Source organism: Pinus tabuliformis, chromosome 1_2 (assembly GCF_031772625.1).
Source record: "Pinus tabuliformis cultivar Carrire ecotype Pingquan chromosome 1_2, CPIR1, whole genome shotgun sequence".
NCBI classification, from domain to species: domain Eukaryota; kingdom Viridiplantae; phylum Streptophyta; class Pinopsida; order Pinales; family Pinaceae; genus Pinus; species Pinus tabuliformis.
This window is the reverse complement of record NC_142298.1, coordinates 901,903,958-901,976,046: the sequence shown is the minus strand read 5'-3', so window position 1 is coordinate 901,976,046 and position 72,089 is coordinate 901,903,958. Positions and strand designations below refer to the sequence as shown.

At 38.2% G+C, this 72,089-nt stretch overlaps 1 long non-coding RNA gene across 1 annotated transcript; it reads left to right on the top strand.

The window, feature by feature from the left end:
* The first annotated feature begins 43,862 nt into the window (after positions 1-43,862).
* Positions 43,863-44,957, top strand: LOC149208864 (uncharacterized). Its single transcript, XR_016252163.1, has 2 exons — positions 43,863-44,321; positions 44,492-44,957. It is a non-coding gene; the product is annotated as an uncharacterized LOC149208864 (long non-coding RNA).
* The last annotated feature ends 27,132 nt before the right edge of the window (positions 44,958-72,089 follow it).

Genomic DNA, 72,089 nt, shown 5'->3' with positions numbered 1-72,089 from the left:
GGGAGAAAAGGTTACAAAGTAGGGTGGACAAGACTGAGCAGGTCCACGTCAGTAAAGGCACCTCGACAGCAGCCCCAGCCAAGTCAAAAAGCAAAGCCCCCGCAGTCAAACAAGCTAAAACGGTGCCACCTGTTTCTACAGGAAAACCAAAAACGGCTTCTACAGGAAGCCAGAAATCAGCTGATAAAGGGCCTTCTACAGGAAGCCCTGAGAAAGGAAAACCAAAGGAAAAGAGAGCCGAAATTCTTGCAAGGGAGGCAGCAGCCGTGCTGGCCACCCTCAGTACACCTCCTAAGCCAAAGGAAAAGAGAAAGAGGGAGGCCCCTCTATATTTCAAAGCTAGGAGAAGTGTGAGAATCAAAACGGGCAAGCCCCAACCTCCATCCAGCAGCCCAATTACTATAGAAGATACTCCTACCTCGCCAAGGGAGAGGTCCCCCTCAAAGATATCAGTCACTTATGAGAGGGGGAGCCCGAAGACAACTACTTGGAAGGAGAGGATGGACCGGTTGGCTTCAAAAGCCCGGCTACAGGATGTTGAGGCCGCTCTACAGGAAACCTTGGCCCGGCTTAAGGAGACAGAGAGGATGGAGGGAGAGGCACCCTCATCACCACCTAGGGAAGACGAAGTAGAGCCACCAAGGGAAGAAGAGAAAGAGCATATTCCAGAGCCTAGTCCCCAGCCAAGTTTAAGCTCATATTATAACTTCTTAGAAGCTAGAAAAATTATACCACAGAAATTCACTGTGCCACTTTTCTTTGCGTTGGAGGAAGAAAGGGTACGAACCCACACGTGGATGAAAATAGCTAAATCAAAAGGTGTGGCAGACATAGGCCCCTTGGAGGAACAACTCAAGGAGGCAAGAAAGGAATTAGCTATGGCTAAACACGTGGCAAACTGCCAATGGGTGTTCCTACAAGAAGAGAACGAAAAACTTAGACTGCAGCTACAGGAGCTGAAGAAGGAAAAGGGCACATCCTCAGGGGACACTACAGCAGAACATCAAGGCAGAGAAGGACTGCAAGTTGGTCTTGGGGAGCCAACCTCGCATCTACAGGAAGGGGAACTGCAAGCACAAATCGAGATACAAGCTCTCAAACAGCAGTTGCAGCAAAAAGAGGCACAACTGGCTTGCATGGCCAGTTGGGCCATGGATGCTCTACAATGCAGACAACCGGCCAAATCCTATGGCCTGTACCTACGAGACCAGTGGCTGCAATTTCAGATAAATGCATTGGCACAGAGGGGTATCTCCCAGCTCCAAGACCCCCAATAGTTCACGGCATTATGTAATATCAATTCATCAGAGGATAAGGCCAAACTCTCGGAGTTCTATCTCCATAATTTGGCCCTTCCTAACGTGACCACATGGGATCCCAACACAGTTGTAGGGGATACGCAATTGATGGCATTTTCCTCATGGTTGAACCATGAAGAAAAGAGGGCAGCGGAAGTCAAGGAGGTCATGGACCGAGAATTACATGAGCCACTGCTGATCAGAGCAGAGCCAGGGGATCCCACTGCATTGATATCGACCCATCAACACTTAGCCACCAACCCTCAAACTTTATTGAAATACATGGATCAGCAGGCACAGGCCATAGCACATTTCGAGGATATGGAGCGACTGTTAGGGGACAACTATGTTCATGCTTGCACCCGCCGATGGAACACATTGTCCCACAGCCTTAAAATCAGAGAATACCATACTCCAACTCGAATGAGGGAAGCTCTAGCACGGGTGCGCCTCTACAAAAAGTCCATACAGAACCTGCAAGCCAGCTGGAGTGGCCTCAAGCTAAGCCCACCTCTGCTGTTAGGATTGATGGAAGGCAGCACAGAAAAAGAAGAGAAAAAGCAGTGGGAAGAGGTGGAAAGGAAGGCTGGGTTCCATGCCAGTGAGGAGGAGACCACTTCAGAGGCCTGGGATGTGAGGGTGGCAGTGAAAGTAATGAAGGACAAGGAGCTGGATTAGTTGCTCAAGGATGAGCAATTAGTATCAGAGTACAGTTAATCAAGCAAGGAACAATATACAAGCAAGAGAAAGAAATTCGAAGTTTATTATTCGGGATATAGATATCTAGTTCTCATCACAGTTCAAATTTCATCCAGATGGCCTTCACTGGGTTGAGGCTTGAGTATGCCCTTGATGGCAGCTCAAACTACATAGCTTGGAAGGATCGCATGGAGGCAGTATTGGAAGATAATGGCATTAAGGACTTCATTGATCAAGATGTCCCTAAGCCTACTGATGCTACTCAGGTTGCAGACTGGAAGAAGAACGTGGCTAGAGCTAGGAGAATCATCCTAGAGGGAGTTCGAGATCACATAGTCTCGAGCCTCCATGGGAAGGAGACTCCGTTTGCAATGTGGAAAACATTGAAAGATTTATATCAGAATAGCAGTGATCAGAGGAAGCTGGCACTGAAGGACAAGCTTTGAAAGATCAAGTGTGAAAAGGGCGATACGATCACTACATTCCTGAACAAGCTCACCAACTGCAGAGATGAGCTTGCAAGCGTAGGGGTCACTACCGCTGATGATGATATGGTGAGTCTAGCACTCCTTGGCCTTCCTAAGAGCTGGCATAGCTACCAGGACTCAGTGAATGGAAGGGAAAAACTACCAGATTGGGAACGACTGTGGTCGGATTTGATGCAGGAGGAGATCAGACAGAACACCAGAGATGGAGCTTCTTCATCAAAGAATGATGATGAAGAGAACTTGGCTTTAGCATCTAAAGCTAAGAAAGGGAAAGGGAAGGCATCCCAATCCAAGTCTTCTCAAGGAGGGAAGAAGTTTGACAAGTCGAAGGTGAGATGCTTTCATTGTCATGAGTTGGGTCACTATGCTACTAGTTGCCCAAAGAGGAAGAAGTCCAAGAAAGGTTCCTCCAAGGAATCTAATGGTGATGCTCTGGCTTCACAACTTGAGATGGATTTCTCATTTATTGCATGCATGGTTTCATCTAGCATGGGATGTGTTTCGTACTTGGAGAGTGGAGCTTCTTTCCACATGTCAGGTGACAAGACTATTTTCAGCACTTTGGAGGAGAAAGATCTCCAGATATGGATTGAGATGGGTGATGACAGAAAGTATCGTGTCTCAAGTGAAGGTACAATTGTGTTTCAGAGGGAGCATGGTTCTCCCCTCTCTCTTTCTAATGTTATGTATGTACCAGGGCTGAAAAAGAATCTTGTGTCTATTGCTATGCTTGAGGATAAAGGCTATGATGTAGTCTTTAGTTTGGGAAAGGTTTTCCTAAGGCATATCGGCACTGGACAGACCAAACAGATAGGGATTCGAGTTAAGAATCTCTATAAGTTACAGGTAGAAGACTATGTTGCTTTGAGTTCCAAAGCAGAGGTGATGCATGGCCAAGATATTGGCGAGTTATGGCATAGGAGACTGGGCCACTTGCATCATGGGGCCTTGAAGATCATGCAGCAAATTTCTACCGGATTACCCAAGTGCAAGCTGGAGCAAGTGAGCACATGCAAAGGTTGCACTTTGGGTAAGTATGCAAAATCTTCTTTTCATGATCGGGATGGTAGAGCAGGAGCAGTTCTAGAGCGAGTTCATTCAGATGTATGCGGGCCCTTCTCTACAGCCTCCATCGGAAAGAAAAGGTATTATGTTATTTTTGTTGATGATTTTTCTCGTAGATGTTGGATCTACTTCATGCAAAAGAAGGATCAAACCTTCTTGAAGTTTTGTGAGTTCAAAGCTTTGGCAGAGAAAGAATCAGGGATGAAAGTAAAGGCCTTGCAAAGTGATAATGGTGGAGAGTATATTTCCCAGTAGTTTAAGGACTTCTGTGCTTCAGAAGGAATTAAACGGGAACTCATGGCACCTCATAACCCACAACAAAATGGGGTGGTTGAAAGGAAGAATAGATCTATTGTGGGCGCAGCTCAATCGATGTTGCATGACCAAGGCCTACCACTTCATCTGTGGGCTGAGGCATGCAATACAGCAGTATATCTTTAGAACAAAAGTCCTCATCGTATTTTGGGGATGAAGACACCTATGGAGGCTTTTTCAGGGAAGAGACCAGATGTGAGTCACTTCCGCATCTTTGGATCACCAGTCTTCTATCATGTGACCAAAGATGCTCGAAAGAAGCTAGACCCAATAACTAAGTTGGGAATACTTGTGGGGTACACAGATACACCTCACAACTATCGTGTGTTTCTGCCTGCCAGTCAGAGGACCGTAGTGTGCAGGGATCTGAAGTTCGATGAGCAGCGAGCCATGCGAGTATCACTTGAGAGGGAGCTCAAGTTGCATGGTGATGATGAGGAACTATTAGTTCCTAAGGAGGAGGAGCCTCCTGATGATGCGGATCAACCGCATGCAGAGATTCCAGTAGTGGAGATCATCACTGCTGGAGAATCTTCCAGAAAGGGGTAGAAATGCTCATGGGAAGCTGACAGATTGATGCAAGATGCGAGCGAGAATGTGGGTCAGCCATCCTCTCAACACAGACATAGGAGATCTCCTGATAGATACATTGGCTACATGGCCCTAGTTGGGGAGTGTGTAGCGACTGAGCCTTCTTCTTTTGAGGAGGCAGTGCAACAGCCAGTTTAGGTGGATGCGATGGTAGAGGAGTGTGATTCTCTCATGCAGAACAACGTATGGGATGTTGTTCCTAGACCGAGGAACAAGTCAGTGGTTACTTCCTGATGGCTTTACAAGGTAAAGTAGGCAGCTGATGGTAGTATTGAGAAACACAAGGCAAGGTTTGATGCCTGTGGTTTCTCACAGGTTGAGGGGATTGACTATGATGAGACCTTTGCTCTTGTTGCAAGGTACTCATCAATTAGATCGATTCTAGCACTATCATCACAGATGGGTTGGCAGATCCATTAGATGGATGTGAAAACAACGTTCCACAATGGGGAGATTGAGGAAGAGGTATACATAGAGCAGACAGAGGGATTTTAGACCTTCAATCGTGAGTCACATGTGTGTCAGCTCAAACGAGCATTGTATGGGCTGAAGCAAGCACCCCATGCTTGTTATACTAGGATCGGCAGCTATTTCACCAGGTTGGGCTTCACCAAGAGTGAAGCAGGTGCGAACCTCTACCACATCATTGTAGATGGTAAGCTATTGATTATTGTACTTTATGTCAATGATCTAATTTTGACAGGTGATGATCAGTTGATCAAGTCTTGCAAGAGAGTTCGAGATGAAGGACATGGGCCTCATGCACTACTTTCTAGGCATGGAGGTGCGGTAGAGAGATGGGGAAGTATTTTTGTCTCAGGGCAAGTATGCCAATGAGATACTTAGGCGCTTCCACATGGAGATGTGCAAGCCCATGGAGACCCCTCTAGCAGGTAACTAGAGGGAGGATGCTACTTCAGGTGAGGTAGTAGCTGCTACTGTCTATAGGCAGCTTATGGGTTCACTCATGTATTTGGTGAACACACGACCGAATTTGTGCTTTGTAGTGAACCAGTTGAGTCAAGCTATGGTTCAGCCAACCAAGTTATTTTGGAAGGTGGCAAAGCATGTGCTGAGATATCTCAGAGGCACTACACAGTATGGATTATGGTACAGGCAGATAGAGGGAGTGAAGCTCCAAGGCTTCACAGATGCAGATTGGGCAGGTAGTCCATTAGACAGGAAGAGCACTTCTAGAGGAATCTTTAACCTTGGGTTAGCTACAGATTCTTGGTATAGCCGAAAACAGAGATCAGTTGCACTTAGCACAGTAGAGGCAGAGTACATGGTAGCTAGTCAGGCTGCATGTGAGGCCATCTAGATGCGGAAGATTCTAGTGGGATTGTTTGGTCAGATGATGGATCCTACAGTGATATATTGTGATAATCAAAGTTGCATTAAACTCTCTGAGAATCCAGTGTTTCATGACAGGTCCAAGAATATAGATATCCGTTATCATCATCTAAGGGATTTTGTGGTCAAGAGGATCATGATGTTACAATACATTTCGACCGAGGAACAGGATGCAGATATTTTGACAAAGGCATTGTCAAAAGGCAAGTTTGAGTTCCACAAAGACAGGATCGGGGTTACTGATAATCCCTTTCTTGTTGAGAGGGAGTGTTGAAAAGTGGGCAACAAGAAATGCTAAATTTAGAATGTGCTAAAAATAGAATTTCTAAAAATAGCATGTCTAAAAATAACAGTTTGGCCAGCGAGGTCATTGGCCACCTTGGGTGAGAGGTGAAACTGATAAAAATAGAAAGTTCTAAAAATAGAATTTTTGGGTCCCTTCCTATTTATAGCAGTCCCTGGTCTATCTATAGGAATTAAAATCGAATTTGGTCTTAACAGCAGTTTAAAATATTAACTGATTAATCTCCATGAGTTAATTAGTTGGAAAAATTAAACTTGAAGTCTTTGTGAGAACATGCAAATTAGTTGTCCCACTGATTGAGGAATTAAGTATGAGTTCTATAATGAGAGAATCAGTTGACTTAGTTCTAACTAGTCAAGTCCAGTTAGATTATTTTAACAAGTTGTTAAAATAATAAAATATAGTTTGTTAATGCTTTCATGCATATGACAACTATTATTTTAGATAACTGAGGATTCACTCAAGGATAATTGTTGCATGTCAGTTCTGTCAGAGACCCAGTTGAGATCAGATGAGGGACAGTGTACTATCTGATGCTTGGATCTTCCCATGGAATATTCCTTGCATGCAAGATGAAGTAGTGTCCTCAAGGATTGCATAGTTGGACCTATGGTTGACAGTAGGTATGATTGGGGCCAATTCACATATGTTTTGTAATTGGACCCCAATCAAAATTGCGCAAGGAAATAGGCGATTGGTGGACTTGAGGCCTACATATTGAGGCATAGTGAGTCTATGATCTTCATATTTTGATTGCAGAAAGTACAGGATAGCTCTTGAGCTGATATTTTTTGTAAACAAAAGAGGACTTCCACTTGATTAATAATACAGTGTTGGGGTTTTATTCTGGTGCTTTCCCTAGTGATATATTTGTGTTATGTGTGATTATTTCTCTTGATCAGTTATATGTGTTTATGGTTGATGTTGCTCATGAAATTGATTTTGCTTCCGCTTAATGTTTTGTAGAAGTAGATCATGTGTTTTGTTTTAGTACATTACATTACCAGTTTGATCTACAGGTGAAATTTCTACAAGGGGGACATGTTTGAGGATGCTCCACTCGAGGAGGGATATAATATGAATGTTTTTTCCCTTTTCCCAGTTTGGTTGTCTTGAGGTTACTGTCATTTGGCTGACCGGAGTTTCTATGGATTTTTTTGGGTTTCCACTCTGGCTTCACTGTTCTCTCTTCCCTTTGTCATTTCTTTTATCTTGGGGTGTTCACTTCTAGGGAAGTCGGTAACCAGGGCTTATACGATGCGGGGTTTTCCCCGTTGTCTCAGGGTTTTGGCCTGCAGGTTCTCACCGGGCCTTTTACCAGACACACCAATTTTCATTTCATTTTTTCTGCATTTTCTATTCACTGTTCTAAGTGATGGTGATTTTGTCTGACTTCGTAGACTTGGACACGGCCCCAGAGGACATCCTTTCGGTGTCAAGATTGGAACCGACAGTGAAGAACCTGGCAATAGCGAAGGGGGTTATGCCAGCTAAGTCTCCACTTGGCAAAAGTTTATTTACAAAGCTGGCATGGAATTATGGCAGTGGTATAGGTTTGTTGGAAGAGTCAAAAACCCCCTCCACAAAGGCGGTTTGTGGGTTTCCAGACTCTGGAATTCATGAAGGTCTGAAAGGGGCAGTTTTGGCAGGTCTTTCTAACGGGTCGTCGGCGGGTTTACTGGTAAGTTCCACATCCCCTTCTGTTGTCTCTATTTCTAGGGTTTTAATGGGTGGATTGGAAGATATTGTTAGGAGCAGTGGTTTAAAGAGGCAGGAAGGGCTTCATTCTTGCCTTAATGAGTTTCTAGGGGCTAGGAAGTTGGTCGGGGGACCGGGTCTTTACAAAACACTGAATTGAAAAATCCCTGTTACGAATTGTGCGATCAATCTCTCAGAGTCTTTTCAGTTATAGGTGGATCCTAGGGTTGCCAATTTGAAAACCTTTAATGGATTTTCGGATATAAATATTTTAGCGGGGTTTCCTTTACAGGAATCTTATGGGAATGTTCGATTAGGGTTCCATGATTCCCCATGTAATGCTTTAGACCCAGGTGGCTATCCGGAGTTGGGGTCTATGGGGACAAGGGAATGTGGACAACCCCTCACTAGCGGAAATGTTGGGCATGATTTGGTTCTAGAAGGCCTGAAAAACTCTCTTTTTGCTCCGGATAACCTAGTGGGTGGTGAACAAGGCTTGGAAAACCAAGTGGATGAAGAAAATGTCTTTGTCACTCCATTGGTGAATGTTTTGTCCTCTAGGCAGAAGAGGAAAAAAGGAAAGGTAATAAGGAAAGAGGGAAACCTAAATTAATTTTAAGGGTGGACATCCAAATGGATGAGGAAATGGATGCAGCTGAGCAAATTCTTATGGGTAGGGTAAAAGGTAAACAATTTTCTGTTAATTATATTACGGAATGGATTAATAAGGAACAAGAATCAAGGTCGGATTCTTAGACGGAAGTTATCAGCTTGGCAAGGGGGTGGTTTATGGACACAGTTTCGGGAAATTCCCTATTTTCTTCAAGAGATGACACCCCGTGTTTGATGCATAGAGAGAAAGATTGGGTGAGATTCTGCTGTGGGTGCGCCTCCCTTTACTTGCCCCTCAACTCTGGTCCTTGGATGTTTTTAAGGCTATTGGGAACATCCTAGGCACTTTCTTGTAGTGGATATGTCCTTCCGAGTAACTAATGAAAGGAAAGTGGCTCGTATTCTGGTTTATTTGGACTTGAGGGAAGGGTTGGCAGATATGATGGAGGTTCAAGTGGTGGGATACACCTTGACACAAACCATAGATTATGAACAATTTCCATAGCATTTCCACCGTTGTCATAAGCACGGGCACTTGACAAGGGATTTCCCATTAGGTTTCAGGCACAAGAGGAAGAATCAGGTGGAACCAGTTCGAGAAATACAGGAACTACCAATGAAAGATGACATGGAACAGGGTGTCCAATCAGGGAGACATCGGGTGGAGGTCCTTTTACAAAATGAAAACAATGAAAACCAGTGGGTTGTGGTTGTTGTGGCTGAAGGGAGTGCTCCTGTACACGTGGTGGACGAGATGACAGCAGAGGAGGCATCTCTCCCTGTGGGTACTGCCCTTTTTCTCCCTTCCTCTATTTTAGTTTTGATCTCGCCCTCTGTAGATCCTTGTAATAGCTTTGGTCCCTCCAGGCCTTCTATTGGTTTTCTCTCTTCACATAGAAATATCTCTTTGGCCCTTGACAACATTATTATGTCCATTTTGACTCTAAGCCGTTTTGGTCCATCGATGGGGGGATCTGTTTTTACTTATTCTGCTGTTTTGAACCCTGTTAAACCTTATTACAATCTTAGGCCCTAGGAAAATAGACTTCATCCGGATGATCCAGTGGGAAGCCCTGGTCTCCTACAGGAATCTGCTGGCCCACCAAAATATCAGGGTAGGAAATCAAACCTTTCAAAATCCCATCTTGAAGCCAAACTTGATATTGTCGATGGTAAACAATTATCCCTAAAAGGGTCACTTAGAGTAGTGATGACCCAATTGGTGGTTTCCAAATGATCCTATTATCCTTCAATTGCAAAGGGATTTCCATTCCCCGAAAGAAGTTGGCATTAAAACACTTGTTTATGAATGTGAAGTGTGATGTGATTATGATGCAAGAGACCCTGAGTTCGGGGGGCAGTCTATTATAAATATTCTGGGAAATATGTTGCCTGGGTGGCCATTTATGGCCCTGGATAAAAATGGTCGTTCAGGGGGTTTGGTTTTAGGCATAGAAAAAAGTAGCTTAAAAATCTTAAACTCTTGGGGTTTGGATTCAATGTTGGGAGTGGAGGTATACTCATCTAAACTATGTACAAACTTAACTCTTCTTAACTTATATGGCCCCTGTTAGGATTGTATTTCCTTTTGGAATAATCTGTTTGCAAAATATCTGCTAAACTATCCAAACCTTGTGATTGGAGGGGATCTAAATGTCTCACTAGGGATCTCTGAGTCATGGGGACCTAATGCACAGGTGGATCCTCTGGAATATTTCTTCCTAAACAAAATATAGATGGGGCATCTTCTTAATGTTGATATTATCAAAGAAACCCCCACCTGAAGGAATAGGAGGGTGGGTGAGGCAAGGGTTGCTAAGCGATTAGACCGCTTTCTAATAAAAGATTATTTGGCTGCTTATATTCCTTATTTTCACCAATGGGTTGGCACTAGGGGTGACTCAGACCACTTCCCTATTTATATGGAACTAAAAGGGGCTAGTAGGAAGCTTGGCTCACCTTTTAAATTCAATTCTTTGTGGTTAAAAGATTTTTCTTTCAATAAATTAGTTCGTGAGATTTGGAGTACTCAGAATGGCTCCTTGGCTTTATCCCTTGCACAGTCCTTTATGGATAAACTTAGAAAACTTAAATATGCTTCTATCTCTTGGGTAAAGGAAAAATCTATTAGGGATGGCTACTCTAAAATCTATTGAATCTGAACTAGAGGTTCTTGAAAGCTTGGAGGGAGATGGGTATGAGATGGAGGAAAAAAAGAGAAAGATAAAATCTATGGAGGGTGAAAGGCACAGGATCCTAAAAGAAAATGAAGAAAAATGGAGGTTGAAAAGTAGAGCCATTTGGCTTAAGGTAGGAGATGAAAACTCAAAAATTTTCCAGAACTATGCCAAGGGAAGGAAAAACTCTAATTTGATCTGGGAATTGAAAAATGAATAATGGGAGTTGACTTCTTCTTTTAGTGAGTTATCATCTGTGGGTGTCAGTCATTTTAAAAACTTGTTCAAAGCTCTCCCTGAGCCCACTATTGTTGAAGTCATCCAGGTTGCTCACGTTTTCCCTAGGTTTGTGGATGAAGATGATAATGAGACCCTAGTGGGCCGAGTCAGAAAGGGGGAAGTGGAGGGGGTCCTTCACACTATGCAGAAAGAGAGGAGCCCAGGTCCTGATGGTTGGATGGTGGAATTCTTCCAACACTTTTTTGATATCATTGGGGATGATCTGGCTGGATTGGTGGAGGAATCTAAGAACTGGGGTTTTTTCCATGATCCTATTAACTCGACCTTTCTGGCTTTGATCCCAAATTCTAATGATCCCCAATTTTTCGATGACTTCAAACCCATCTCCTTATGCATTTGCACCTACAAAATTATTGCAAAAATCATTGCTCGTAGGCTAAAACCTATTCTTTCAAAAAACTATTTCCATGGAATAATTTGGCTTCCTTTGAAGGCAGGAAAATTCATGAAGCTATTGGTGTGGCCCAGGAATCCATGTATAGTATCAAAAGAAATAATAAAAAAGGAATGGTTGTCAAGATTGATCTCTCAAAGGCATATGATAAGCTTAGATGGATGTATTTACATCTTCTGATGACTCACCTGGGTTTCAACATTGGTTTCAATAATTGGGTCATGGGATGCATTACCAATGTGAGATTTGTTGTTCTTATTAATGGGGCGGATTCTGATTTTTTTCATAGTCAAAGAGGCTTTCGATGGGGATTCCCTTTATCTCCTCTTTTGTTCCTTTTAGCTGTGGAGGGTTTGAGCTGTTTAATTTACCTTTCCATTAGAAAGGGAAAATATAAAGGCATTGAAATCACCATAAACCTTTTCATCACACATTTACTCTTTGTGGATGACATCTTACTTTTTTGTGATGGCTCCACGGGGGACCTTTTTAAGCTTCAGTGAATTATGGATTTATTCCTAAAAGCTACAAGAATGAGTATAAATGCACCAAAATCTTCTATTACTCACAATGGTCTTTCGGGGGCTGAGATTACTAGATCAACATCCTTTTTTCCCTTTTTTGTCATGCCCCTAATGGAAAGCCTTAAATATATGGGGTTTCTCTTGAAGTCGGACTCCTACAAAAAATCAGACTGGAAATGGTTAGTTACAAAAATTGGAAAAAGAGTCAAGCACTAGAGTTTCAAGTGGGTTTCTTAGGCTGGGCACTTGGTCCTGATTAAATCAGTTTTACAGCTTATTCCAATTTACTCGATTGCTCTTTCATGGGTTCCAAAAGATATCCTTTCACAAATCCAGAAGATCTATGGTCAGTTTCTCTGGGAAGGCTCAAAGGTGGAGGATGTATTTCCTTGGGTGGTCTAGGAAAAAATTTCTTGCCCTAAAGAGAAAGGAGGGTGGGGCATAAAGGACCTTCCCTGTTTTCTCGCTCACTGGCAGCAAAATCGAGATGGATTGTTCTGACGAAGAAAAATTTATGGACTTCGGTGATAAAAAGAAAACACATTGATCCCATTGATTTGATGGCTTGGTTGAGAGCTCTGGAGAAGTCTCATAGAAATTCTTCGGTTATTTGGAAGGCTACGATTAACTCTTTTGATATTATTGTTGATGGTTTATCATGGTTGGTTGGTAATGGTACTACTTTTCGTGTGGGAATTGATCCTTCAGTTGGTTGTAATGAGGCCTTCTTTCTTCCTAGGGGCCTGGTTGACTCACTTGTTGTTAAGGGGACTTTTTCACTCAACCATATCTATCATGAAGAGTCTACTACTTTTTGGAATCGGGGTTGGAAGTCTGCGGAGGATTTAGAGCTTAAGCCTAAGTGGATGGGGGTTTGGAGGGATCACACAAAGGAACTTTAGAGATAAAATGTTTGACTAAAGGATAGAGTTGATGATATTCATTGGGTAAACTCTCCCATTGGTCTATATGCTCTGAAATATGGTTACATTTATCAAATGGGAAGAAGGTTAGGGGATGCTTGGCATTGGTGATCTAGGTCTTTGTGGAAGCTCAGTAGTCCTCCTAAATCTAGACTCTTTTTCTGGTGCATTGTTATGAAACCAGCTCACAAAAAGATAGAAAAGAGAGATCCATGCCTTAGAATTCAGCCTCTTCGAGGGGGAAACCTCCTTTACATTACATAAATGAGCAATTCTTGGATGATACAAATGAAAAGACCTCCTTTCTATATATAGGAGTCTAAGGGGTCATAACATAATCAGAGCCAACATAACAATAATAATGTAAGGGCACAATAATAACAATAGTGGGCTTCTATGGGGCACAATAGTAACAATATGGGCACTACATGGGTACATCAATATAATAAGTGGGTTGTATTAATAACAATAAGGGGTTACACTAGTAGTCTAGGGGCCTAACATGCCCCTCTCCTTCAGAAAGCGTTGTCCTCAACGCTTGAGTAGTTCTTGATGCTTCTATATAAAATTCTTGTCCTCCCATGTGGAATCTTCAATGGTTAAGTTCTTCCACTTGTTGAGATACTATTAAATTGATCGATTTCGTAGCTGTCGAGTTCTTGTTTCTGTGACTGCTCCATGTTCCAATATGATTTTTCCTTCCTCTTCAATTTCTGGCAATATTGTTTGAATTGGGATCTTTTGCAACTTTTGAATAAGTGGCCATACTTCTTCGTCCTTCTTCCATTCATCCCTTGCTTCATTTATCCAATCTGGTTGGATAATAGAAATAGCACGAAACAATGCTTCCACATCCTCATCCTTGAAGAGTCTTCCCATTCGGTAAGGTCGCCATTTTTTAAGTGCATGTAGTATTGCCAACATTTCCTTTTCATAAATAGCTTGCTTGAGATGTAGCAGTAAAAATACCCAATCACCTACATCAAAACATTTTTCACTACGATGTTGATCTACCTGTTGTTTCGTTTGATTTTGCACCGAAGTGGCGTTATCCTTTAAAAGTTGGAGAACTTGTTGTTGATGCTCGATGCGATCTTTCACTACTTGAACCTTTTTCTTCTTGATATGTCCTTCTATCTCTAGAGTTTGAGCAGTGGTAATTTCTTCCAATCCTTTACAAGATATGGTTGGATTCATTTCTTGATGCTTGATGTGATCTTTCACTTCTTGAACATTTTTCTTCTTGATATGTCCTTCTACCTTGATAGTTTGAGGAGTGGTAATTTCGACCAATGAATTACAAGATATGATTGGATTCATTTCTTCTTTCTTGATGTGATCTTTCACTTCTTGCACCTTTTTCTTCTTGATATGTCCTTCTACCTTGAGAGTTTGAGGAGTGGTAATTCCTTCCAATGCTTTACAAGATATGGTCTAATTCATTTCTTATTTCTCTGGGGTGGGTTCCTGGCATATATCTTCTTCTTTTGATGTTTCTTGATCCTTTTCTTCCTCCTCTTCATATTCTATGTAAAATAATTTCTTCTCAACACACTTATGACCTTTAGTGCATTTGCTATCACAATTGTAACAAAGCCCTTTTTCTCTTTTTTCTTCCAATTGTTGTGGTGTAACCCTTGTAGGTTGTGGAAGGCTAGGAGAAACAACACTTCCATCTTTATAGTTGTGAGGGGTATGCTTCCTAGTTTCCATAATTTTTCTTTCCACTATGTCACAAATTCCTTTTACTCTTTCCAATTGTTGTGGTGTTGCTCTAAAGAAGGTGTTGCTCTTTGTATCTTCATAATGTGCTATCATTTCCTCCATGAAAATTGACCACGTAGCAAGTTGTTTACGAGAAAAAAGCCCTTCATACCATAAAAATTGATCCGGTTCTAAATATGAAGATGCAATACATACCTTTTGTAATTGTGGTGCACCATGTAGATCAAAATATTGCTCCATCTGAAGTATCCAATTTACCGGATCCTTGCCATCAAACTTCCTCATCTTGCTTTTTCTTGATGTTAGGAGCTCAATCTTGAAACGACTATAACTCTGTACTTTTGGATCCTTAAGATCTGAAATTGCGACATGTAGTATCCCTCTGTGTCCTCTTTCCAATGCCACTAGTCTGATCCAAATTGGATTCTCCAAGAAAGAGTTATGCACAATCTCCCAAGATGACCTAATTATAGACCTTTCTATAAGAGCGAACTTGTATGAAGTGCCACGTGTCACTTTTTTGACCTTTAGTTCTGAAAAATATCTACAAGAAACTACAGTCCATCCTATTTCTGTACCTTCTTACGAAATTTCAATCCGATGCTCAGAGAGAAAGTTATGACGATTTTCCCTAGGTCACCTGTTTGGAATGTAATTCAGGAGTTTGCAAAAAGACCAACTTCCGCATATCATATCTCCGCAAATATAGGGTGAAAAGCTCTGAAATTCAGCCCCAAGGTTCAGTGTGATGTCTTCTCAAATGGGTTAATTTTTTAGCTTCTGAAACGTCGCAGAAAAAGAGTTATAGCGAAAATTCCATGATGACCTGTTTGGAGCAGCGAAACCCTAGAATCCAAAGCTCTGATACCAAATGTTATGAAACCAGCTCACAAAAGATAGAAAAGATATATCAATGCCTTAGAATTCAACCTCTTCGAGAGGGCAACCTCCTTTGCATCACATAAATGAACAATTCTTGGATGATACAAATGAAAATACCTCCTTTCTATATATAGGAGTATAAGGGGTCATAACATAATCAGAGCTGACATAACAATAATAATGTAAGGGCACAATAATAACAATAGTGGGCTTCTATGGGGCACAATAGTAATAATATGGGCACTGCATGGGTACATCAATATAAGAAGTGGGTTGTACTAATAACAATAAGGGGTTACACTAGTAGTATAGGGGCCTAACATGCCCCTCTCCTTCAAAAAGCGTTGTCCACAACACTTGAGTAGTTCTTGATGCTTCTGTATAAAATTCTTGTCCTCCCATGTGGAATCTTTAGCAAGTAAGTTCTTCCACTTGATGAGATACTCTGAAATTGATTGATTTCGTAGCTGTCGGGTTCTTGTTTCTGTGACTGCTCCAGGTTCTAATATGATTTTTCCTTCCTCTTCAATTTTTGGCAATATTGTTTGAATTGGGATCTTTTGCAACTTTTGAATACGTGGCCATACTTCTTCGTCCTTCTTCCATTCATCCCTTGCTTCGTTTATCCAATCTGGTTGGATAATAGAAATAGCACAAAACAATGCTTCCACATCCTCATCCTTGAAGAGTCTTCCCATTCAGTAAGGTCGCCATTTTTTAAGTGCATGTAGTATTGCCAACATTTCCTTCTCATAAATAGCTTGCTTGAGATGTAGTAGTAAAAATATCCAATCACCTACATCAAAACATTTTTCACTACAATGTTGATCTACCTGTTGTTTCGTTTGATTTTGCACTGAAGTGGCATGATCCTTTAAAAGTTGGAGAACTTGTTGTTGATGCTCGATGTGATCTTTCACTGCTTGAACCTTTTTCTTCTTGATATGTCCTATCTCTAGAGTTTGAGGATTGGTAATTTCTTCCAATCCTTTACAAGATATGGTCGGATTCATTTCTTGATGCTCGATGTGATATTTCACTTCTTGAACATTTTTCTTCTTGATATGTCCTTCTATATTGATAGTTTGAGGAATGGTAATTTCGACCAATGAATTACAAGATATGGTTGGATTCATTTCTTCTTTCTCGATGTGATCTTTCACTTCTTGCACCTTTTTCTTCTTGATATGTCCTTCTATCTTGAGAGTTTGAGGCGTGGTAATTCTTGCCAATGCTTTACAAAATATGGTCTGATTCATTTCTTCTTTCTCTGGGGTGGGTCCTGGCGTATATCTTCTTCTTTTTATGTTTCTTGATCCTTTTCTTCCTCCTCTTCATAATCTATGTAAAATAATTTCTTCTCAGCACACTTATGACCTTTAGTGCATTTGCTATCACAATTGTAACAAAGCCCTTTTTCTCTTTTTTCTTTCAATTGTTGTGGTGTAACCCTTGTAGGTTGTGGAAGGCTAGGAGAAACAACACTTCCATATTTATAGTTGTGAGGGGTATGCTTCCTGGTTTCCATAATTTTGCTTTCCACTATGTCACAAATCCCTTTTACTCTTTCCAATTGTGGTGGTGTTGCTCTAAAGAAGGTGTTTCTCTTTGTATCCTCATAATGTGCTATCATTTCCTCCATGAAAATTGACCACGTAACAAGTTTTTTACGAGAACAAAGCCCTTCATACCATAAAAATTGATCTAGTTCTAAATATGAAGATGAAATACATACCTTTTGTAACAGTGGTACACCATGTAGATAAAAATATTGCTCCATCTGAAGTATCCAATTTACCAGATCCTTGCCATCAAACTTCCTCATCTTGCTTTTTCTTGATTTTAGGAGCTCGATCTTGAACGACTGTAACTCTATACTTTCAGATCTTTAAGTTCTGAAATTGCGACCTGTAGTAGCCCTCTGTGTCCTCTTTCCAATGCCACTAGTCTGATCCAAATTGGATTCTCCAAGAAAGAGTTATGCACAATCTCCCAAGATGACCTGATTATAGATCTTTCCAGAAGAGCGAACTTGTATGAAGTTCCACGTGTCGCTTTTTCGACCTTTGGCTCTAAAAAATATCTACAAGAAACTACAATCTATCATCTTTCTGTACCTTCTTACGAAATTTCAATCCGATGCTCAGAGAGAAAGTTATGACGATTTTCCCCAGGTCACCTGTTTGGAATGTAATTCAAGAGTATCCCAACCTGGGATAATCTACAAAAAAGGAACAAACATGGCCCTGGTTGGTGTACCCTGTGCAAATCCTCTGAATAAATCCCTTATCGTCTCTTCTTGTCCTATTCTTTTGCCTCTAAAACTTGGGAACATTTCTTAAAGGCAATTGGTATTGCCTCAAATTGGTCTGGGAACTCTACGGAGACTGCTTGGAAAAAATGGTGGGAGCATACTTTTGATCCTCACTATCGAAATATTCCTCTGGTTATCAGCCGGGGCATCTGGGTGGTTCGGAACAAAAGAATTTTCAAGGATCAACTATTAGACCCATATGTTATAGTTATTCAATGTGCTTCCATTTATGAGTTGATCCCTCACAACATTCCTGCTACTCCTCGAAATATTCAGGTTGAAAACATCAGAATTGATATACCTTGGTCTTATTTTGATGGGGATTTTGATGCCCACAATCATTGTGGGGCGAGAATCATCATACACTTGAATGAACATAAAATCATAAAGGCTTATATGGGTATTGGGCTTGGTTCAAATAACTTTGTTGAATTGTTTACCTTAAAAATTATTTTATGTTGGTTAAGGCTGATGGAGGTGCTTTTGACTCAAGTTTTTGGTGACTCTCTGAATGTGATCAACTCAACAAATAGTGTGCAACACTGTCAAAATCTTACTCTAATTCCTATATTAGATTAAATTTTATTTCTTAAAACAACTTCTGATTAATTATCATTTTTTCACATTTATAGGGAGAGGAATATGGCGGCAGATTATCTCTCTAAAAAAAAATTATATTAGGTTTTGGACTCCTGGAACATAATTGAATCAGACAACGAGCGGGTCACGGTTTTTGATCGGGCTCCTTATTTATAAACTCTTCATATAGTTTCTCAGCTTTTGTTTTTCTCTCTATCAAGATCTTTGGGGGCTGGTTATGGCTTATAGGCATAACGTTGATTATGTATAATTTTGATTTCTAGACTTGTCCTAGACATGTTGGTTTTTTTTACACTGGTTTGGATTATTTTCTCTGTTTGTTTGGAGAGGCTCATTTCCTTCCATATACTCTGCTTTTCATGGTTACTTATGGTGGTATATCTTTATTGAGCAAGTGTGTTATCCACTCTTCCTCATTATGTTGTTGTTTGCACTTAATGTGTATGTTGAACTCACAGACTGTTCATGAATGCTTCAATGCATCTACCACTTAATAAAAAGTTCGATTTTTTCTGCATATATATATATATATATATATATATATATATATATATTAGGTCAAAATGATTTGACTTTTAATTTAATTTACCAATTTTTAGAAACTATTTCCAAAGTTTATTAAAGTTTTGGTAAAATTAAATATTAAACTTACTTTTTTTTATAAATTAAAAATTATTTTTTTAATTTTTAAAAATTTAATTTTTATTTTTTTGTTGGTAGATGACTAATTTTTATGTTGTTTAAAATCAAATTTACAAAATTAATTTTTTTGAAGTAAATAAATAAAATAAAATAAAGCCTCTAATTGCCAAGTGTCCTCATAAATTAATTATTGATTTATTTTTTTTCCAATTGTATGGATTTTTCCATAATTAATATTTTATTTTCCAAAAAACAAATTGTCAATACTTTTCAAGTTTTTAGGAAACTGGTTGATTTAAAAAACAAAATTACACTGATCTTTTACTTCCTGATTTCCTTCATATTTTTCTCTTGCTGATTTTTATTATTGAATGGAATTGGTTCAATCATTTTCCTCATTAAACCTTACCTATGTTATATATTTTCACAATTCAATTTAAATCATAAAAAAATAAATAAATAAATAAAATAAATGAATCTTTTGCACTCACACTTAAGCCTTTATGTAGTTAAAAAAAAATATTTGAATATACTAGACATTTTATTACATATGAATTCTTTGCCACGCGATTATGACAACATGAGATACTTCATATTAATTTAATTTGTTTGACATAGAAATTCTACCATAGATTATCTATTTGTCATTGAATTAGGATGAGTATAAATTTAAAGTTAAATAAATAGCTTGTTACTATTAGTTTTTTAAAATATTATTTAATTTATTTTTATTGTGTATATGCATTATTTAATATAAAAATACTATACATTGTAATTTTTCATCCTTATTTGGTCCCATAAGCTAAAGATGGAATAAAATGTGCACAAGCACATTTCAATAAACTCTTAAGTTTTGTAACAAATGATGATGTTGGGGCTAATATTTCATCCAAAATTATCTATGCACTTATCTCTATTTTACTCCAAGGCTATATAGTCAATTAATTACTTTCGATACTTCCCTTCATTGTATTCAAATGTGTTTCATTATTAGATTTATGAATTTTTTCAAGCATTTAACAATTGTTATTATTTATTTGTTGCATAAGAGACATGTACTAAGCGGTAACGTTGCATATTACACTGGTTTTATATTTTATTTTTTTATTTTTGATTTTGATTTATTTTTGTCATTTTAAATTTTAAATTTATCTCTTCTCAATGTTTTTTCTTTTATTTTATTTTTTACTTATTATTATTTCTCATTTTTATATTTTTGGGTTATGATTTAATTTATTTATTTTTATTTTTGGTTTGTTTTATCTTTTAATTTTATTGATTTTTTTTCTATTTTTTCTTGTTGGGGTTGTGTCGATGGTCGACTAGCAACATGACCTCAATATGTGTCAATTTGATAGTTGATTTTTCATTTTTGTTACAATGAATCAAGTTTGTCTCCACTATGTGTTAATTTGATGGTTGATTTCTAAGTTTATATTGCAATTGGTCAAGCATGCCCCCACCATGTGTCACTTTAAACATGACATCAATATGTGTCAATTTGATAGTTGATTTTTCATTTTTGTTACAATGAATCAAGTTTGTCTCCATTATGTGTTAATTTGATGGTTGATTTCTAAGTTTCTATTGCAATTGGTCAAGCATGCCCCCACTATGTGTCAATTTAATGGTTGATTTTAAAGTTTTCATGGTAATATGTCAAGTTCTCTTAGGCTAAGATTTTAAAATAACTATAGTTTTAGCATTTGGTATAAGGAAATTTTGATTTATGTATTTATTTTTAAGGTTTAATTTAATTATGATATTTGATCTTAAAATATGTTGAAAATATAAGGTTTGTTATAGTCATGATATTTTTTTTTAATTCCATGGCTTAAAAATATTGGAATTTTAAGGTTTTTCGGAGTCGTGATATTTTATCTTTAATGCTATGGTTCGCCAAATTTTTAACATTTTTCAAAGTCATGATCTTTATTTTTAATGCCATGGTTGAAAATTATTGGAATTTCTTGGTTTTTTGGAGTCGTGATATTTTATTTTCAACATATTATTGAAAATTATTGGAATTTTAATGTCATTGCTAAAAAATCTTGGAATTTTAGCCAAAAATACAAAAAAAAAAATGTTGATGTCAGCATCAACACTTTTTGATTTCAAGGTGTTTTTCATGTTTATTACACAAATATTTTAGTTTGTAATACCATTGTAAAAAAAATGGTTTTTACTGCCATTTTCTAAAAAGTGTTGCAAATTTACCCCCAGAAAACCTCGTTCCAGCATACACACTTTTCATTTTTAGGCCATTTTTCCATGTTTTTTAGGAGTTTTTTTTGGCTACATGTCTTATTTTGAGGTTATGTTTCTCATTAAATCGATAACTTTTTTATTCCCGATAATCTAATTTTTTTCAAAAATTTTAAAATTATCAAAGAGCATGGCAATTATTGGCTTCTTCCTACCCAAGGTTGGATGGGAAGGTTTTATAGTTCTTGAGGTCCATGTCCTCCAACATCTAGTGTATTGTGTCTTCTTCCTTCTTCTTAAATGAATTTGTGTACATCTGATGGGTAGAAGCCAGTTGGTGTGAATCTTTACCTAAATTTATAACCATATTCTTCAGCATATTACATTCAGCGTCCAAGCCATCAAGTTTCTACTTTTGATGTTTATTTTCATGGATATTAATTCTCATGTTATAAAAAAGGATGATCTATTATATTGTATTGACTCATCATGTCTTCTTAAAACTACTCTAAACTCTTGTGCTTCCTTGTGAGTTGTGCATATAACAGACCTTGGAAAATAATGATACCCATGCTTATGAGATGTGTCCTAAAACTCAAATTAATGCATAAAGGAAAAGTCCTAGAGGAAGCCTCGGTTAAATAGCATAAAGAGACCCATGTTCCACAAATAATTCGAAAACAAAGAGTCAATTGACTAGGGATTTTTAATACTTGGATATAATTTAAAGTAGAATTACTTTATACATTTCCCGAGAACAAATATCCAATTGTGGTGTATTTCAATAATAAACTTAGACATTACATAGTAAGTAACTCCATTTTTTTCTATACTAACCATGTTTCCGTAAGCTAAATCATGAACAATCCTAATATTGATCGTAGAGTAGTGTTGATCATTGGACAAGTTAAAATCTCAAATACAACATATAAGGGGAAGCTTCCCCCTCATTGGAACTCTTCTTTTAATTAAGGAAAATAAATAGAAAATGCCTAAGATAGGATTAGGTTTGGTATGAAATTAGTCTTAATAATGATATAATACAATATTCACATGACTGTAGATAAAGGTTGCACACTTATTAGATATTATTTTCAAAAATAACATAAAGTAAATCATTAAAATTTTGAATAGGTGGAAATAAAGATGGACCACATTTGTAGAGAACTTTAAAGGATCATTGCATTTAAACTAATAAGGATGAAGGGAGTTACAAACTTACAATTTGAGGCTTAAAACTCAAAGTCAAAAGATCAAACGAATGAAAGGAGTTACAAACTTACAATTTGAGGCTTAAAACTCAAAGTCAAAATATCACTCTAGATATGAAAACTTGTTAGGTCCTTGTGAAACATTTTAAAATAAAATATGCTAATGTTTGATTAAAAGTTTATAATATCTAGGGGTGGTAGGAGGGGGAGGGGTTTTATTTAATTCCAATGAAACATAGGTAACTCGATACCCGTGGGGATTGGATCTAATGACTAACAATCACATGGAGTTCTATGGTCTATCGTTAAGAGTGATATTGGTTAAAGATAGGAATCTTCCAAATATCATGATCCTAGGGGAATCTCTCATTACGATCCAACATCTTTAAAAAACTTTCTCGCCAAAAGAAAACCATCTCAATATTTTACTTCAAAGAGTTCCAAGAACCTTGGATGACTTTGAGCAAAAATCCTTCTACCATGTGTTAAGTCATCGAAACACAGAGGTGGATAGCTAAGCCAATCTAGCATATCTACTCAAATCTATGAAAACTTATATTAATGGAATTTCAGGGTGGAGAGGCATCTATTGACACCTCCCCCCTTATCCTTAACATAATTTTATAATCTGCCACTTATACTTAAAGTTTGTAAAATTTTTTGGATTTATGACTAGAAAGGGTGAGTGCATCCAGTTGGACGTCATGGAAATCCCTATAGAAGGGCCACATGAAGCTAATGTAATTTCAATCCTCCCACATGTAGAGAGTACAAAGAACCAATGGTGGTCATCACTTGGCAAGGACCTCCATTCACATTTGGTAATGGTTTCAATGGTTGGAGAAATTATGAAGAGCAATGGTATAATTAATGGAGAAGCATGGGAGTGCCCTCCTTTGATGTTTAAATTTATGACTAAAAAGGGTGAGTGCATCTAGTTTGACGTCATGGAAATCCCTATAGAAGGGCCACATGTAGCTAATGTAATTTCAATCCTCCCACATGTAGAGAGTACAAAGAACCAATGGTGGTCATCATTTGGCAAGGACCTCCCATCACATTTGGTAATGGTTTCAATGGTGGGAGAAATCATGAAGAGTAAAGGTATAATTAATGGAGAAGCATGGAAGTGCCCTCCTTTGATGTTTAAATTTATGACTAGAAAGGGTGAGTGCATCCACTTGTCATGGAAAACCCTATAGAAGGGCCACATGTAGCTAATGTAATTTCAATCCTCCCACATATAGAGAGTACAAAGAACCAATGGTGGTCATCACTTGGCAATAAACTACATAAAACTTATATCCAATCAAAATAAATGTATTCTTAGAATACTAAAGCCATTGCTCGTGAGATTAGATATCTTGTTTTTTTTCAATTATCTCAAAAAAGCAAGTAATCTCTCTGTTTCGTTTATGAAAACGTAAGTTTCTCTGTAAATTTACATCTCTGAGCGAGAGAACCGGGGTCCTCCTGGTGGCCAAGCTACAATTTGTTCACTGCAAAATCAGCAGGGATTAAGTCAAAACATTGAAACAGAACTTGTCAATATCAATACCCTTCCACGACCTTCGTAGTTACAGAGAATGATATCCATTGTAAGAGCTTTTTTAAGAGGATTATGACCTCCTAATTACAGAGGATTATGGCCCTTGCAAGAGCTTTTTTAACTTATATATTTCACTGAAATTATGACTTCTTAATTACATAACACTGGTAGAAGTTAGAACTACTTGCAAATCGATTTCATAGTTGCAAAGAATGGTAAGGAATTTAGCTCACTTCCAATGGCCTCTCATTTACGAAATAGTCACAGCCACACACACACACACACATATATATATATATATATATAATGTTAAAAGTTAAAGAATTTAGCTCTAGTTCCAATGGCCTCTCAGACAAACTGTAAGTTGTTTTGTAGCGTTTACAAAATTATAAATTATTAAACCTAATTTTAGTAATTTTTACAATAATTCAAAACCCTAAATCACATCATCTAAATTCTTATTTTATTAAAAACCATAATATAATTATAAATCTATGTGTACATGGTTATGTGATTTCCTTTAGAAAATATTTGGTATAAATATAAATCATTAAACTTCGCTCTCGTAGATTTTTAGAATAATTCAAAACCCTAAATATCATATTATATATGATGATTCAATTTCATTAAAGCACACTTCTCAACCCTTTATAAGGAAAAAACAAAACAAACTCATAACCCTTCATCAGGAAGAAGAAAAAAAGAAGAGCACAAGCTTAATCTTATGATATATTTTATTCAAGACGAACGTTACATTAAAATCCACTTGTAGTCTAATCTTATCCAACCAGACGTTCTTCGCAATAACCCTTCACCCAAAAAATAGCACAACTTTAATTTGTCTGAACGTAAAACAAATATCACAAATTTTATCGAAGACAAACATTACATTAAATCCACGTGTTGTCTAATCTTATCCAAGCATATTTTCTTCGTATATTTTCTGTCCATCCAGGGTAAAGTACACAACATTAAATTGCAAATAATAAGTTAAACAAAATTATTCAAATTTAACATAGGATTATTATTTAAAAAAAAAAAAAATGAAATAAAAATTACCATTCTACATTTAAGATAAAAAGTTGTAACAATTACTTAAAGCCATTAAACATCCTAGTTTAATTATCTCCGCAACTCTTTTTATTTGAATTCATGTTAAAAGGTTTATTTTTAATTTGAATTCATGTGAAAAGTTTAATTATAATCATTTTCCAATAGTATATATAAATTTTTTATTTGTATTATAAAGTTAAACCAGTGTTACTTAGTAGTTAGTATTTGTGGTCTAGTTTAAATATAACTAATTAGAATATGAATTGTTGATAGGATGTAACATAATTAATTAAAGCGTTTATAAAAAAAATAGAAATCAAGTGAAAATATTGTGTTAAAATTTTGCTTTTTGGTAAGCGCTCTATCTCATTGGTTGTAATGAAGATTTATAATTTTTTTCTTTGGTAGTGTTTGGTTCAAATTGATATGGAGAAACTTAGTTTCAACTCAATGAGATGTGAATTCAAAGAAACTTACTTTGCATAACCAATTGTCTCCTACAAAGCTCATGTTGTACATGATTGATATAGAGTTGAATGCAATTGTGGTTGTGGCAGTGAAGGCATGAGAATATGGAACAAAACTTTTAATGTTATCTCTCAAATGGCGTCCCGTTTTAAACATGACTTCTTTCTTTTGCAGCGAAAAATGGAGTTGGAATGATCTATAATTTAGCCATTAGAATATGGAACAAAAAAAATTAATGTTATCTCTCAAACGGTGTCCCGTTTTAAACATGACTTCTTTCTTTTGCAAAGCAAAATGGAGTTGGGATGATCTATAATTTGTGATGTAGTATTAAATTATTTTTTAAATTAACTTGTAAAGACAAGTTAACTGACTAATTTCTCATGATTTTTGAATAGTCCACTTAGCACTCATTGCATCAGGTGATGCTCATAGAGGTGAAGAAGTGGGATTCTCATGATTTTTGGTGATGCTCACAGAGGTGAAGAAGTGGGATTGAAACTAGTGAAATGAATCACATGGTGTCAATCATCACTTCCAAGGCTTGCACCCAACAACTAGTAGGTCACCCATCCCAGATTTCCTCTGGCTCAAGCGCGCTTAACTGTGGAGTTTTCCCCACAATCAAGCCCACTTAGCTTGCTACCCCATTTGCAAAACCTTAGCAATTATTGTGCTCATAATACTTAGTTCCTAAAACATTTCCTATAGTGAAAATAAAAAACATTAAAAAAAAAGTAATTATTAAAATAAATAAAATGTATCATTAGCCCTTTTCAAATATTTTCTAAATATTATAATTTTATCTATGATTTGTGATTTAGTATTCAAATGGTTGAATTTGACACAGTCTTATAATAAAACTAGGAATAAGGTTACAATACATTAAACTTCTTTAACAAAATTAACAAATTAATTTTTTACATGGTAACTGGGACCAATCTTCTATGTTTTGTTCGAGGAGAGAAGATAAAACAACTTTAACAAACCACTTGAAGCAGATGAGAAATTGAAGGCTAATCTCCCAATAAATGTCGAGCAATATCCAACAACTTGAAGCAGAATATGGAACTTCAAAGTGAGATCTTGGTAATAGATGGCGGGAGTTTCAAATCCTTTGACCTTCCAAAACAATTGACATTAATCACAGACATGCGAAAGGATTAGAAAAAAAACTTCTTCAATTCTTGAATTCAAGAAGATCAATTTCTTGAATTCTTGAATTCAATTTACAAAATCAATTTCTTGAATTCTTGGTATACTTGGAGCAAAAATTATAAAAACTATGCATAAACAAAATAAATTCAACAAATTTAGGAAAAAAATTCTCACAAGATCCTAAAAATTAGTAACTATACGTCAATAATTTTTTTTTAATAAAATTAGGAAATTCTAAAAACTAATAACCAATTTCCCGGATCCGGGTGGCATAATCGCTTCCACAGTTATCCATGCAAGAAGTTAATGCCTAGTACTGCCAGCTGCAGAGCAGCGTGGCCTCCCGGGACGTTAACTCATGCGAGCAGGGGAAGAGTTTTAATGTGAGATCGGGTGGCGGATTTTCATTTATGTTCTGCGTTGATCGACGCAAAATTCCTTCTGTTATAATCATGCCGCTCCATTGTTCTCTTACCAAGCTTTGTGCTCAGTCGCACAGTTATGGAACTTGGTCTCAGGAGGCTATGGGTGTTGGTTTAAATTTCGTTCAAGGCCACGAGCTCCAAGCCATCTATCTCCAGGGTAATTTCTCCCCTGTTCTGAATTCTTGCTCTCTGTTGTTGTCCGCAAGTTTTGTGGTTGTTTATAAGCTCTGTTATACTGTGGTTGTTTATAAGCTCTCTTATACTGTGGTGTCGGTCACAAGCTCTGTTGGGCATCCCTCTTGCCTCATTCGACTCCGTCCTATTGGTCATCCTGTCCATAACCCATCTCTGTCCAATCTCCTGTCTATCACCATGGTTCGCTCGGGTAAGAGGCATTGTCCTGAGGGGCATCGTGACAATCGCTTGCATCCTCCAGTTGGTCATGCCATGGAAACGGCGCCGGAACCTTTCAATCCCTCTCCCGTCCATGAAGCTGGGCCTTCTGTTGGTTCTGGTCGTAAACCTCTGCCGAATAGTGCTTTCCAAACAACGCACTTTAAGTTTCAAAGTAATCTGCATAGACCCCTGGTCACTGCCCACATCACTCTCATTCTCTCGGAAGAGGAAAACCTTGTCACCCCCCTGGCCTGCATTGCCCCTGATCCTTCTCCAAACAGTGAGAATTCTTCGGACAAAGACAGTATGGAGATTTGGGAAAAAGAGAAAGCTGAACAGGAAGCTGGTCTCAACAGTCTTCCTCCCCTGGAAGATACAGGACCGACCGCTGAGGACAGGATTCATGGCGAAGCTGATCATACCATAGCAATCCCTGACAGTGACTTAAGCGGCAATGAAGGTTTGAAGACTGGTGATATTGGTCGGGATGAGAAGAAGGACAGCGGCCCAGCAAAGGAGAAGTAGCGCCACTTGGGACTGTCTCTTTTTGTTTCGGTTTCTGTTTCAGGCGCGTGGTCAAGTTTCTATGCATTTTTCCTACTGTTTTTTGGCTCCCAGTTGGATTCCTGGTGACACTTTATATGCTGGGTTGCATTGTTTTTTGTATCTCTATGCCGGCTCAGTTCTTCTCCTCGGCAACATTCGTCCTTCTCTATGTCTGATATCTGGTTTCTTGCACTTTGTAACTGGTCTCCCCAGCTTATGTCTGTAATGGGGCAGTTCTGTTCTGTCGAGTGCTGTCATGCCTCGATAATATGTAAAAATATTTTTCCTTTCAGTTAATAGAAGTTAGTATTTGTAGAGAAAAAAAAAACTAATAACTAATTATCATAATAGTTATTAATTATAAAAGCCATGCATAAACCAGAAAACAACTATTATTAATGTAATTGAAATTGAAAATAGTGAAAAAAAATAGAAAATGACAATGGCATAAGAATCGTGTCAATCGGAGTCTGTATGTAAATGTTATGCAACTTAGAAGTTGACCTTCCTGTTTTCACACCTATACTTCAAGAGGATGCCGCGTCAACCCCCATTTTCATGGAAAAGGGGCTATCCACGTGTTTTTGATGTAAAAGACTCTAGAAGAGTCTATTTTGTAACTCTAGTTAAGAGTTGATGTAGTCAAACATAACCACTAGTAGGATATTGGGTCGTGTTATAACCGGGCCATTAGGAGGAAGAGGCATTACATTCTTTTGAGAGATGTTTGTTCCATAGTTGAGCAAAGATATCCAGGAGAGATAGGAGGTAGAGCAAAAAAAGAGGATTTGTGCACTGTAGCAGCCCACAAGCCACATACATTACTTCTTTGTATCTGCAGCCATAGTTCTAGACAGAGAAAGAGAGTGAAACAACCTCACCTCCCAGTTGGGTTTTCTCCCGAAAGGCTTTATCAGAGAGCATATCTTGTGTATTATGTGTGTGAGCTTATTTTTTCGTTATCTACTTTTCTAATTGATTTACTTTTACATGCATGCACTAATTACAGTTAATATTATAGATCTAGAAATTAAATAAAATTGTAATAGTGTAGAATCTCATATTTTTAATATAATATTATCAGATCTGTTGTGACAAACTGTTGAGTGGAATATCCACGAAAGTTTATGGACCATTTGGTATCAGAGCTGGTTTCTTTCGATATTTTGTGGATATTGCAGGGATCTAGATCGGCGAGGCTGAAAATCGTAAAACCCTAATCATGGGTGACAAATCTGTAAATGAACCTTGTGATCCTATAGAGGTGAGGTTTTCACAGCTCAAAGAACAAGTCGTGAATATAAATTGCAATGTCAACCTCCTCATGGTGTCCCTAAGCAATAAGTTGGGGATATTTGGAGAAGAAGGGGGTTCGAATGTAGAGGACAAATCAGAAGGGGGATTGGGGGATCGGGAAGACACAAATAACCAGCCAAAGAAAGAACCTGGAAAGGATCAACCCAGTTTGAGTATTGTGAACCAATCCATGTTTAAAGTGGAAGAAAATTTTGATATCAAGCCATACCACGGCGAGATTGACGCTCTGAAGTTAAACCACTCATTGTATTAATTGGAAGTTTATTTCAGTGTCCATTAGATTGAGGAAGGGCAGAAGATCTCATTCGCATGACTGAAATTAGAGGGCCATGCACTGAATTGGTGGGAGAGCCACATGAAAACCCTGAGGTTGGAGGGAGAACCTCCTGTGACTAAATGGGATGATTTTAAAACCCTCATTAATTCATAGTTTTATCACATTGGATACATGGAAGACCAATGGATCTGTTGGCATTACTTAAGGAAAAAGTTAGGCCAAAGCATGCAGGGTTACACCACAGAATTTAGAAAGATGGCTATAATGTTGGGTATCTCTCCAAAGAACCCATATGTACTCCTTAAGTATTTTGGGGGTTTGCACCGCCATCTGCATGAGAAAGTGATGTTTTTCAAGCCCAAAATGGTGGACGAGGCTTGTGTACAGGCACAGTACCTGGAGAACATAGGTCTGAAAAGAGCAGAATCAAGTGGATCGAAGAAAAAGGAGCAAGAAGACACTTTGAAGGATGGGAAGAAGAAGAAAAAAGGGGGAAAAAGATAAAAATACAACAGCCACAGCACACCATTTCAAATATCCTAGCAACCACTACAACATTGATGGCCATACAGAGGAGAAGTGATGGAAGTTGCATCCAAAGATAAACTCGAAGAACAAGAAGAAAGATAATAAAAAGAAGAATCTCATGGCCACTAATTCGAGCAACCAAGTTGAAAGAAGCTCAGACGTGGATGAGAATATCGTTTGTACATTAGTGCAGAAGGAGGTGAATCTGAGTAGCCTTCAACAACAAGAAGAGAAAGAAATGACCAAACTCTTCCATGTAAAGATACGGGTCAAGAAGATGAAGATTGATGCTTTGTTTGACTTATGATTGTAGGAAAATCTCATTGCAGTAGATCTAGTTAAGAAATTGGGGCTAGAAGTTCGTGATCATCTAAGGCCATATCCATTGGGATGGGTACATAAGGATGCAGAGCTGAAGGTAACAAAAGAGTGTAAAATTAGATTCACTATTAGTGTTGATTTTATTGATGAAGTAGATTTGAATGTGGTTGCCCTTGATGTATGAGGAGTCATGCTTGGGAGTCCATACATGTACATGCATGATGCAATATTCATGAGGAGAGCTAACCAGTATCAACTCATCAAGGAGGGAAAATCGTTCATCATCAATGTGCACAAAGGAAAGTCAAAAATTTCATTGGTAAGTGTCAACCTGGCCAAGAAATTTATTAGCTCCAACAAGAAGTATGTTTTATTGTTTTTAAGAGAAAGTCAGTCTGTAGAGGAGTCAAAAAGAGGCAAGGCATCCCTATAGGGGTGTACTAAGAAACAAAAACAAGAATTGGAGGAGTATGTACAGGCATAGAAGGACGTGTTCCAAGAGCCTAAAGGGCTACCCCCTAAGAGAGAAGTGGAGCACGAGATCCAGCTATTTTCAAACTCTCCATTTCCAAATATTAGGTTGTATATGCAGTTTATTACAGAAGAAAGTGAGGTGAAGAAACAGTTACAACAGTTACTGGAACAGGGTGTCATTCGATCGAGTACATCACCATGTGGGTTTCCCATCATCATTGTACCAAAGAAGGATGGGACTTGGAGGATGTGTATCACATGGCATTGAATAAAATCACGCTCAAGAACAGATACCCCCTACCCAGGATAGGCGATCTTCTAGATTAGTTGTAGAAGGAAAAGTATTCACTAAGCTGGACTTGAAGTATGGATATCACTAGGTTTGATTCAAAGAAGAAGATACATAGAAGACCACCTTGAAAACCAAGCAAGGTTTTTATGAGTGGTTAGTTATGCCATTTTTCCTATGTATTGCACCAGCTACATTTATGAGATTAATGAATGATGTGGTGTGCCCTTTTATATATTCATTTGTTAGTGTCTATTTGTATGATATACTGATATATAGTGCTACCTGGGAGGAGAATATTTCACATTTGACTCAGGTGCTGGAAACATTGAAGAAGCACCAGCTGCTAGCAAATCTCAAGAAGTGTGAGTTTGCACAGTAGTCCTTGGTGTATTTGGGATATGTGATTGGTGGAGGAGAATTGAAGATAGATCCTTCAAATATGGAGACCATCATGAAATGGTCGGTGCCTACTAATGTTACTGAGGTTAGGAGTTTCATTGGAGCAACACAGTACCTGAGGAAATTCATACCCTTTTTTTCAACAGTAGCAGCACCGCTTCACGCCATAACAGCAAGTGGTAAGAGTTTCCAGTGGGGAAAAGGGTAGCAAAAGGCTTTCAATGAGTTAAAAAAGAAGATCAGTGAAGCACCAATTCCGGCATTACCAAAATTACAATGACCCTTTGAAGTGGAGACAGATGCGAGTTAGTATGTTATGGGAGTTGTTTTGATGCAAGGAGAAAGGCCCGTTTTCTACCATTCTAAAGTATTTCATGGGGAAGTTATTAACTTCCCCACCTACGATAAGGAGCTCTATGTCATGGTGCAAGTTGTGAAGAAGTGGAAGCACTATCTGATGGGAAAGGAGACAATAATCCACATGGATCACCTGCCTTTATAGTACCTGCATGACCAAAATAAGCTACAACAGACTAGGCATTAGAAGTGGATGGGGTTTTTACAGTAGTTTCATTTGGTGATCAAGTATAAGAAGGGAAGCACAAACAAGTTGGACGACATGCTTTCAAGGCCATCCACGTCAAAGATTACAACTTTAGGGACTTTTATGCACATGGAGCCATTCACCCATGATGTATACAGAGATTCATATTCAGAAGATGAGGACTTCAAGGAGGTGTATTAGTAGTTGTAGAGTCAGAGTCATGTGCACAATGGCGAGAGCACCATTGACGACCATATCTAGGGTGGGTTACTCAACAAGCTGGATAAGCTATGTGTTCCTAAAGGTGAGTGTTTGCAGCTGATTAGAGAGGCTCACACCTCCAATGTTGTAGGGCACTTTGGTGTAGGAAAGTACCTGGCTAACTTTCAGAGGTATGTGTATTGGCCCAAGATGAAAGAACAAGTAGCTAGGTTCATAAGAGGATGCATGCTTTGTTATACCAGCAAGCCTAGCAATAGGAAACAGGGTATGTATCATCCCTTACCTGTACCTACTCATCATTGGGAAAGCATTTCAATGGACTTTGTGGGAGGTTTACTGACAACCAGGAAGGGACATGACTACCTATTCGTGGTAGTTCACAGGTTCAACAAGATGTGTGTTATAATGCAATGTAAAAAGACGATCAACAGACAAGAAGCAACAAACTTATTCTTTGGACAAGTCTGGGTACACTTTAGGATACCAAGGAGCATCGTTTCAAACCGGGATATAAGATTTCTCAGTGCATTCTCGACTACATTGTGGGAGAAGATGGAAATGAAGTTGAAGATATCTACAACATTCCATCCGTAGAGAGACGTAGTCAATAGAACTTTGATACAGCTTCCTGAGGGGTTACAACTAGAAGCGTCCAAAGACCTGGGATGAAAATATGGTATATATATAACATTCCTATCATAGAGTTGTCCACACTTCTGTAGGAAAGTCCCCATTTGAAACTTGTTTTGCATATTCTCCACCTTCACCTTTGGATATTGCATATGAGCAGCAAGGAGGAGTGAAGGAAGACCTTACAGGAGATGCTTTGAGGGTTGAAAATTTTATAGAGAAGATTAGGCATATCCATCTACAAGTACAGGAAACACTGCATAAGTCACAGGTGAAGTATAAGGCCAAGCTTGATCAACAAAAAACAGAGAAATCATTCAAGGTGGGAGATAGAGTATGCCTACAGTTGAACAAGGAGAGGTTGCAGGGGCCTAGTAAGAAAATCAAGGCTCTAAGGTATGGTCCCTTTGACATACTAGAAAAGGTGGGTGATAATTCCTATCGACTTAGTTTACCACCATATATGCACATTTACTCAGTTGTGAATGTAGAGAATTTGAAACTCTATGAGTCTTCCATGCTAGATTAGGAAGAGGAATAGGTCCTATCTTCTGTGGAGGATTTGGCACTAGACGATCAAGTGGAGTTGACAGAAGATATGGTTTTTCATAAGAGGTCTAGGACTACAAGACAAGGGCAAAAAGACCTTTGGAATATTGGGATGAAGGTATAACTTCCAGGAAAAGCTAATTGGTACACCAGAGAGAAGGTAAAGGAAAAATTTCCTCACCTCATTCAATAAAAGCTTTTGGGGAAAAAAATACTCCAAAAATGGGGAGGTGTGATCTGAAATGGATCATTATATTGTTTTCCATACATCTCGATGCATCTGGAGTGGAAAAAATGGAGGAATCATCTTAAGGGACCATTTTTACTGGTGGGACCCAGTTTGGCGAAATGGGGTCTGGAAACTTCCAGGAGTGTTTTGAGGCATCAAATGCCATTTTTGGGGGTAAAATTTTGTCGCATTAGTGCGACACGCTTTCATGTTATTCTACACACAGAGGGATTTCCAATGGTGCAAGAATCCCATTAATCGCAGTCTGTATGCAAAAGTTATGCCACTCAGAAGTTGACCTTCTTGTTTTCACACCTATAGTTCGGGAGGATGCCACGTCAACCCCCATTTTCATGGAAAAGGGGAAAGCCACATTTTTTTTATGTAAAATACTCTAGAATATTCTATTTTGTAACTTCTAGTTAAGAGTTGATGTATTCAACCGTAACCACTAGTAGGGTATTAGGTTGTGTTATAACTGGGCCACTAGGAGGAAGAGACATTCCATTCCTTCGAGAGAATTTTGTTACATAGTTGTGAAAATATAGCCATGAGAGATGGGAGGTAGAGCACACAGAGAGTATATGTGCACTGTAGTAGCCCATGGGCAACAAACATTACTTCTTTGTATCTGCAGCCATATTTCCAGACAGAGAAAGAGAGCAAAGCATCCTCACCTTACAGCTGGGTTTTCTCCAAAAAGGGTTTCCCAGAGAGAATATCTTGTGTATTATGTGTGTGTGATCTTATTTTTTCATTCTCTACTTTTCTCCTTGATTTACTTTTACATCCATGCACTAATTACAATTAATTTTACAGATCTGGAAATTAAATAAAACTGTAATAGTGTAGAATCTTAGATTTTTAATATAATATTATCAGATTTGTTGTGACGAAGTGTCCAGTGGAATATCCATGGTAGTTTACGGATCACTTGTCATGCCTTGGACAAACTTTACAAATTCTAGAGAGGTGAGCAAGAAGTTGGAGGCAGTTCTAAGTTGGAGTTTTTATGTTTTCCTTGATCCCCTGCCATAGTTGCATGGATGTAGGCTTATGGGAGCAGCTAAGAGGTTCCATTCGCTAGGAAGCAAGCCTATGTATGTGACTGAAGGGCTCCAATCAAAATCAGCTAGTTTTGTTCTAGTGACTATGACCTAAAGCATGTTTTTCTTTGTATTCGTCGTCCACCTCAGGTGATTTAATGTTTTTATGATGTTTCTTGTTCAGGAATTTTCGTAGAAGCTTCTAATTGACCAAATCTACATACTAGAATGAATTTCAAGGTGTGAATGCCTTGATGGCATAAGTAGTGGAGATAATGGATTGGTATGGTTAAACAGAATAGCAAGGGACCAGTTTGGTTTTAGATAGTACGCCTAGTGAAATGTAGAAGTAATAGAGAAGCTATAGGTCGAGATCATAGAGGGTGTAAACTTTTAGAAATATATGGAAGAGATCATGAAGTGAGGAGACTAAATGAGAGGGTACCTATTTTTGTGGTGAAGTAGGCTTTTTTTTTCTAATTGTAATGGATTTTACAGAAGCTTACAGCAGAGGATATTCAGAGGGAAATTCTTCATTTGATTGCATTGATACTGAAAATTTTGTAGTCTATAGTTAGAAGTGATAGCCTCCTCTATGTAGTAGCTAACATGCTTATGATTGCAGGGATCAGTGGTGTATTATTAAGGCATATTCATAAGTAGCTGATATTTATGATTGTAGAGGAATATTTTCATGTGAATGGTTGTAGCATTTCATCTATACACTACATGTTTAAGTTTTGATTTCATATTTATTGTGCTACTATTGGAGTTGTATTGAGAGTGGATGTTGATGGTGTTGCAAGAGTATTTGTATGTGCTTCCAGTTATATTATGAATAGAGTTGCATGAGAGAGGACTTGTTTGTTGAGATGATTGACAGTTGTTAGTTTTTGTTGAGAGTTATGTAAGCATGTTGTTATTGATATATATCTTTGTGTAGTTGAGTGAGAGAGCCTTAGTTTTTGTATGTTGTTGAGAGTGGATATGCTAATGTATTTAGGTTTTTCCAATTGAGATGATGTTGATGTATTGCGAGTTCATTAGAAGAAATTTGTTGTTGTTTTTTGTAGGGGTCCAGTTTGAAACATTATGAAATGTGGCCCTAGATGATCAATAGATCGAGATAGTTTGGTGAAGAAGGAATGGTTTCTCCTTGCCGATGGTGGTATGTAGCTTCAGTAGAGGGAGTAACATTCTCATAAACCAATGGGTTTTGGGTGAGGCTTCTTGGGATTAGACACTTCCAATGGATGGGTGTTCACAAATTCAATTTAGAGTGAGAAACTTCCTTTCTAGACATAGCTAGATATGATGTTGTAAAATGATTTTCTTAATTAATAAAATTTGAAGCAATGCAGCAGTAGCAGCAAAGGGTGGTTTTTGACCCAGGGGAGCTTTTCCACAAGAGATCCTTGTGTCCATTTTTTGCATGAATGTGTGATTGTCTTGATTTGTTTTTGTTGAAGATAAATGTTTATTTACTGATGAATTAATGTGTGCTTGCATAAAGAATTGATATATGACTGCATGAGTTAAATTTGTGAAAACAAATTGAGGAAGACATCACTACTAATTCACCCCTCTCCGTCTCAGTAGTGATATGATATCCAACAAGTATTTCCATGCTCAGGTGCATTTGGCCCACTTTTTAGTATATAGATCATCTATTTATTCTTTTGTTAATCAGGCTTTTTTATGCCTCTCTACAAATAGTGCACTTTTGGCTATGGTCTGGTCTCCGTAGTGAAAGATTGACCTAGTGTATCTTGTATATCCATGTACAGTTTAGAAGGTAACACAATATTTACCCCACACAAAAAAGGGTTAGAAAAGACATACCTACTTTTGAGAAAAATATCAACCCTTATTCTATGACAACTAGTACCAGAAACAATCCTTGAAATAAGGATTAAGAAGTTTAGAAATTGAGTAATTATTGAGTACCTCGTGAAATGGAAGAACTTACTACGAGAAGAGCCAACATGGGAAGATGTGTTATTCATGCAACAACACCTGCAATTAATCAAGTTTTGAGGACAACACTTGTTTGAAGGGAAGGGGCATTCTAAGCCTTAGACAAACCCCATGTTAACCCTAAAACATTTAGTTAAAACCCTAGATATTTAGTTATTACATTTCTATTATTATATTGTTATGTAGGCTAAAACCTTTCATTATAATTGCACATTTCTTTGATATAATATATATATATAAAAACAAAGGAGACCTAGTCTTAGTATCATCATATCATGTCTCATATTGCATTCATTGAAAGAGGTTCAACCCTTGAAGTGGATTGTATTCATTGAATTCTTATCATTTGGAAGCCACAAGGTTCATAACACTTGGGTGTTGTCCTAGGGAAGCATGAGAATACAAAAAATGTGATATTTAGGTCATCCAAAAAATCTTGGATAGAGAAAAAATAGCTTTTTTAAGCTGAAACTAGGAAATTTGTATTACAAAGGTTCCAGCAAAAAACTGCAACAAAGTACAAAAATATTTATCGTGGGGCTTCAAATATGGGAAACAACACTCTAAATTCCTAAAACAAAACTTACAAAGGTTCACATTTATTACATCCCAATGATTCATATAGAAAAACTTATAGGTATATAACTTAAAAATGATTCAACAAAGTTAGCAACTTAACGGGAACTGTACCGAGTTCTCACTTTTTTAGAGGTTGCAAAAAATCATCCGATATTGAAAAGTGTTGATTCAGAATACACCTTTTTCTTAGCATATTTTTGACACCTCAATTTTTGCTATGTATTAAGTATACATTTTTTTTTTAAATGTTAGTGATTTTCATGCCAATTTTGAAAAGTGTTGATGGAGCATCAACCCTTTTTTTTGGCTTATTTAACACTTTAAATTTTCTGATATATTAAGTATGGAATTTTTCTTTTAAACGTTGGTGATTTTCATATAGATTTTGAAAAGTGTTAATGTAGCATCAACCTTTTTTTTCACAAGCATATTTTTGACACTTTAAATTTTTTTGTCTTAAGTATGCACATTTTGTTTAAATGATAGTTATTTAACTATTTTTCAAGTTGTCTTCTTCTTCTTCTTCTTCCTGAGAAGTTTGTTTTTAAGAGTTTTTCAAGTTTGTGTTTTTCCTTACAATATTTTTTTGTAATGAAATTTCTTTATTTTTTTGCAAAATTTTAAAAATTAATAAAATTAATATTTTGAAGTTAGGATTTTTTATATATTTATGTATCGTTATTTAATACTTCAATACACTTAAAATAATTGTCACTAAAAAGATAATAATTTTAAATATTTGAAAAAGAGTATACATTTTGCATACAAATATAATTAAAAATATATATATTTCATGACTTCTTTTTGTTAAAAATGACATGTCAACTAAAAGATATTTAAGGAAAAATTGCACCAAAAAAAGTTTTTAAAATAGCAATTTTAATGAATTGTTTATGAATTTTATGTTTAGAGATCATAACATCTAATTTTTATTTTTTTTAAATGATTCGCATAGAATTTTAAGTAAAAATAACAAAATAAAAAAATATTGTTAAAAAAAAAACAAATTTAAAAAATAAATCAAAATAACAAATTAAAACTAAATTGTTTAAAAAAATAAAATCATTTAAAATGAATTCTTGAAAGAAAAAATAATAGTCAAAACAAAATTATAGAAAAAATTTAAAACATTATAAATCAATAAAATCAAAATTTATTAAAAAAATATTGCAATAAAAAAATTGAAAAAACAAATACAAATAAAAATAAATATGTGTGTGTAATTTTTTAAATTTAAAAATAAAAATAAACCAATGGAAAAGAAAAAACATTAAATAAATCAGGAAAAAATAGCAAAAAAGAAACTTATTAAATATAAATTAAATTATATATATATATATATATATATATATATATATATATATATAAACATTGAAAAGAATTTAAAAATATTGGAAAAAAAACACAATTGAGTAACAATTAAAATTTAAGAAAAAACATAAAAACCGCAAAATAAAATAACTAAAAAAACAAATAATAAGTTAAAATATGAAATTGTCCTAACATGAACCATAGTGGATGATTCAAAACACGTCAACAAAACTCTTATGATGTGATTTTTACCAAAAGTTTTCTCATTATTCAAAATTAAATCTTCTCGCCCTCAACTGCTAAAGGGTCACAAGCCAAGGTAGTAATAGCAGCGCATCGCTCCTACCACCCTGACCCATAGCCCCTTAGCAGTTGGGCGGGTGTAGCAAATCGATTTACAGAATCAACAACCCAGCACAAGGCCCCTTGTGGTGGATCGTCAATTCTAGGAATTGACTCACCGTTCCCCAGTTGCTAAGGGGCCATGGGCCAGGGTGGCAGGAGCGGCATGTGACCCGCGGCGACTAGAAAGGCGGGAAATTTTATTTTTTTTAGTATTTTAAATTGTTTTTTTTAATATATATATATATATATATATATATATATATATATATATATATATATAATTATAATTTTTCCTTATTTTGTATGTTTGAAATTTCTTTTATGGGTTATTTTTAGTTTTCTGTTTTTTTATGTGTTTTTCTTTTCTTTTTTTTACATTTTTTTATATTTGATTTTTTTTAATTTTGATTTATTTTCGTCATTTTAAATTTTAAATTTACCTTTTGTCCATGTTTTACCTTTTTTTTATTTATTTATTTACTCGTTCTTATTTTTCTTTTATTTTTTTAGTTATGATTTAATTAATTAATTTATTTATTTATTGTTGTATGGGTTGTCAATGTTCTAGTACCCTGACCCCAATATGTGTCAATTTGATAGTTGATTTTTTAGTTTTCATTACAATGAATTAAGTTCACCTCCATTGTGTGTTAATTTGATGGTTGATTTTTAAGTTTCCATCGCAATGTGTCAAGCATGTCCCCACTATGTGTCAATTTGATGGTTGATTTTTAAGTTTTCGTTGTATTATGCCAAGTTATCTTATGCTAAGATTTTATAAGAACTATATTTTTTACATTTGGTATAATGATTTTTTTATTTAAGTATTTATTTTTAAGGTTTCATTTAATCATGATATTTGATCTCGCAATATCTTGAAAATTTAAGGTTTGTTATAGTCATGATATTTGTTTTTAATTCCATCGCTATAAAATTTTGGAATTTTAAAGTTTTTCAAAGTCGTGATATTTTATCTTTAATATAATGGTTGAAAAAAGTCAAAATTTTAACGTTTTTCATATTCATGATCTTTATCTTTAACACCATGGTTGGAAATTGTTAAAATTTTTAGGTTTTTTGGAGTCATGATATTTATCTTCAACGTATTGTCGAAAACTATTGGAATTTTAATGATTTTTGGAGTCCATATATTTTATTTTTAATGTCACTGCTAAAAAATGTTGGAATTTTAGCCAAAAAAAAAAGTTGATACCAGCATCAACATTTTTTTTATTTCATAGAGTTTTTTCATGTTTATTGCACAAAGCTTTTAGCTTTTAATGTTATTGTTAAAAAAAAATGGAATTTTAACAAAAAAAAAGTGTTGATGCAGCGTAAAGTTGTATCAACACTTTTCTACCCATGGTATTTTTCATGCCTTTGGTGCAAAAAAAATTGTTTTTACTGCCATCTTTTAAAAATGTTGAAAATTCACCCCCAAAGAAAACGTCGTTACAACATACACACTTGTTTTTTGGATTATTCTTTCATATTTTTTCGGAGTTTTTTGGTTAGAGTTCTTATTTCAAACTTATAGTTCTCATTAAATCAGTAACTTTGTTATTCCTAGTAATGTAGTTTTTTTACAAAATTTAAAATTTATCACAAGGTGTGGCAATTGTTAGTTTATTCCTACCCAAAACGGGTTTGAAGAGTTTTATAGTTCTTGAGGTCCATGTCCTTCAAGTGTATTGTGTCTTCTTCCTTTAGATCTTCTTGAATGATTTTTTTGTACATTTAATGGTTAAAAGCCCATTGGTGTAAATCTTTACCTTGATAACCATATTCCTAGCATATTACACTCAGGCCTTCAGTCCATTGAGTTTCCACTTTTGTTTTACTAAGGTGTTCATGATTATAGAAACTTGTGAAGTGCACTAATATTTATTTTTGCATATATTAAATGTCATTAAAAAGAGGATGGTTTTTTATATTGTATTGACTCCGCATGTCTTCCTAAAATCATTCTAAACTCTTTTGCTTCCATGTAATCCATGTACATAACAGACATAGGGAAATAATGATTACCGTGATTATGAGATGTGTTTCAAAAGTCAAAGTAATGCATAGAGAAAAAGTCCCAAAGGAAACCCTCGTTAAATAACATAAAGAGACCCATGTTCCACAAATACTTTGAAAAAACAAAGACCCAATTTACTAGGGATTTTTAATACTTGGATATAATTTGAAGTAGATTACCTTCTACATTTCCCGAGAACAAATATCGTATTATGGTGTATTTCAATAATAAACTTAGACATTATGTAATAAGTCTCTCCATTTTTTTCCATACTAACCATGTTGTAGTAAGATGCGTCATGAACAAGCCTAATATTGTAAAAAAAAAGTGGTCTTAATCATTGGACATGTTAAAATCTCAGAGACAACATATGAGGGGAAAGCTTCTTCCTCATTTTTATAGAGGTGACATTCTTCTTTTAATTAAGACAGTATTAGGTTTGATATGAAATTAGAATTAACAATGATATAATATAATATTCACATTACCGTAAATAAAGGTCATGTATTTATTAGACATTATTTTCCAAAATAGCATAAAGTAAAGCATTGAATTTTTAATACATTAAAATAAAGTTGGATCACATTTGTAGAGAACTTTAAACGATCGTTGCATTTAAACTCATAAGGGTGAAAGTAGTTACAAACTTATAATTTGAGGCTTAAAACTTAAAGTCAAAAGATCACGCTAGATATGAACTCTTGCTAGGTCTCTGTGAAACTTTTTAAAAAGAAAATATACAAATGTTTGATTAAAATTTTATAATATCTAGGGGTGGAAGGAGGGAGAGGGGTTTTATTTAATTCCAATGGAACATAGATAACTCGATATGCTCATGGGGATTGGGTCTAATGACTAATTTTCACGCGGAGTTGTATGGTATATTTCTAGGAATGATATTGGCTAAAGATATGAATCTTCCAAATGTCGTGATCCTAGGGCACAGTCTCATTACAATCCAACTTCTTCAAAATATTTCCTCACCAAAAGAAAACCGTTTGAAGATTTTGCTTCAAAGAGTTTCAAGAGTCTTGGATGACTTCCAGCAAAAATCCGTTTACCGTGTGCTAAGGCATCAAAACACAGAGGCAGATATCCAAGCCAATCTAGCTTGTCTACTCAAATCTAGGCAAACTTATATTAATGGAATTTTAGGGTGGAGAGGCATCCTTTGACACCTCCCCCTTCTCCTTAACATAATTTTATTATCCACCACTTATACTTAAAGTTTGTAACATTTTTTAGATTTATGATTAGAAAGGGTGAGCACATCGAGTTGGACATCGTGGTAATCCCTATAGAAGGGCCTCATGTAGCTAATGTAATGGAAATCCTCCCACATGTAGAGATTATGAAGAACCAATGGCGGTCATCACTTGGCAAGGACCTCCCATCACATTTGGTAATGGTTTCAATGGTTGGTGAAATTATGAAGAGTAATGGTATAATTAATGGAGAAGCATGGGAGTGGCCTCATTTGATGTTTAAATTTATGACTCTCATCCATCCTAGCGTTCATGGATTTCCTCCTTCGGGCCATCTCCAGTCCCATTTCCATTAGTGGGGTATGAATTATGTGTTTCTATGTAAAAGCTCTACATTGGTTACCTTGTCTCCTTGAAGAAGCTCATTGTACTTGACTTGGAGTGGTAGTTATAGTCACAAGGGGAATTTAGGCATATGGTTTGACTTTAGGAAATTTTGAATTCTTTTGTCGAATGCAACGTGTCACTGCTCAGAATCCTCTATCGAGATTCATTCTCCACAAGTAGCCTCTTCTCTTTTGTCCATCAATCTTGTTTGTATTCAGAATTGTCAATTAATTCCCCCTGGGAGGATCTGTATATCCCCCTTATAACTTGCATTTTCTCCTTGAGTTTCAACATTTGATTTATTCGTTTATGTGGATTCTTTCCCAATGTTTTGAGTCCTATGAGCCAGCTTTTCATTTGATATTGAACACCCCTAAGGCCTGGCATGCCTTAATTGGTGTTCAGTCCCTTGGTAGTCGAAGAGTGTTCTTTTCTTTCATCCATTTTACTCAAATTCTAGGTGCTTTGTCCCCATTTTGTGCCACTGTCACCCTGAAGTCACTCCCAGTTTGCCCTCCTCTTTTTCTAAAGTGGTTTTGTCAATGGGCATTCAAAGTTTATTGACCTCCTCTTCTCCTTTATGTTTTTATTTTTTGGGTTAATTTTATTAAAATTTGATAGAAATTTGTTGAAATGACAAGTTTGGGTTGCCTAATATTACAACATTTAAGTGGCTAATTAAATTTTCAAGGTATTGAATACACTTATATCTTTAAAAATACAATTTAAATAAAAATAAATTACACTCATGAAAGTTAGGGGTTTATTCCTCACCAAGTCACATATTCAAATCTCATGAGAAGGGGTTGAGAATGAGAAACACCTTTGAAAGAATTAAATTATCCCAAGTCCAAGATAACATCCCACCACACAACATTAGAAAAAAACAATATATTACCTTATATATATATAGTCTAACAATTATGCTTTTTTGCTCTGAAAGTTATGGAAATTTAGACCATATTTTGAAAAAATCCAACTGTCCACACACTACTTCCGCCTCCATAGACGTCTCTATATATATATAATTAAATTCAGATATATATATAATTGAATTCATATATATATATATATATAATTGAATTCATATATATATATATATAATTGAATTCATTTTATCTTTTCCAATTTGGAAATCTTGACACGATATACTTTAACGATAGGCTGAGGGTGTGAGCTTGTATTGAGGGTGTGAGCTTGTATAAAATAACAATCAGATTAATATTCCGATCATTTTACTTGATGAGAAATCCTTATAAAAGACAATCAGAAAACTGTGGCCTTTTCAGCGCAAAGCAGAAGGTAGGTGGCACTCTCCAAAGAAGACCTAGAAGCAAAGTCGTTACCTTTTTAAGTTCCAGGAAAACTAGTTGGAATGGTAGATAAGAATGGCAGGTGTGTCGGCTCCATAGCTCCAATTGGTTTTAAAAACATCGGTATTTCCCCCACTGGTAAACACCCTCACTGGAAATTCCCGTGACCATACTGGTTTTAATATGTACGCAAGGCTTCATACTGTAATAGTGGACACAAATCTCCCACTTATGGATGTGCTCTCTGTAAAGGAGCTGTTTGCTGTTGTTATTGATTGTTAGGGTCGCAGGAGAGATGGTGGAGATCAATTTGGTGCTTCTAACGTTGGGCTTGTGGGGACTGTGCTTGCGACCTCACCTGATGGAGCTCGCTGCTCAAATGATTGAAGCTGTACGGTTCGCCCTTCACGCACTTGTACATCGCTCTCGTTTTCCTTCAAGGTGAGAACGGAATGGAAAGCAGAGGCGAAGATTTCAGTTTCTGTTTTGTATGCTGTTATTTTTCAGTTGATTATTTAGATTTTACCATCAAGTTAAATTCATGTTATAAATACGAAATGCAACATTAATCTAATATACACAGAATTTCATGATGTTTCTTTTGTTCACAGCTCTATCAGCTTTAGCCATAAGCTACCCAGAACTTATATCAAATCAAACTAATTTGATTCTCCGATTTATCTTGCTGTGAATACTAAAGCAATTGCTTGTTCGACGAGATATCTTCTCGTTTTGCTCAATTATCTCAGAAAAACCAGTAATCTCTCCGTTTACTTTATGAAAACATAAGTTGCTCTGTACGTTTACATCTCTGAGTTAGAGAACGGTGGTCCTCCCGGTGGCCAAAATACAATTTGTTCACTGTAAAATCCTCAAGGACTAAGTCAAAGCATTGAAACAGAACTTGTCCATATCAATACACAGCTTCCACGACCTTCATAGTTACAGAGAATGGTAGCCATTGCAAGAGCTTTTTCGATTTAATCATAATCGACATGTCGGTCACGGTAATTACTCATAATAAGAGCACGCGTTGCTCTTGCAGATTCGAAGATGCCCATTCTCGATAATTGGATGTTCAGAAAAAATTGACATCTCGATCTTAATAAATAAATACTATATATATCTAAATGAACCGCTTAATACGTAATTTCCATGTTCATTTTTCGCAGAAAACGCTTAATACATAATTTCCAGGTTCATTTTCTGATTTTTTAATATATACATGGGTTGTTTTCATTATGTAGATGTTTTAACTTTAATGTGAGTAGCCCTTCTCTATTATTTGAATTGGCAAAAATAATCTCCGGATTAGCAAAAACAATCTCCGGACCAGCAATAACAATTTGTAGTATAGTATATTTGGAATAATCTAAATTTATAAAATTGTAAATTTGGAGGAAAAATTAAATACAGAGTGTTTAACAATATAATATTTTAAATTTTTAAAAATTTTTTTTTTAATAAATAAATGTTTTTTATTGCACGAGGAAAACAGACTTACATGGGTATATAGAGAATATGAGTATAGCTTTGTTTTATTGCTAACTTAAAACACTCATCACAATTTCAGTATACAATTGCTTGACTATTTTGTTTAGCCACCTGGAAACTAAAAGTTTGGGCCATTACAAAATGATATAACCATCCAAAGATGAAACAAACAAAAAAATCAGGACAATAACCATTCATCCACTATCAACCAAGGAGACTAAGCATGAACAATGACCATTATCCTCTATTGCAAAAAATTGAACATTAAACACATCAACCAGAGACATATGAGAATACTGCTACTCTTTGTGCATTAGTATTCCCAAAACCAACATAAGAAATAAGTCTGGAACACACTGTCATTACACTAGGAGAGATTCAAGCATACATAAACTAATCTAACATAGGAACAAAGGGTTCCAAAGAGCCAGCAAAAGGTGTTGTAGTGGGATCTCCCAGAGGGTCCGTAAGGTTCCCAGAATCAGAATTCGACAGATGGCCATCCAAGTCATTTACCTTAAACTTGATATTTTTAGAATCCTCTTGATGTCCTCTATGCCAGAGAATAGATTGTTGTTCATTACCTTGCTATTCATCATAACCAGACGAAGCAAAGGGTCCATCTATAACCATGCAACCAAGGAGTATAGAAAACCAACCTTTTTTTGCGCATCTTAGCAGGTTTTAGAAACCCTTCTAAATTTTCTTTGAGGATCTCTTAATCTGAGTAATAGGAACATTATCTCTGTCATCCAATTCGCATGAGGCTGGTTTTGTTAAAGATTGCAATCCTCCTCTTGCCTTGGTTTATCCCGAATTTCAAACTTCCTCCATCGCTTTCCCTGAAGACCTGTATTGCTCGAACTACAATGGTTTTGTCACCCTATTTTCCCTTGTATATCATCTTCTGATCCTGATTTGCAATCAATTAGTGTCCCTCTTCCTCATTTCTCCCTTTCCTCCAGCGTATGATACTTTGTTGATTCTCAGACCTGCGCAGTTAAGCTTCCCTTCTCCTCCAGCATGTTGTCTCAACCCATCGATGCGAATTTCCGACCTGACAGTGACTACACTTCATTATGTTCTGGTTGAGGCCACCCCCTAACCCTTGTCTCGTCCTCTGTCAACCACAACCTTCCCTTCCCTTCGCCTCTTTCTTCATTTGGTTATCCCCTTTTCAACTAGCATGAAGAATCACTAGTTTTCTCCACTGGTGGGGCCCATCCCTTAGTTTGCATTAACATTAACACTGCTAATGATCCCTCAATCGATTGCTTATTGGTTGGCTCCATTATTTTCCCTTGTAATCTCCCTTATCAACGTCATATTTCTTATAAAAATTGTAGTAATAATAACAACATTAATGATGATGATGATGATAAAAGTATATTTAATAGAGTAGAAGATGATACTAATAATAATAATAATAATAATAATAATAATGATGATGATGATGATGATGATGATGAAGGTCTTAATATTATTAAGAATAATGTTGAAGAATTTAATAAGAATAATAATAACAATCCTCCTTTTCATAATAATAAGGTAGTTAACCTGTCGAATTTTCCCTTTGCCCCTCCGGTCTTTAGAATTTTGGAGAAGGGATTAAATCTTACCCTTGCTCCTAAGAAAATCTCGGTGGATGATATTATGTGTGACATCGAGTTTGGGATCAGGGGCTTACTCGATAATACCAAAGATATTATTTGGCATGATTGCGTTGTTATTCTTATGAAAGCAAAGCCCCCCAAGAATAACATTAGCAAGAATGAGTTTGAAACTCTCAAATCTTTGAATAGGAACCAAGACATCGTTGTCTTGAGAGCTGACAAAGGTGGGGCTGCTGTAATCCTTGGTAAGGAGGATTATCAAAAGAAGATGTTGGATCACCTATTTAATAGCGGAAGCTACAAAAAACTTGACAAGAATCCCTTGAAAAGTATCTCCATAATGGTTTCTCTAACTTTAAAGTCCAGTAGCATTGTTGGCTCCTTTACTCACAATCTTATAGAGAGTAGCCCTATCACTCCTAGGATCTATGGGCTTCTAAAAATCCATAAGGAGGGGGTCCCCCCTTAGACGTTGTTTTCACTCACTGCATTATGGGTTTCAATTGGTCAAGGTTGCCCAAGAGCAATGAATTTTAGAGCCACTTTCCTAGGCCACAGAAGATCTCAAAGCTTAATCAGACCCTCCCCAGTGCCTGGTGCTCAGAAAGAGCTTTCCAATGGTATATAGATGTCCAAAAAAGGACTCTTGGATCAAAAGTTAGAGCATGTTGAAGATTTCCTTTGGAAAGCCCATAAAACTAAGAAAATGGCTAAGTATGAGGGTACCCTGCAATCCCGCATCTCGGCGACCCCGAAGTCCCACATCTTGGTGACCTCGTAGTCCCACAATGATAATAGGCCCCGCATATCACAATCCCGCATATCGGCATATCAGCGGATCCAAGGGCTGCCACTCTAAAAAACTTGCAGGGGTCAATTGTATGATGTAGTGTAACATTGCAGTTGGGGAAGGCCGAAAAGAATTAGCAAAGGAAATGAGGAACAAAATAGGAGTGGGTCACCCCTTTCTCTCTCCTCCACGTGGCGGTATCTCGCATCCTACAATCCTACATTATCAGCGATCGCAAGAACAGAGGGGCTACTCCCCCAATAACTTTGCGGGATTGCGGTATTGTGATTTAGTGCAAAATCAACAGGGAGGATTGGAATTCACTAACAAAGGAAATGCCTGCAAAAAATAGGGTCGGGCAGGCCTTTTTATCTCTCCTCCAGGGGGTCATGTGGCGGCCTCTAATTGGTCCTTAGAACAAACATGGCAGCTGTCATCATCAGTGACGTGGCAGTATGGATGATGACATGGCAGATGACATGTGTCAACCAGTTTCAACATTTTCAAGGGTGAAATGGGACCATTTCCGGGTGCCACGTGTCACTACTCACAGGGTGACACATGGTAGTGATGACGTCACCCCGCAGATCAGTGATCGCAGTTGTTAAGGGGGAAAGCTAAAGGTAAGGTGCATGCGATTGAGATATGCAGGAATCCCCCCAAGATGCGATATTTTTAATGGTTATACATCAAGAGGATTTTGCGTCCGGACTGTCGTCCTGCGCTATGGAAAAAGGTAAAGGGCCCCCCTCTCCTACAGTGCGATTACGATGTCTTAGGTGGGATCAATCCTACAAATCGGCAGTCACAAGTGTCTCAGGAAGAAGTTTAAGGCGAATGCACAGTAAAGCACCGATACGCGAGATTTTGCGATACAAAGGAAAAGGCTCTCAGACACGAATCTAAAGGCCTTAGCGCCTAGGGCTAAGCCCCTCATTCCATCCCCTAGTCATATGACTAAAACCACACGAGGGGCTATAATAAAGGGGGACTAAGGGGGAAATCAAAGTGTCTATTTCGCCCTTTTTAGAGGAAAAAGGCCCGCGCGTGAGAGACTGCGCTATTACACTGTAATACATATCATCCACCACATCAAGGCATCGATAGTGTAGGACATAGGTTTAAAAGGCATGATGGGTCAGCAACTCTGGTTTTAAGAGGAACAGGTGGTGCATTTCCACTATCATGCGGGTCTAGGAGCCAGCGCTGAATAAATTAAAGGGAGAAAAGACAGAGGTGGGTGAAGCAGTAATGAGGCCATACCTTAAGTAGAAAAACTCCTGCAGCAGAGACGATCACAGGATGGACAAGGAGATCTTTGTATATTTTACATCTTATGTTTATTTATTTGTTGTACTGTAACATGCCTCCTTTCAATGAGGCTTTTAATTTTGTAATGTTTTGGGCCCCAGAGCCATATCTTACTCAAACAGCTAGTCGACCCGGCATGTAAGATTAGGCCAGAGATATTTTGTTGTAATGAATGTTCTTGCTCCCTTCTCCAAATAAATAGGGGAAAGCAAGACTTAGAAAAGGTTCAAAAATTCTATAGAAAACACTACATGCTATTTTCAGACTGTATCTCTTTGTAATACAGATATTTTTTAGAATATTAAGGAAACAGTGGTGATTCCCCCTTCAAGTATTACAGTATGTGTTCCCTTTGCCAAACTCACTTTTATGTTCATGCTTCTTCCCCAAGTTCATGCAATTATAGTTGTTAGAAATATTTCAAGCTCCCTCACGGATTCATTAGTATCTACGTGTTAATGCAAATGCCTGTAACTGTTTCACAGATTCATTTGTCTCAACATTGTTTATGAATATTCCTATGTTGACTATTGAAATTATATCTTTAAATCTGCTACACATGAATCATAGCGTGCAGCTCCTCCTTCATTCATTATTTTTGCTTGTAACTCAAATAAGTATAGAAATCTATAATGCCTCAAGATCTATGTGTTAAGTGTAGAATGCTTGAAGCCTTATGCTCTATGTGATGAGTTGCTCATTCTCTTGGTCCTCTCTCATTTTCTCTGCAAAATCTTATTAAGCTGTAAGACCTTGAAACACTCGGCCTCCACTATTTTTATGCTTATTCCTGAGATCTGAACCTGTGAGGAAGTACCATAAATCCATGTTTTATTTCTTTTGATAAATGAACCAACCCATTCCCTATATATATATATATGTGTATCTATAGAACATAAGTGATATCTCCAGTTTCCTATAAAACAATTTAGACACACCGATTTAGATGTGCCTAGGCACTGGTCTTGTAAGTAATCCAAGGTTGTCTCTGGGAGCTACAACATCTTTTGGCACCGTTGCAGGGGAACTTATTGAAGGATTTTTCCCTTGGGATACGACAAGCTGAATACTCTTTGTGTAGGTGAGAAAAGTATGTTCTTATTGCATTCATATCACCTTGGTGACTCCACACCCCCCTCATTATCATTCATAACCCTAGATTTTAAAAGGCCTCATACTTACTTAGATTCATCCCAGCGGAAAGCCCCATTTGTATCTGACCCTGAAAAATTAATTTCAAAGAAAATATGGAAAGAGAAAACTCCCCTAACTGTGCTACCATCTCACCAACCTTTGAAGTTCCCTCATCCAGTTCTCAACCTGTTACTTCTTATTATTCAGGACTTACTCCGAAGGCCCTAACATACCCTCTTTCCCCTCCAAACACTGTGGTCTTGACCCTAGTTCCTCAAGAAAATTTTAAACCCCCTCCACTAATCCAGATGGCTCTTCCAAGATTTTTTCTAAATAAGTATGCACCTCTTGATCTACCTCAGCCCTTAAGTGTTATGCCCTAATATTACCTTAAGCTTCTGCCTAGATTCAATGGGGAAGATGAAAACACACCACAGAGACACATAGAAACCTGTTGTGCCTTTGCTGAGAACTTTAATGTGGAGCAATTGGATGTGGTCATGAGACATTTTGTACAAAGTCTTGATGGAGAAGCCAAAAATTGGTTCAAAGGCCTACCAAATGGCTCCATCACTACCTGGGAGGAGCTGGAAAATGCTTTCACCCAGAAATGGGGAGAAAAGAGGAATCATGAGTACCTCCTCACTGAGTTTAATGCCATAAGAAAAAATCCGAAGGAGGACTTCAAAATTTATCAAAAGATTCAAAAAACAGTACAATAACCTGTCATTCGACATAAATCCTCCCCCAGCTGCAACTCGTGTGGTTTTCTTGGGAGCCTTTGGGTCCGATGTTGGATTTACCCTGAGAGAAGGGAAGTCTACCACTCTAGACCAACTTTAGATCGATGCTCTCGAAATTGAAGAAAATATGGATTCGACAGGGAAGTCAAGGGTAAAGCAAGAACCTATTGAATCCAAAAGAGGAAAAGAAGAGGCATCATCCTCTAGTCAAGATGGAGAATCATCAGACCCGAAGTCGGACGATCTAGACAAAGTCATCAAGAGTTTATCACAAAAGGTTGGAAAGCTCGAAATCGGGAACAAGAACCTCTCTAGGCAGAATGCTCAAGTCAACAACCGGAGTTATAACCCACAATATAAAATACCTCCACTGCAACTACTTCCAAGGGAAAGAAAATAACAACTTGATGAGATCCCTCATCCTTTATAATTAGAATATGGTCTCGATGAAAAATTGTCGGTACACATGAGATGTAGGGAAATATATATTCTAGTTTTGCTAAAGAAGAACGTGAGAATATGGCTCACCAAGAGGTCAGTCATCATAGAGAAGCATCAGCAGATGAGGAAGATATGGATTATTATTGCAAACAGTTTGCAGAATTCATGCAAGAACAAACCCAATGTAAGTATAATCTAAGATCTTCAAAGAAGAGGATGAGAGAACCAAAACAACAAGGGGAAGCTTCTCCCCAAGTGGTTCCTATAGCACCAGACAAGGGAAAAGGTAAGCTCCATCCTGGCCCACCCAAGACAGGAGTCTCTACAAATAAGGAGAGAAATGGTCCTAAGGGGCACACAGAAAAGGAGGCACCTATTCTACTGAAAACTGCCAGCAGGAAGGGAGAAAGAACAAAGCGAGACGATACAGAAAAGGTGATGAGCCTCATCATCGAGTAATTATATGGGCCTTAATTCACCTCCTAGCTTAGTCAAACCAAATCTTCTCACAACTTATTACATTTTTTGATTATATTTTGTTTAATGAGATGAGTTAAAGTGAGATATTATGCCTAGTGAACTAATATGCATTGAATGTAGGTTTAAATCTTCCTCATTTACTCCTCCCCCATTCAAATATTCCTCCATTAATCCCACCAGCTCGGCATGCAAGCGGCCAAGTCATGAAGATCAGAAGGCAATCAAGCAAGTGATAGACAAAGAGTTTGTTCATCTCAATTTTGGGAGTCGAGCCTCCCTAAATTTAAGGAATTCGTTGGGGAATTTAGTTATATAAGTAGAGAGGCCTAGAGCCTCATTAGGATTCAAATTTTTGTTGTAAAAGCTCTAGTCATTTTGGAGCTCCAAACATGTGGAAGACTTTGATGTAATTTTATGTTTTGGTAATAAGAATGAGCTTTTTCTTGATCCAGCGTTGAGTTAACTCAGAGGGATGAAGCTCTTGCGTTAGGGCCCAACCCTAGTAGCAAAGGCTCCTCTTCTTGTATTTGTATGCTCAGCTTAGTTTCATAGATTCATGGTTAAACTGTCTTTAGAAGTATTTCATTGCAAGTAGCGTAGATTTGATTAATTGTTTATTAGTTTGGTTCCATTTGTGCCTTACTTCAGTAGTAGGTTAGAAGGGATAAAAGAAGCACCACAAAGCTTTCAGTAGGTGTCCTGGCCTCACTTCTTCCTTCTGGGATCATGATTTGAGGAAAAGACCCTGATGTAGCCCTAAAAAGATGGATTTCTATTTCTTTCATAAGATTTAGAATTTACTATACTTGAACCAACATTTGATCAGTTTTGCAAGTGTAGGATTTCATTTCCATCTCTTATATCTTCATTCTTGCAATAGATCTCATCCATGATTCCATTTTATTCATAAATTTCCTCATGCATAAGGTAGACAGTTAGTTCATTAAATTCTGCTTTTCGGCTCATGAAAATTCTTCTTGTTTACATGACTTTTTGGAAATTACACATGTTTGATGTAGAGAAGGTGCTTCAGAAGTAGAAAGAGATCTCATAGCAGGCAACCACCTTCCAACTTCATCCACCCATAGGCATTCCTTGTTTTCATCAAGACCTTCACCAATTTCATCATTTTACATAGAAATTCCCCCAACCATGTTGAGTGAATCCAACAATCTCCTAAACTTGGTTCTGGGTTCTGAGTGATCCTAGGCATTTTCTCACTCCATTCCACCCATCAACCACCTTCCCCAAGCCTTCCATCACCTCCAACACCCATCATTTTGCTCTCGGCTGTATCTTGTAGAAATACAGGGAATCTTGTAGGTTTCTAGTACATCCTATAGGTTTTCTTGTAGTGACCTGTTTTGAGGCCAAATTGAGGGAAAACCTCTACGAAGCCACCCAAGGGTCTCCCAAACCTTCCAACCATCTCCTGAACCTTCCATCCATCCTCCAGCATCCCTAAGCCACCTGCCACATCACCAAAAGAGATTAGCTTGCACACTTGATTTTTCATGAAAAGCATAAAAAGACAAAACAAATTTATTACAGTCCTTTACATGCATAACAATGATGTTTGATGTTTTTAACTTCCATGCTTAGGACAATATAATTTTGTTCATGTTAATTTAGCATTATTGCAAATCATAGCTCTTAGCAGCTAATTAGGAAATGGTGTGCCTTAGCATTTAATTTCAGTGTTTTTCATTATTACAGTAGATCAGCTCCCTCTTAGAGTAGATTTCTATTTCTTTCATCAAGGAACCAAGCTTCTTCTGAATCCATAGAAGTCTGGCTTGAAAACCCTAGTGGTCTCTCGCCAGCTAAACAGTGACAAAAGGAAGAACCATCACTTTTACTTGTGTATACAACACTGTCACCTCCATGTTTGTATGAACCCCGGGTTGATAAAGTAAAGTTGGTAGCCCAGGAGTTGCAGCATTCTTGCTACAAAATTGGTGCTCATCACTTTTTGGCATCGTTTCTGGGGAGGTGTCTGAGTAATATGTGAAAACTGCTTTCTTTCTTCTATTTCTTGTTTCTAATATTCTGCCACTAGTTTCATTTCTTCAAAAGTAATTTAGTTGCTTCCTTTTTCATTCTACATTCTCTGTTTTCCTTTCCATTTTTCAAGTAAGATTTCAATTCAAAAATTAGTTTTTCATTCAGTCAGTAGCTTTCATTCAATCTGCAATTTCAATTCTGCAAAATACTTCCCAAAGTTTGAAAAAAACACAAAACCAAACCCAAAAAATCTCCTTTCATTCCTCGTAGGAATAGGGATAACTTAGGGAAATTTTTTCCAAATACCCCCACTACATCAAACAACCAACTTGCCCTCTTCTTCGGTGGTTGTAAACTGGAGGAACCCTTAGGTGAGCAACCAGATATATTTGAAGAACCTACAGGGGAAAAAGAAGAAGAAGAAGAAGAAGAACCCATTCCTACCGAGCCAATGGCTGAAAACATAAATGACAGAGGGAATAGAGAGAGAGTTGAGGGTCCCTTCCCCATCAGCGAAACCAATGGGAACACTAAGATGAAAAATACAAGTCCCTCTACCCTTCCTCATTTCCATGGACTGACCACAGAAGATCCCGACACTTTCCTATTTCAGTTTGTTGTTATATGTCGAACCTATGAATACACAAATGATGAAAAAAGGTTGAAACTATTTCCATCTACCCTCAAGGATGCATCTTTGCGCTGGTTCATGGGTTTACCTAAGGATAGCATCACAACTTGGGCTCAGATGCAACAAGCCTTCAACAACAAGTATCGAGACTACTGTAGGTTTAAATATACTAAAGAGGAAATTTTTAGGATGACCTTAGGTAATGATGAATCCCTAGAGGATTATGAAGAAATATTCCAACTTTAGTTACAAAAGGGATAGGTACACTTGACCCTAAGTCATTGAAGTTGGTCCTGCATAGAGGAGTAAGGGAAGACCTTTTGGATAGCCTACACTTGTTAACAGGAGGAGATATATACCAGTTACTCTATGAGGATATCAACACTGCCTTTAGAAACCATTCTAGGGCAGCTAGGAAAAATGGTAGGGGAAGTCAACCTATGGTTAGTACATCCTCCTCCAATTCATCCATCAAGGGTGAAATTGGAAACATGCTGGAAAATTTCAAGAGTGAGATGTTGCAAACCCTTTCCTTACAGATGGACACTATGCACATTAGGAGAAAGCAGGAGGAAGCAGAGAGTGCCTTGGCCATTTTCTATCCTAGATGCTCCAGGAGGCACCCTAGGAATGAATGTCCACTTAATTCTATTGAAATTTTCTCAGTCTGTGAAGAAAACCACTCAACAGAAAAGTGCCCTTCTTTGCCTAGACTCAAAGCTATATATCAAGGAGTTGAAGGGGTCACTGAGCAGTTCTACTACATAAACCAAAGGAGACCTCATGGGCCTAGGCCATACCAACAGGGCATGCAAGGGCCATCCCATGCATATTACAACCCCAACCAGACCACATCCATAACTTCTTGGGGACCCCCTGCTCATCCTTCCTGGTCTATACCTTCTCCTTGGTCTTTTGCATCTCAATGTCATTCCCAGACAGCCAGCTAGTCATTTCAACCATATGCTCTGCCACAACCTCAGTGGAATGCACCACCCCAGGGGTGGAGGCCCCAATACAACAATGCCCCAGCTTTATTGCCTTCACCACCTGCCTAACCATAACTTTTACACTCTTCTCCACCTAAACAACCCCAGATTCCTGCCCAACCAAATCCAAACCCAAACAATAGACAGGCGCAGTAAGTATATAGTGGAGAGACATTATATAGCTTGTGTTGTGGAGACACATGAAATTAACCTAAGATCTAGGAGAGTTCTCCTAGATAACCAACCTCCATCTCCACCTAGGGAGGTTAAAGAAGAAAGAGAGGAAAACATTCTTAAAGTAAATCCACCCTTTCCTGAGAGATTAACTCAACCACTCCAGCCTACCTCAGCAGAGATTGAACTTCTGGGAGAATTGAAAAACTTGTGTTAAGATTCTACTTCTCCAAGCCATTAAAGATGTACCTATTACAATAAGTTGATTAAGGAGAAGTGATTCAAGCATCTAGGGAGGCGAAGAAGAGATGCCCCTACCATTAATGTCATTGGACATTTGTCCGACTTAATGTTGGGGCAGGAAATATGTCCAAAGTATTTGGACCCTGGGAGCCCTATAGTAGATGTGCACATCAATGGCACCGTTGTCCCGCACACTTTGATCGATCTTGGGGCTTCCATTAATGTGATTTCCAAGGACACCATGCTCAAGCTCAACCTCTAAGGTTCATTGAGAAAGACCACAACGGTCCTGCAACTTGCAGACCGCTCCACAGTGACCCCTGAGGGGATTGTGGAGGATGTGATGGTCTCCATTGACTCTTGGGAGTACCTTGCAGATTTCCTAATTCTCCAGACTAAGGCTAAGCTTATTGGTTACCCTCTCATCCTTGGGAGGCCCTGGTTGGCCACTGTCGATGCTTACATCAGCTGTAGAGTTGGGAATATAACCATCAAGAATGGGAATATGTCCAAGCAATTAGTCCTATACTCTCCTGGTCAACCATCTCTAGAACATTATTTAATTTTATGGCAGGAAGAGGAGGAAGAAGATGAAGTTTATTCTGCCCAACTGTATACCTTAGAAACAACCATGGGAAGAGGACAACAAGATGAAGATTATTTGATTGAACGCCTACTCCAAAGTCCAACTCCTGGTACCTTGTCTCTAGAAGAAGTAGTAAAGTAAACCTAGAACAACCATCCAATTGATCTGTACTTGGTCGATTCCAACCCTCTCCGTGTCAAAACCATAGAATTTGGCCCTGAGAGAACTTTGAAAATCAATCCATCTCTTTCTATTCTCCAAGAGGAGAAGTTGTGCAACATGATAAAGGAACATCTGGATGCCTTCGCTTGGAGTTACAAATAAATGAAGTACACCCCTCAGTGTGTACTCACCACATTTACATCAAAGAAGTTTGCAAGCCAATCCGGAAACCACAAAGGAGGATGAATCCAGCTCTTAAAGATATAGTCAAAGAAAAACTGCAAAAATTGCTAGATGTAGGATTCATTTATCCTATCTCCGACAGTGAGTGGCTCTCTCCTTTGATGTTGGTTCCCAAAAAAAATGGTAAGTGGAGGATTTGTGCCGATTATAGGGAGTTGAACAAAGCCACAAAAAATGACCATTTCCCTCTACCTTTCATCGACCAAGTGCTAGATGTCCTGGCAAGGAAAGAGTTATTCTCTTTCCTAGATGGATTCAGCGGGTATAATCAAATCTAGATCAACCCAAAGGACCAGGATAAAACCACCTTCACTTGTCCTTGGGTAACTTTTGCCTATAGGGTCCTTCCTTTTGGCCTATGCAATACTCCTGCCTCTTTCCAGAGAGTAGTCATGAGTATATTTGCCGAGTTAGTCCATGATGCGGTAAAAATTTATATGGATGATTTTACACCTTATGGATATGATTTCTAGGAGGCTCTGTCCAACCTAGCAAAAGTACTGCATAGATGCATTGAAATGAACCTGTCTCTTAGTCCCGAGAAATGTGAATTCTTGATGACTGCAGGGACCATGCTGGGTCATTCAATATCTCAGCAAGGACTACAGGTGGACCCAAACAAAATAGCTATCATCCAAAGGGTCCCACCTCCTCAAAATCAGAGAGATGTCAGAAGTTTCCTAGGGTTAGTTGGATACTACCGAAGGTTCATAAAGGACTTCAGCAAGTTGGCCTATCCTTTATTTGGGTTGTTGGCCAAGGACTCTGAGTTTGTATGGTCAAAAAGTTGTCAAGAGGCCATGGACATCCTGAAGAACAAGTTAACCACTGCATCGATTCTCCAAGGCCCAAATTGGGTCCTTCCTTTTCATATTCATGTTGATGCCTCACACAAAGCCATAGGAGCAGCCTTAGGTCAGATAGATGAAAAATTGTCTTATGCCATTTACTTTATCAGTAAGAATCTTTCAAAGGCCAAACTGAACTACACAGTGACCGAAAAGGAGCTCCTGGCTGTTGTGCATTCATTGAACAAATTTAGGCATTATATTACAAGTTATCAAACATTTGTCCATACCAGTCATGCTGCAATCAAATATTTAATGAATAAACCTGATGTGAATGCTCGTATTATAAGATGGTTACTTTTATTACAGCAGTTTGATCTAACTATTTGTTATAGACATATTTGGGCACTACAACCCCAATCACATATGTCCATAAACCAAGGGCTTCTAAACCCATAAAAGTGTTGTTTCATACCCTAAAGGAACAAGGTCAGCTAATTACATCATCTCCCAAAAGTTCTCCATGAAAAACTACTCAGAACTGGTCAAAACTGGACCATACAGACTGCTCCATGCATAGGGTGCGATGCATCTCACCTAGTACACACGGGGGGTGCAATGCATACTGAAAATCCCTTCTATAGGGTGCGATGAGCGAGAGCAGAAAAATGGCAGAAATAGTGTGCTAGGTGAAAACCCAGAGAATCTTCTAGAAACTACTCATATGACACTTGCCTCTCTGAGTTCGCCCAAGGATGAGTAAGGGATCTAAAATCTCCAAGTGGAACCAAGAACTATTAGTGAAATGACACTAATCAAAATCCCAGAAGCTGACTCACTCTCCTAAAAACATCTATATATGGATCCCTCATCCAAGAGATCTAGAGGCTGGAATTTTGTAATTTGCAAGGAAGTGTTGTTGGTTTCTCTTTGAAGACATTGTTGGGTGATCTTGCTTTGTATGAGGTGAAGAGAGCTTTCATGCTGGGAGGATGATGCTGGATCAGACAGCCTGGTTGTAATCCTCTCTTCTACTACTTCTATCAATAAAGCTATTTGAGTTTTCCTCCATATGCTTGTATATCTCTTAATCTTGTTTGTATATGCATCTATATGGTTAATGTAGATCTAATCCTACATTATTTATGGTTATAGATCTCTATGCTTTGATGGTATTTTGCTGCCTTGACTCTACAGGTGTTCTTTGAAGTGGGACAAGCAAGAAAGGAGTGGTGAAAGCTTCAACAAAGGAGAGAGGAAACAAGCAAGGAGACTAGCGAAAGACTGAGGTTGGTACTCTCTGCTTTTCTCTCATCTATCTCTCATAAAGGAAAACACAAGTAACTTTACTCTGTTTGTTTCTAAAATAGCTACGCGTCTTAGTGGGACTAGCAGCTCTGAATGGACACTAGTTTTCCCAATAACAAAATGGCGACTCCACTGGGGATCGAATATTTTGTTTGTTTTGTTACTTTTGTTTGCTTTATAAACCACGGACGGAGCCTAAAGTCAAGCCAGCTAGCCTTCGAACTACTTTTGCTATGCAACTGCAAAGTAGATCAACGCTGCTTCAGTTAATCTCCAGGTTGGTTTATGAATTGAACATCTAGCTTGCAAACATCCTAAGTGCCCTGGTGGTAGCTGTTAGCTACCTATACCAATAGGTTTCATATTTCATGATTGGCAAAGAAAGGTCCAAATATGCTCTGCTTTGGTGATGCAAAGATCCCATATTTCCAAGAGAAAACAATGTGTGTATATAGCTTGATGTGGACTCAATTTTGATGGATGGTCCAACAGCCTAATCTGAATCATGCCATGTTTCAATTTTCTGTTGTAGAATAGAGAAAGAAGTTTGTCCAAACTGTTTAATCTTGGCAGACCAGTAGCTTAGGTAGAGAATTAAGGTTCCCAACTGCTTAATCTGGGACCTTGGAAGCAATAAGGGTAGTTCTAGATAGAAAATCAAAAGAAAAAGCCAAGAGAAAAGAAAAGGCAAATAAGGGTCTGCAAGTCTAAGTGCACCCTCCAAGAAGAAACAAAAAATGCTAGGCAAGTAGATGGGTAGGCAGATGGGGTTGCAGAAATGTCATTCCTTACAATTGAATGTCTGCTAACCTATTCACAAAGGAAAATCAATGGATTGAGAAGGTCTTCTTCTCCATCATGTTGCAGCAAAGCAAAGGAGCATGTCTAACTTCCCATTTTCCCCTTTCCCATTCATTACTAACATCCCTTCATCAGTTGTGTTCATGGAAGAATTCGTGGTTTTATGGTGGTTCCTATTCCTTTAAAAGCCACATTTCTTGTCTAAAATTCTTTTCATTTTGATCTACTCCCTAAACTAAGTGATTTTCAAATAAACTTAGTGATATCACTCCTCATTCACCTTTTCCATCCATATTAACCCCTAACTTCTATTATCTAAATCCCCTATGTTACCCTTTCCCTACTATTAAAACACTATGGTGTATAAACCCCAAGCATTGTATAAATATCCCTCCCCTTGGCATTATAGCCATATGTTCACTGTTAGGGATCAAATTGACATCTGGTCAGTTTGAGAACCCTAAGCCTTACCCCTCTTTCCCCTTCAGAAGTCATTTAACCCATCAAAACCCTTCATTTGCTAAGAAACCTTGTGATAAACCCATTTTTACCCCTAACCCGCTTCATTTGCAAAATACATATAAAAACCCACTTTTTTCATTTACCCAAAGTCTTGGCGCTATGCGCATTATTGTCAAAAACATTGAAAAAACCATGAAAATCCGCCATATTCCAAAGATTCCCGCCGGGCGCAATTTCCAAAAGAAATATTATTTTAATCCCGCCCCCCATCCGTATCGTCCGGCCACCTCAACGATCCGTCGACTGTCGGATCGGGCCCTTTTCATCTGACGGCCCTCGTGCATTTCGGACCGGCCCCGACCTCCGAAAGATACCTTCCGATATCTGTCAGAGGGTGATGTCAGGCCTCTGCCACGCGTCACCCCCACATCCTATCGGAGGTACCTCTGACAATTCCGCTTCCGTATGGAAGGCGGTGCGATATGAAACCGCTAACCACTTCCGGTTTCGGTTAATCCGCCCTGCCTACATCACTGCCAGCATCACTGCTACGTCAGCGCCGCGTCGGTACGCCCCGTCCGCCATTGCTCCACCTGTCTGCCACCTCACCATCCCCGTGGACCTCTCTTATGCCGCCACGTCACCCGATGACGTCATGCTGACGTCATCCGACCTTGACCCCACTTGATGACGTCATGCTGACGTCATCCAAAAAAAAGCGCCAATGTTCCAAAAATCCATATTTTGGCCAAAATTTCGCGTTTTTTGCACTTTTTGCCAAAAACGCTGTTGTTTTCTCTGCATGGTTTTTACGTCCAACCGCGCACCAACCTGCTGAACTCGACCTGGAGACCGCTGGCGCGCCATTTCCACCTGCATTCGTGTCCATTGTTCTCTGTATACCAGGTATTTATCCTTGTGAATCCCTCCTGCACCTGGTTTCGTCTGTAAATTGCCAAGAAAGCTTAAAACACTGAGAAACTTATAATTCACCGGCAAATCCCCTGTGCCTAGTCCCCATTTACACTCTAAGGTCGAAATTCACCGGTTGAGCCTTGTTTGCCCGAGTTTTTACCAATAACTGCATTCTGTTCGCGCAAATCGCGAACTGGTAACCCAAACTGTACCAATTTGCTGAGAAAAAGAGTTTAAGACCAGACATTTGTCTTATCCATACTTTAAGCAGTATTTCAATTGCTGCAATTGACCATTTACCCTCTGTCCCTCAGTAATTTACCTTTCTGTTCAAAGAAAACTCTTTGGTGTTGCTCTGCACAGTAACACCAGTTTATAAACAACAGAAATCCTAAAAGTAGCCATGGATGCACCAGTAGCTCCTGTAGCATTGAACATTGCTCCTTTAAACGCTCCCCAGAGAGAATTGGAATGGCAACCTCTAGCAGACCTGGATTATCAGATATCCGAAGAAATGTTGATGCACAGCAAGTTTCACATTCACCTATTGAATGAGTTGAAGATTAAACATGAGGGTGGAACAGATGTATTAGGTATTTGGGACTCTTTTCTCCCTATCTTCAAGCTCCCACAGGTCAACCAGTTTCCTGAGCTAATCCACCTATGTACTGACTGTTATGATGCCACTCAGAGGGCTGTGATTGACCCTTCAGGCTCAATTGTTTTCTATGTCACCCCTGAAGCCATCAGAGAGATGCTGCAATTCAAAACTCAGAAGAAATTGGTTCCTTTGTCACTGATTGATCTGATTAACCAAGGAGCCAAGTTGACAGATGCTCAGGTCACCAAGCTAAATCAACTATACATTGACTCTGATACTGTGATGTACCCTCCTATCTCCCATGTATACCTCAATCAACTGGGCAGAGACCTAGTAGATATGATCAGTCCCATTCTGGGCTACAATTCAATTGAGTTTGTTGATGAAACTGTGCTGGTAATGATGCTTATGTTTGCCCCTGGCAAGTCTCCAATCTGCTATGACTATGCCACCTACATATCAGACAAAATACATGAGCAATTGATGAACTTGGCAAGAGAAAGGGTGTTCAGATACACCTCCTACATCTACCATTTGATTTTGTACAATCAACATGAGAAATTTCATTTTGCTATGAAAAGAGTGGATGCACAAGGAAACCTAAGGTCAGTGGTTTATTGGTCCTCTGCTTTCCACTGCCTGTCTAATTCTCCATACACTTATTGTGAGTTCATTGACCTTTTCATACATCCAGCCATGTCCCTGCTTATGAGCTCACCTCCTCCAAGACTGACTGATGACATGCAAAGAATTCTTCAATTATCTAAGGCATACAGCATTGGGGACTGGTACTTCTACCAGAACCACACAGTCATCAGGATATATGGGTGTGAGTTGCCCCCATACAGATTGCCCAAATATCTTCCCATGAGATTATTTGCCCTTGAATATTTCAGGCAGTTTGGGAATGTTGATGTGCTACATTTTTCAGGCAAAGGTAAGAAAGCACAACTCAAGGTCAGGAATCAATTAGGCCACTTAATTTATAACAAAAGGGAGGAAGGTTGGCAAGAAGCAGACAGAATGCTTGAATCCCTTGGCCTTCAGACCAGTTTCCTTTGGAAACCTTATGACCCCAATCACTTCATAACTTTAAGAAGGGTCAAGTATAGGCTGTCCGGTTATGATCATGTAAGGATTCCTCACATAGAAAAATATGCAAATCAAGTAAAATGGAGGAGAGGAACCTTAGAGGAGGCTGTCACACAAGAAGAGTTAAATGAAAGAGCAGTAAGAAATCTGAGGAAGATGGCTGACCTTGAGCTTTGTTCACAGGTGTTTACTCTTCCAAGCACTCAAGTGGGAGCAGCTGCCTCTTCCTCCACAGCAAATCAGCAAGCAGTTAAAGCTACTGGGCAGACTTCTAGCAAAGGCAAGGAAAAAGAGATGGAAACCGAACAGCCACCTCATGAGGAGGTGCAGCAGCAACAACAACAGGTACAACAGCAACAAGAGGGGCAGCAAGAGAAAGAGCAGCCATTACAGCAAGAAAAGGCATCTGAAGCCCCAATTTCCACTGAGCAGTAGGCTCAGGACACGGTGCCTCCTAGGCCAGAAACGACAGTGGAGGCCTCAGTCCTCCAAACCCCACAAAAAGAAGACATAAGCAGAAAGAGGGACAGAGAAACTCCCCTCACCACATCTATAAGTCATGGGGAGAAAAGGCACAGAATGAATCCCCTCTCTGAGGAAGAAATGCCTATTGGGCAATCTTTGGGCATGGGCCCACCAAGCATGGAAGCATCTGCAAGTTCCTTCCAGCAAGAAAAAGAGAGGACAATCGGAGGAGAAGTCAGCTCCTCAGGCCAGCAGAGAGAGGGTGAACTAGGCATCAAACAGCAGTTCATTGACATAAAGAAGAGGAATGAGCCCATAAAAATACAGCTATATAATCATTTGTTGAAAATGGCTCCCACTAACCAGCAAAGGCTAATGTCTGCATATGATGTCCAGGAGGGCAAAATGATCATGAGCCACTTCATGCCAACTGCGTTGCAACCACAGTCCCCTGCAGACTACTTAAGGACCAATCTTGAAGTCCTTGCCAAGGAGATCCACCCAATGGATCAAATAGAATTACATAAGCAAACGGGTGAGATGGTATATGCCTCCTTGGCAGATAAGACATTGGTAAACTATAGGCTAGAAAATAGCCTAAATAATACAGCTGCCCAGCTTGAGTTGGAAAGGGCATCCTCTCAAGCAAAAGATAACAGAATCAAAGCCTTGGAGGAGATAATCATAGAACTTGGGCATGATCCCAAGGACACCAAAGCCATTCAAGCACTGTTGAAATTGAGGGATGCAGACATGGCAGCCCTTAGGAAGATGGTCAAAGTCCCAGCAACCATTCATCCACAAACAGAGGAAGTTGCTCAGCTGAGGCATGATCAAGATGCAGCAGCTATGCTGGTGTCCCTATACAAACAGCTGATCCAAACACAAGAAAAATTGGGAGAATCAGAGGCTGCACAGGCTGCACTGCAGGCAGCATTACAACAAAAAGAAGGAGGTCAAACATCTCAGCCTCCTCCAGAAATAATTAACCTTGAGGAGCCTCCTCAAACTACTGCTCCTCCCACTCAGCAAACAGAACAGGCAGCGCCTTCCACATCAGCACCAGCACCAACAACAGAGCAGGCTTCAAGCCTGGACATGCAGAAGCTAAGGAATGAGATCCAAGCCCTGGAAGCCCAAATGGCAGAATTAAAAGAGGCCAGGGAAAATTTGGTCAAATTGAATGAGAAATATGATAAATCAAAGCAAAGTGTTGCTGAGAAAGGGAGAGAAATAAAAGCACTCAAGGAAAAGATTAAGGAGCTGGAAAAGGAGCTCACACTAGACAAAGTAGTGGCTGAGCTCAAGGCAGTCCTATGGGCCAACATTGGCCAATCCATCACTGACCAGTGGCAGTATATTGAGACAATTCATGAGCAGATGGAGCTCATTGCAAAAGCATACAAAGAAATCCAAAGAGCAAGGGCATCCCTAGGCAATATGCCTGAGGTTGCCAATAGAATGATCAATGTGCTGAACAACAGAACAAGTGCTCAGTTAGCAACTATGGGAATCTCCAACAGGACTGAGACTATTCTGTTAATAAAGAGGGTCCTAACACTGAGAAATCTAGTGCAGACACTAGAGAGAAGGACCCAGGATATGCAGACCGAGGTCAACAGATTCATGGACAAATTTGTGGCATTGCAAAACAGAGGTCTTCCAAGCTTACTGAACAGCGCAGGAAGACTACTTTCACATGAAAACTATGCCAAGAGGGTGAACACCTTTGCCACAAATCAGATCACAGAAAAGGCCAGCACCTCAGAGGAAACAGGGCCAGCAACAGGACAAAGTCTCTACAACAGGGTAGAGAACTTATTTTTTATCATGGATGAGATCAAACATCTGTTTGAAGTGCCTCCCAATTTCTATAAATACACAGAGGCAGATGAGACATTAGATGCAATTCTGAGACACCAATTGCCCACACAGGAATACTGGACCAAAATGATACAGCTGATATTGTAAGCCAGATCCTGTAAATCAAGTTTTGTTCAAATTCATAAGTGGTCATGCACAGGAAAACTTAGTAAAATCAGCATGCATGAAAAGGGAAGGGCTGAGCCAACTCAGCAGATCATATTCGGCCAACAAAGCAAGATTGACAGCTAACAGGTAACAGGGCCGAAAAGCTACAGCACGACAGCCATAAAGGCACATTTCCAGCATTAAAGCAGAACGTTCAGACCGACTCAGTGGCCTCCAAAGGTCAAAGTATCTCCTGACAGATATAAAGAGCATTTATTTTGTATTCAATGATGTAATAACTTTCTTATCTACTATCTTGAAAAGTTGGTGAACGTATTCATTTCTCAGATGACTCAACGCTTCAGATATTTTGTATGAGTGTTTGTATATATTCCCCCTCGCATAAGTTTGCAGGGGTTGTTGTTGATTTCTCTTCAAGAGTTCTTTTGCTGTAAATTTTCAGAGTTTAATACAAAGGCCGATGGAATTTCCAAAGTCTGTGTTGTCTGAGGGGTTGTAATGCGATTGCTGTGTGCTACAGGATTCCTGCGTGTTTTCATGGCTCAATAAGTTTCCTTAAACTTTCGTTATGTTTGTTTCTGTTATTTTCTCATAACTCATCCATGTTCTAGATCTCACAATTAATGGCAGAGAAAAAGACTAATTCCAGGATTTATTCATAGAATACCCTGAATTCAATCTATGCTATTATAAATGTTTTTCTCAGTTATGGTCATAAAGGTGTAATTCTTAATTGCTGCACCTCTACACTGTATCTTTCACAGTGATTATTGTTTTAGGAATTCAAATCTGCTCCTTTACAATACATCTCTTTCTCACAACCAAGCTTAGTGGAAAATTCTTAATTGCTTTTCACTGGTTAAACACACTTCATCATTATAATATCAAGTTTGTTTCATGAGATATTCAAAAGGCCCTGCAGTTTCAGCAATCCCAATCTTCCTCTCAAACAACCAGTAACCAAAGACTCCATTGCCCAATGGACTAGAATTATCTGAAGGTTTCCACCTTAGGTACAGAAGACATCCCTCAACCAAAACATAAAACCAAAACCTGAACATCATAGCTAGCCTAAAATACTATCAGAACAGAGACAAATCATAAAGAGAGAGCCCTCTCTGATTACAGTTTGTCTAGGAGCTGTAATCCAAAGATTGGTTAGTGGTTACCCCGGCCGTATTCCCTTGGGAGTCAAAGGGAACAACCTGGGTGTTAACATAATTGGCGACTCCACTGGGGAGAAGCATATTTTTCAACTGTTGTCTGTCCATAGACAGTGGTTCTAAAAACTTGAGCAGTCCCTTAAAACAATCCTAAAAATATCCTAAAAATACCAAAAAGAAGTTCAGAAGCTGGCTCCTAAAAGAAAAACTAGACACACTAGGTCAAATCCTGACCCCAATCCACCAACTGTTTTTGAAAATCCTAATATAATCCCTAAAAACATTAGGAAGCAGCAAGGACAGGAAACTGTGGCTGATTTGAGTCCTGAGACAGCTTACCCTGAACCAGTTCCTACCCCAATCAAGGTTCTGTTTCGGTCTACCCCTGTTTCCCCCAGTTCCCCATCTACATCTCAAACCCCTCCTTTCACACCTTCATCCACTGCACATATTCCCTTGGCCAACACTCTGGTTCCTACTGTTCCCATTACCCCTGTAGCACCAATCGTTCCTGTTATCCCATTTATCCCTGTCAATCCTATAAACCCTGCAAATATGGCCAATAGGTATGCACCCCTGCAGTTACCTGCTAATGCTGCAGCTCTACCCCAGGACTATCAATCCAAAATCTCATATTTTGACTCCACTGGCCCTTTCACAGCTATTCAGCATGTCAAAAGGATGCAAGACCATTTTGAGAACTATGAAATAGATGATGACAGTGTGAGAATGAGAATCTTTGTTCAAAGCTTGACTGGGGATGTAAGAACTTGGTTTAGATCCCTGACTGTAAATACCATCACAACTCCTGATGAGCTTTATCAAGCCTTTACTAACAGATGGGAGAAGAAGAAAGATCCCCTGCACATACTTGGTGAATATGATACCATCAAACGAGGTCCTCAAGAGACCGTTCTGGAGTACTGTGCGAGATTCAACAATGTATACAACGCAATACCACAGAATTTAAGACCTCCTCCTGATTTAGCCTTATACAAATTTCCTGATGGTTTTGACCCTGATATGGCCTATCAATTGAAGGAAAGAGCCCCTGAAACCCTTGAAGATGCCCAAAAGGTTGCTGTCACAGTGGAGGCTAACCTGATTGCCAAAAGAAATAGGGCAAGATTGGAAAAGAGAACCACCTTCAAAGAAGAACCCTCAGCCTTTGATCAAAAACTGGATGCAATACTCACTGGTATGAAGAGATTGGGTGATAGAGTAGAATCAGTTGAGAGAAAGTCATCATGGGAAGCACCACAAAATAACCCTATTAGGAATCCAAATTTTAGGAGAAATCAGAACCCAAACATTGGCAAGGCCGGCTCTGATCCAGACATAAGACCTCCCTTCCAAGAAAATTATACTGAGGCATCCACTTCGAATGAGCAAACAGATGATACCCACATTAACCTAATGGGCCTGAATGATGGGCAGCAAGTCTTTCTAAGTCAAGAAGATCATAAGGATGATGACATCACGCAATTCCAAACCAAATCAGGTGAGTCGTTTGATTTCAAACAAGGCTATGACACAGTTGTTTATGAAGTTCATAAACAATACGGGCTAAGGAGCAGAACTGTAAATATAACACAGCCTGAAAAGATAAAGGATAGTCAGCAGTCCAAAAGAGTCATAGTCACAGAACCAAATGACCCAACTAATACAGTTACAAGTGAAGTAACCGTTGAAGAAGTCACTGAACCGTTTTCTTCAAAACAACAACCTATGGCTACATCACCCTTGCAGCCTAATCCAAGTAACACTCCTCAAGAGATGAGTAAGAAGGACAAGCCTCAAGATCAAGATAAGAATCAAGAAGAAGACTTAGTGAACAAGGAAAAGACTGTCATCCACAACACCAAGATCCAATCTGAAAAACCCTTTGACTTAGAAGCTGAGATTGGCAAATTGAAAGTAGCTGTTCCTCTTTCAGAACTAGCCAAGCATGACATTTATAGACAACAAATCAAGAAGTCCCTTCAGCTAACTCGTAATAAAGATAATGTCAATGTGTTAGATGACACCCCAGAATTGCTTTTTGGTCCAGAAGTTGATGGAAAGACAACAGTTACAGGGGTCTTACCTTTTTATGTCAGCCTGCATGTTCATGACAAGATACTACACAATGCAATGTTTGACTCAGGTGCCTCTCACAACTTGATGCCTAAATCAGTCATGGAAAGGTTGAATCTAGATATTACAAGACCATATAAGGACCTTTTTTCATTTGACTCCAGCCAAGTTAAGTGTTTAGGTCTCATAAAAGATCTCTGCGTCTCACTCATCCAATATCCCAATAAGACAATCCTGATGGATGTTGTAGTCGCTGATATCCCACCCAAATATGGGATGCTGTTATCAAGGTCATGGGGGGCTAAAATCCAAGGTTCCCTACAATTAGACATGTCTTACGCAACCATCTCAGTCTTCGGTCAACCCAAGAGGTTATATAGAGAGTCACTTATGAAATATATGGTCAGCAGTGAAGAAAAACCTCAAAACTTTCCCATATATGCTATCCATTCTGATATAGATTCATATATTCTCTTCAATGATAATTCAGGTCTTACAAATGATGATGAAACCAAAACACTCAAACAAGATCAGGACATTAATGAACAAGTTGCTGCTCTAGAAATGAAGTAGATCCAATCAAGTGAGGAGACTGTCCTAAAAGACACATTAAATGAAAAACCAGAACTTCAACTCACAATCCCAGATCACAGAGAAGTTATTAAGTCTCCCCTAGAACAAGAGATCCTATGGTTCCTTGAATTTTATGGGTCAGTCAACAAATTAGGGGCAGGAGCTGGAGTCTGGATACATAACAAGCAGAACAGTCATGCAGAAGGCCGAGCCTATAGGTTAAACTTCAGGTGCACCAACAATATAGCGGAATATGAAGCTCTCTTACTAGGCCTCAAGCTAGTAAAATCCTTACAAACCATAAAAGTTTCAATTCTAGGAGACTCAGACCTAGTTATCCAACAAGTAAAGGGTAATTTTGTCACCAATGACAAAAGACTGAGATCTTATAGATCTGCTACTGCTGAAATACTAAATTCCTTCACCGAATTTCAAATTACCAAAATTCCTAGAACTCATAACCTTCATGGGCATAGTTTGGCCACATTTGCAAGCACTTGTAAACTACCTTTTGAACCCCAGCATTGCTTTACAGCTGAGCTAAAATACAGGCCATCTGTCCCAAACAATGTTAAACATTGGCAAGTATTTGAGGATGATTCACAAATAAACAATTTTTTAACTTTGCAACAAGAATTTGCAGGGTTAAACATTGACACTGAAAGAGCAAGTCAATCACAAATACAGAGTAAACAGAATAACCAACCAATATCACCCAAAACAGCCAAACAAATGCTAAATCCAACCATTTTCAACAAGGAAAACATACAACAAATTCAACAAATCAGTTGTGAAGAAATAGTTGCTACAGAGGCTGAAATCATAGAGCTGAAAGACAATTTTCTCCCAACAGGCCTAACTCCATTAGAGGACATCTTTGACTCAAATGATATCCCTAGAAAACCAAAAATGCAGCCCCTAGATGCTGCCATTGAAGAATGCAACATTGGAACCATTGAAAAGCCCAAGATAATAAAATTGTCTGCGTCCTTACCCCCTGATCAGAAGCCCAAATACATTGACCTCTTCAAAGAGTTCCAAGATGTCTTTGCATGGGGTTATGAGGATTTAAAATCCTATGACACCTCTGTTATCCAGCATACTATCCCTCTCAAGCCAAATCAAAAGCCCTTCAAGAAGAAACTGAGAAGGATCAATCCCATGCTTCTCCCTTCAATTGAAAAGGAATTGCAAAAAATGTTTAAAGCTGGCATCATAGCACCAATCAGGTTTTCTGATTGGATCTCAAATTTGGTGCCCACAAGGAAGAAAACTGGTGAAATAAGACTTTGTGTTGATCTTAGAAATCTAAACCAAGTATCCCTCAAGGACAACTATCCCTTACCTAAGATGGATCACATTCTCCAAAGAGTGGTAGGAGCATCAAGGATTTCATTACTAGATGGATTCTCAGGCTTTAATTAGATCCTAGTGCACCCTGATGACCAAGACAAAACAACATTTACAACCCCATGGGGAACTTTCAAATATGTGAAAATGCCTTTTGGATTGAAAAATGCAGGGGCTACATTTCAAAGAGCAATGGATATTGCTTTTGCCAAGGAGATTCATGACTTTCTCGTCGTTTATTTAGATGACCTCACACCTTTCTCCAAGTCTGACCAAGAACATTTGAAACATCTAAGGCAGATTTTCATAACTTGTAGGAAGTATGGAATTTCCTTAAATCCCAAGAAATCCCTGTTCGGTTTGGAAGAAGGTAAGCTGTTAGGACATATCATTTCGAAGGATGGCATAAGAATTGACCCAGATAGGATACAAGCCATCTTACAAATGCCTCACCCAAGAAACATCAAAGAATTGCAAGCCTTCTTGGGCAAGATCAACTTCTTAAGAAGGTTTATCCCAAACTTAGCTGAATTGATCAAATTATTGAATAACATGTTAAAGAAGGATTCAAAAGTGAAATGGACAGTTGAGGCAAATCAAGCCTTTGAAGGTATAAAATTGGCCCTTACCCAAACCCCAGTCTTAACAAATCCTCAATTCGATAGAGAATTTATCATTTTCTCATTTGCCTCTCAGCATACTATTGCTGCTGTCCTACTACAAAAAGATGACCAAGGAAATGAAAAACCCATTGCTTTCTTTAGTAGAGCCCTTAGAGATGCACCTCTGAAATATCAAATCATGGAAAAGCAAGCATATGCTTTGGTCAAAGCCATTAAAGACTTTAGGATTTACATCCTTTATTCCCATGTTATAGCTTATGTGCCAAGTCCTATTGTAAAAGACATTCTCACCCAAGAAAACTTAGAGGGCAGAAGAGGAAAATGGATTGCCAACATTTTAGAATTTGACATTGAAATAAAACCTACAAAACTGATAAAAGGGCAAGGTTTAGCCAAATTAATGACAGAAGCAAACTTCCAAGCCTTAGACATAAACCAGCTGGACAATGAACCGGAGCTGGTGACTCCAAAGATCAATGTAGCCTTTGAACAATCCCCTTGGTATTCTGATATCTGTTATGTGTTACAAAACCTGTGTGCTCCCCCAGGATTGTCCAGAACCAAATGTAGGTTCCTAAAAATGAAAGCTTCAAGATTTTGTGTTATGGATGGCAATTTGCTTTGGAAAAACCATGAGGGTATACTTTTAAACTGCTTGATTGAGAATGAGACTAACAATATCATGAAATAATTTCATGCAGGTGACTGTGGTGGACACTTGTACTGGAAGTCCACTGTGGACAAATTACTGAGGGCTGGGTACTATTGGCCCACTGTTTTCTCTGATGTCAAGAAATTTACCACCTCATGTCATAAATGTCAAGTGTTTGAGGGAAAGAAAAAGTTACTACCACTTCCTTTGAGGCCTATTGCAACAGAGAGACCTTTTCAACAATGGGGCTTGGATTTCATTGGGGAAATTCATCTCTCATCTTCAGGCCAACATAGATGGATTCTAACAG